We start from the raw sequence: 60,530 nt of genomic DNA, 5'->3' as shown, positions 1-60,530 counted from the left end.
CACCTGGAGCACTCACTTGTGCATCAAAGTGCTTCCTGGGTGATGTGATCACTTGGTAGATAGCAGCTCTAATTTGTGGAGTGAGTCTGATTGAGCCATTAACATAACAGACCCAACAGATTCACTTTTTTCTACAATTCAAAGTATATCAATCTTCAGTGAAAACTACCTGTGCTTCTCAGGTCTGAAATAAAAAACAACCTGCTTTTTACTGGAGGAAGTAATATTAAAGGAAATCTCAGGTGGTTTAACATTGGAAAGGTTGGAAACAACTGCTCAGGTTGGACACAACTCCCTTGGTCTTATTTAGTGTGTTTTACATTTTTTGCAGCTGGCTCCATCTGTTAGAGCAGTTCTAAGGTTTACATGCTGAGCTTTAGCTCTCCTTTCTCAAAAATATTCCTGGAATTACTTCCAAGAAATAGATTTGACCCATAAATTGCGGAGAGCTTTGGAGTCTCTTCAGAACATCAGCACCACAGACTGTAAAAGAATATATGCTTTCTCCTATCTAATATTTTATTTATATTAAAAGTCATTGTGTGTTTTTCCCTGCTCTCTGGGTAAAGGTTTCCTTCAGCACATATATGAAAAATTTTATATATCCCAAGGCTAGTTATCTATCACTGTCACTGATGCTGCTGCCTCTGTAACACACCAGCTGGCTGCTGGAGTCCCAGGGTGGGGGTCAGTAACTCATCTGGGCAGGCAGTGCTGCATTCAGCCCCTCACCAGCCTGGCTCCCTGATGCTCTGCGTGTTCTTTCAAGTGATCTAATGCACTGAGGCTTCTAATGCATCAATTTATTCCATAACTCTTTGGTAGCAGGGGCTTTCTGCTGCAATTTATCTCAGTCTCAGCTCCAGCAAGAGCAGGCCCTGCTCTCCTGTCTCCTTCCCCGTAGCGATTTCAGCTTCCTGACACAGCTGTTACTGATTACAGCCTGGTAATTGGTTTTTGCACTATTAAATCAGCCCTCAGCTCCCAGCATGATGGTCCTTGGGCTATTCTACCTGGCACACTTTATTTTGAAAGGATACCAGTTTCCTCAGATCTTTCTAACAAAGCTTCCACAACACAAAATTCCTGGAACACCCAGGAGCTGTTTTCATCTGTGTTTTCAAGTCCAAAGGAAACCTGACTAACAAACTTGGTTTGTTAGAATAGACTTTAATCTCTGGCAGCCCCCGACCTGAGGAAAGTCTCTGGAAGAGGAATAAATGGACAAGACATTTACAACACGGAGATCCCTCTCCATCTCCCCGGAAGAGCTGGGGTTGACTCCCTCTAGAGAAAGGGTAACCCAACCCTGGCAGACCATCAAGAGATAAACAGCTCAAGGACAGCCAGCATGCGCCTCCCCCCAGAGCAAGGGGCATGATTTTTTTCAGTTAGTCCTGCCATGCTGAGATTATACATTTCTTGCCTTTGCTGGGGGCACATGTTCTGCTGAGAGAACAGGAAGTTTCTGCAGAGGGTGTGTGAAAGGAGAAGATAATCAAAAACCTTTAAGTTTTGCAGTTCCCACGGTCAGTTTTACTTAGTAGCTGCCTATAAGGACCAAAAGATTTTAAAACTGGTACCAAGGGGTGTTACAGACATATTCAAACTTTAAAAAAAAAAAAAAAAATCAGTCAAGTATTTCCAGTATACCCCAGGTGTAATCTAGTGATGTAGCCAAAGGTCTCTGCCTGCATCTCTCAGTTTATGGTAACTTTCCTCAAGTCTCTGCCTTACAGCTTTCAGAGATTTTCCCCCTAAACAAGGATTCATGCATTAATTTAGTGTTAATGGAGAACCTTAGTGGCACTGGGACCCATGGGGCAGATGCCACAAAGGGAACGCGGCACTACTGGAGTGTCACCCACTGGCACCGTGGAGCTGGGGCTGATGTGAACAGCCCGTATCCAGCAGCTCCCTGGGCTTTACTGTCATTGCTTCAGACATTGGGAGGAGCATCAGCCCAACGGGAGGGGAAAAACAGCCACGGCCTTTTATGATTTGCGGCCAAGGACAGGGCGGTCTGGGGAGGCAGTCAGCAGAGGGAGGCACGAGCTCAGAGATCCAGTGCGAATCTCAGCCCGTGGCATCCCTCCGAGCTCCAGAATGAAGGCAGCGGGCTTCAAACGGTTCTGCAAGACTATTTCATTTCACTTTTTTCACATTTATGTTTAGCTCTTGGAGATCAGATGGGAGACTGAGCAAATGAGGAAGCTGAAACATTCTGATTCAAGGATGTGTTTTCTGAATTATTCATTATAATCTTCATTCTCTCATGGGTTTTTCAGCATTTGAGTTTTATGAGGATTGTGGATTCTCCCTCTTTTATATTATCTTACTTAAAGTATTGCAGAAGCTTTCCCATATGCTCCTTCATGCTCCAAAACCTCAGCTGAGAGTCACAGTGTTTGATAGATTTAGAGAAAAATGTCCTCAATATTTTTTATTTTTGAGAAAAAATATGTTCAAAAAGATAAACATTTCATTAATATATGCATATGTATGCATATACAATGCAAATTTCCCTCCTGGGCTTCTGATACATGTATAAGTAGTTTACCAACTGCTCCTCTGAGCTGGTGGCAGACATTAAGTGGGGCAGCAGCTGTGGGGCTGCTTCAAAACGCCCCTTTGAAGAGCAAAGAGCTCGGTGTGACACTGCTCGTTAGACACCAGCTGAACGGCAAAACAGCCCCTCATCTGCTGCATCTGCAAATCAGACATCACCTGTCACCCCGCCAGGGTGGCAGGAATATCACAGGGAAATCTCCATTGGTACTGATATTCAAGAAGAAAAATCTACTTTGAATGGCAAAAGGACACACAGCAGCAGTATCACCTCCTGATTTTGCAGGTTTTCCATCTTGTCATTTAAGCTTTCCACAGTGGGATGAGCAGAAAAGAAAACTATCCATCTATTTGTCCTTCCTTATCATGTGCATATGCTCCCCTTGGCACTACCACAGCCTTGAAATGCAGGATTTTGTGATGGTCTGCAGAGAGGTAAGATGAAAAACCTTCTCTGCCCACAGCAAGCACACTTTGAGAGGTCATCCCACTGGCATCAAGGGTCTGTGTTGCTCGTTCATCTTCCCAAGCCACCTCAAGGCTACCAGTCATCCAAGCACATCCAGGAGGAGGAGATTCTCTTCCCAAAACTCGGTGTTCCTGAGGCACACACTCCATTAAACAATGGCTAGCCAGAGGCTGACTAAAACATCTGCCTGAAATCCAGACTGCTGCCTCTTGTGCTGAAATGTTTCCAGCTGGCACTGCCCCAACCGCAGGCTTTTTTCTTCTCCATGGGCAGGTGCAATTCAAAACCTGCAGTGGTTACAGCCTCTGAATTGAAAAGCAAGTCATGCAAATCCTTTTTGCACAAGGGAGCTGTTATCTTACTAACGTTTATGGATTTCATGGAGTCTGAGGGTGTGAACTCTCATCTCGGGGTCTCTCACCGCACAAGTCACTGCTTATAGTCAGGTAACTCTGGGCTGAGACTGATGACAGTGTTTGGAAACTGTGTTAGTCCTCAGGCAGTACAATAATGTTCCAGAAACAAAACCTCTGCCTGCTCTGTATCTGTCTTACAACTCTGTATCCACCTCATCTGTATCAGACAAGATGTGTCTGATCAGTGAAGCATAGTGGAAAATACTTACTACCTCTATTGACAGAGTCCCAGTGTAACCACTTCATTAATTTATCCCTGATTAGAGTCTGTTTATCCAGTCTAGTCTCATTCCCTTTTAAGTACTGGTTCATGTTGACCTTCCATCAGTTCTGTGGCACGTCTCCAGTTTTCTAAAATTTGTTAAGATCTAAAATGAGTGAGAATATTGAGCTGCTGGTCTTAAGACTGGGAGGGTACAGACTTCTGCACTGAAAGTGTTTGTATTTAGCAGGTGATGTTCCACATCCTCCTCAGCTACAGATGGTAAATTATTTCATCTGGTGTAGATGGATCCTACTGCTTTGTTCTGATATAGTAAAGCGGGAATTATGAACATTTGGTGTGATGTTTTTCCCATCTGATGGATATAAATGGTAAAACTGTAAATAACAGAGAAGCTGTTCCTAAGTTAACATTCCTGGTGATATTTTAATGCCGTCCTAAAGTCTATAACATACTGAAGTTTTTATATTTCTTGTTTCTGTTGCCTTGCATTCTCAATAATCTGCTTGGACTACACATTCTGTAGCAATTAATATATCTTCTAAACATCTCTTCTGAACTCATCCTTCAGATCGATCTATCTACCTACCTACCTACCTACCTTCTCTGTTGAAATATTGCTCTGGTCTGACAAAATATTAATCCACTGATGTTTTAAATAAATCTCTGTCTTTGTAGTTGCAAGTGTAGTAATATTTCTCATTTGTTGAGACCAAAGTTTTGGATGATAGGCTATCAAAGAGATATTTCATGTTTTTAATTAGCACCTCCTCCCAACAGTGATCTTTCAGCTCTGTTACACAGACCTCCTCCTTTTTGAAGAGTCAGTGGAGGGAAGAAGAGTCGTTCTGGATTGTGATTCAAGTTTTCTGAACAACATGGAGATGTATCTGTCAGGGAGGTTAGGATAGGAGCTGGCAGGTTGTAACCACCACAGAGCAAGAGCTCCACTGTCTGTAGCTTCAGGAGACCAGAGCCACAGAAAGAGGCCGAGCTGCAGGGACACCATGCTCTTTTCTCCAGAAACACCGCCCAACACATCCCTGTGTCAAGTGTGCCTGGCTCCAGCCCATCTCTCCAGGCACAGCATCCTAGCGCTTATCTCCTCGCACTCGCAGCCCACCTGCTGGCTCCTTCTCGCTCACATCCCAGCACTGGCTGGAACATCGTGTACTTGGCACGAGGATGCTCCCCGGGACAGCACAGCAAACATCCTCTAGACACCCCGGGCAAAAATGAAGAATCTGCCATATATCCAGTCCCCCTGCTTTTTGCTCCACCCCCAAGCAGCTGGCGGTAGCTTATCCACCCGAGCAGAGCCGCTCCCCCTTGGATGAGGTATTTGGGTGCTCCTGCCAAGGCAGGAGAACATCTGCAGCGAGAAGCTGGGACCACACCCTACTTCCCCAACCAGCAAGAGCTGCCAGGAGGGGAGGAGGTTTCTGTGTGTACGAGATTGTTGGTAAAATGCTTCTGCATCTGTGTGCTTGACTCTTGAACCTGCTCGTCCTTCCCTGAACCCGCCCCCTTCTTCTCTCCCTTCCCCCCCCCCCTCCTCCTCCTGCTTTTAGGCATTCCCTTCCCTGTATCTCCACGCCCTCAGAGCTGCCGCCGGCCAGGCACGTGCAGCCGCGGAGCACCGCGGAGCTCCGGCGCGTAGGTGCCTCTGCATCATCCCTCAAAGCGCAGCCAAGCGCCTGTCGGGGAGGCTGCCACGAGCACGTGTGAAACTGGAGAGCATCTGCTTCAGTAAATTGTTTGGTTAGTCCGTATCACAGAAGTAACAAATAACGAGGAAAGACAGTGATTTAAACACGCAGGCACACAACCACTAATGAGCAGGTGATGAGAGGGACAATAAGGGAAGCCAGAGCTTGCCAGACACTGACTGATGGGCCATTAAATGAGCTACTCTGGCTTTGGAGACGATCTACCTCAATTTTGTAACTGCCAGGATGGAAAAAACATGGTTAGTGTGAATTTGAAGGGGTATTTGAGGGAACTTGGGGGACTGCACAAAACTTAGTCAGGACGTTTAGGGAAATGACCAAAGACACAGGAAGGGAAGGATCAGGGTAGAACAAGTATGGGAAGATGACAAGAAAGGAGGTTGGAGGGATCAGACATGTCAGCAAGCGTTTGGGTAGGATGATCACCTGGCTGGGCCCTGGCCCTGAATCTTCAGAAGGTAGTCTGGCCTCCCTTCTTATTAAATCACATCCTTAATTACCTTTTCTGTGTGCCAGCCCCTGGAAAAGACTCAAGGTCTGAACCAGGGCTGGTTGAGGGAGCCAGGATAGAAGACACTGGACAGGATTTTCAAGGGATCCATGAGCATGGAGTGCCTGTGAAGGCAGAGAATATGGAAGAGTATTGAGGGAAAGGAAGAGCCACAAAAGCAACAGGCAGCAAAGATTGTCTATCTCAACACTGAGAGATGTAAATACACTGGCAGAACAAACCATCTATAAAAATGATTGTGTTTGTTCAAAGCTACATTGCAGGGATTTTTTGGGCGCCACCCTGGAATACTACTGACAGTAGACATTCCCCAGTCACCCTCCCAAATGCTGTTTGAGTGGGTGCTGGGCTTCACATTGGAATTACATGCAAAGTCTTAATTGCAACAAGAAAGAAACTGTGTTTTATTAAGTAATTACAAGTTCCCAAGAAGTGCTCAGCACAGGCAGGCTACTGAGAAAGCAGATCCAATGCATGAAATAATCCAGTGGAACTGGATTAGTAGGAGAGAACCAGCAAGGAGCATAGAAGAACTCCATTCCAGCTGCTTTCAGGCAGCCTCCATTTGCATAGACCATGTGAGAAACAGCTGCACCAACAGCTGGTGAGTTAGAAAGTTGTTTTTAATGAGTTTGAGGCCAATCATTTTCAACACCTTGAAACAAGGGAACCATGTTGGAAAACCAAAGGGCTGAGGTTCAACTCTCTTCAGAGATGGAAAAACAACTTTCCATTTGGGTGCCTAAGTGAAAATCAAAACACTTACACCATCCTTCTGTGTAGAGCTTTGAGCTGCTGTGACTGCAAAGCAGTCAAACAACCATGGCATCACTGTCAGAAAACACTGATCCATAACAGATTCCAGTAAATGCTGAAAAACAGAGCACACCAGCCTGGAACACACAGGTTGCACTCTTGCCATTTCACATGTAGTTGTCAAACACAAAGCCTGAAAAGTAGGTCTTGGAAGTTTGTTTTACCTACTTCTTGTGAGCTTCAACAGGCACAGAAAGGATTTGTTCTTCTTGTACAAAGCCATGCAGGGAATTAGAATTAGACCAAGTAGATGAGGCTTAGGCAGCTGCAAGCTAACAGAAAGCCTTGCCACTGCCATTCCTTGAGCTGCTACAAATGGCCATTAGAGCATTACAGTATTCCCTGATAAGAGAAATACCTACAGATAAGTACCTGGGAAAGTACTTCCACAGAATTACTTTTTAATAAGAGTCAAATCAGAAAAATAGCACATATTTTCATCTCTAGGCAATAAAACTTGAAAGATGTGCTTTAGCTCTTTAAAATTCAATAAAGAAGTTTTTATAAAGATGTTCAAAAATTATTTATGGTGATAAGTACTGCTGTGTCACCCTTAAAATAAAGCCCAGCTTCCCCAAATCGCTTACTTCTGATACTCCTTCACAGCTTAAGAGACAAGTAAGCACCACCTGCTTAAAACTGAGGTAGGGTATTTCAGTTACAGATGTATCAGATAAAACACTGAGTTCTTTTGACAGCTCTTTTGAGTGAAAGATAGATCCAGCACACAGGCAGCAGAGGAAAACTTGTTGGTACTTAAGTATCAGCTTCATGCTCAGCCAGCACAGCTGAACGCCAAAGCCAGGTCAGGAGGAACTTTGGCAGGCTGGAGCAGTGGTTACATTAAGTTTGGCATGAACTGGATGTCAAAGGACAATTTTAACTGAAACCAACACTGCCAGTACAAAACCTGCTGTTTCACTAATGAACTGAGAGAACTCCCAAATTCAGCACTGTCCTGACAAAGGCCATCTCTGTAAACTGGTCTTACTAATTACAAGGCTTGTCTCTCTTTTTCATCCTGTGAATCTTTTAAATATCACGGTGAGATTCAATCTTTTTGCACACTGAAAATGCTGAAAAATGTAATAAAATATAGGTAATTCACTCAAAGTGGGAAGGATCTGTCAACTCATATAAAATGGAACATGAATTCCCAAGCTACTCATTTGAAGGGAAATATCCATGGGCTGCATGAAATGCACACTCATGGTTTTAAAATGTAGACAGAAGCATCCAGCAGTATTGCAAAAATATTGAGGAGTTAGGTAAAATGAAGGAATCCCAGAACAATCTCTTACATGTGTTTCAACTTTTAAAAATCTTTCTTGAGGAAAAAATCCACATTAAATCCTAAAAAGTTATGTGCAGTTTTAATTCCTGTTCTCAAATGCCCAACTACGTCTTTTTTATAGACTGAGAAAATAGCTGTACAAAATGTTCTCACTTCTTCTGTGTGAGCTGATAGCAATAATTTCTGACAATAAATTTGAGCTGGCTATACAATACATCTATGTTTTGTGTAATTCTTTAAAGGCTGCTTCATGTCCACTGGAAGACTGTTTTTAGGGATCTATGAAGTTAACAAAGTGAGATCCACTAAACTAAAGTGACAAAATTGATGGGTTATCTGGTAATTGTTCTGTTCCCACTATTTAATTGCAAAGTATGCAAAAAGTCCTGTCTTTAAAAAGTATATCTAGAGCACTCCAAATATAAAAGAAATAATAATGAAAGGCTGAAGTGGCATTTATGGTAGCAATGCTTTATTTCTCTACACTGCAGTAACTCTCTCTTTATATGCCATTAAAACCTTCCTGGAATATAAGTTTCATAGTTGCTTCAGAGTATCTTTCTGTCATTTCTCTAGCAGAGCTCATACAAATTTAAGCTAATATTTTCCAAGTTGTCTAAATAAGATGAGGCCACCACCAATCATTGTCAATGAGGTCTTTTAAATATTGCACCCATACTTATTTCGACTAGGAGCTGTAAGTCCTCTATTTCTCATCTCAAGTCTGCCTCCATCTTAGGCTCAAATAAATTAAGACTATCCATAAGACAGGTGGTCAAATGTACACTGCTAATTCATGCCTAAAACTGAGTTTAGATACCCTTGGTCAACAGTATAGAGATAGGAAATATTAATAGCAATTTTTTTTGTAACTACCACAAACACACCTACTGGTTTACATAACAATAATCTGTTCTACTGGTCAATTATCAAGAGTTTTGGCATCTCAAAGTATTTTAATTAAATCCCCTCATGAATGAAGGTAAGTACAGTTCCTCATCTTTATCGAGCGTCTCAGAGTAGCCCAGGTATGTGCAGCTGCTGCAGAGTTGATGTCACAGCAGCACCTTCAAAGAAAATGTTACATAGCTGCACTTAAAAGAAATTAACTCTGCTCACAAGAGCTTTTCTCTATTCAGAACAAAGGCTGTCCAAATGACAGGATCAGGTGTGGATGTTGATAATGTGACATTCCAAGTTAGATGAGATGAATTCCACCCAGAAATCCCACACATAATCTGCGTACGTCACTTTCCCCTAAATATTACAGTGTGGATTTCATGCTCTCCCTGGCGTTTTATATTCCATGTTCCCAACACCTGTAAATCCACAATCCACCCCTGCAAGAAGGCATATGCTAGTAAGTCAATTAATACTTCCTTTTTGAGTAATTAATACTGGCACCTGACAAAAATACTTTGGGGATAGATAGAAAGACATTTCTGTTGTGACTCTTTCTATCACAATAACCAGTCTTTATATCTGCAGCTCAGCACTGGCTGTTGTTACTTGATTGTTCAGTGTCCTTCACTTAAATTCTTTGCTTGTTATTCTTGCTCTGCTCCAAGGGATTTTTAGTCAGTGCTCTGGCCTCACTTTGGCCCTTTGGAGTCTCATAACCCTCAGCTACACCAAGAAACTGTGGCTGACATTAACCAGTGTCAACAAGATTATATTGTTTGGAATAAAGATTGATGCCTTTACTTACAATGGATGTTATACAGTTAAGTGAAATATATGATGCCCATCTGCCAGCTTTTTTATGTCAAAGCATTTGTAACCAGGAAAATGAGGAATAATAAGACTTTTGGTTATAGGAGGGAAAAAGTGAAGCTTCTATGTCTATAGTTCAGGCTTCTCTACATTTCCAGCACTCCCCTTTCTATCTAAGCATGACATGAATACTTAAGGTAAAACAGATTACACAATTCATTTACTTACAGGTCTTAAGAAATTATTTATAAAAACAAACCAACCAGAACAATAACAACACTAATACACATAAACTTTCACTTTGTGGACATCTTTGTCTTCGCATTCTCTTTGCCTATTGTAATAATAGAATGTATTGTCCCTTCTCTGAAGTTTCTTAACAAATCCAGTTTCTGGCCAGCACTCTACCTACAAGCAGAACAAAAAGGACATGCAATCACCTGAACATGCTCATATTAAATGATGTTTGCTCATTACCTTGCAAAGAATATAGGGTTAAATTCCGTAGGAAACCCTCATTTGCATTGAAAGACTACTTTTCTATTAATTTGCTGAACTTTTAAAAACAGATTGAGAACAAAATGTCAGAAACCAGTTTTCAGGTTTAGCATAAACTTACGTGATCTGAAAAGCCTAGAGATAGGAATCTAAGATATTTGACAGGCTAATTTAAAATTGGTCAAGTCAAAGTTTTTAAAATATCTTGTTTAGGAATATAACATTGATGCTATTCAGTTATTCAGTAATCTGAGAGGCTGCAAGAGTCTGCTTCTGTAAGACTGACATACACTTAAAGGTTTCTTTCAGACCTTCTGACCATAAAAAATGTGCTTTTAGTTAGCAATTTCATGAAAATAAAGTAAGCTGCAGACTGTGTCAGTCTTACAGATGGTGGGATCAACCCCACATAAACCCAGCACCACTCTGGTGCTCTTCACTGTTCCAGAGTGTAAAGCTTTAAATTAAAGGCTTGAGCATTTGCACATTCAATAGCTTTATGGCTTTAATAGCTCTCTCAGCTTGAGCATCTATGACTATTTCTGATTAAACTAAACCTTGAAAATCAGGTAATAAGCATCTTATTTCTCTTCAAGGCAGAGCTGACAACAGGATGTCAAACTAGAACATTCTCTAATTGGAGAGCCCCAGAAGTGGTTTCATCACTTACCTTATGACTTCAGACATACAGCTGTGTTATTTGCATTGTCTGTCTAAACATAACAGCCTTAATATTCATTCTACCTACACTATAATTGCATCTTTAGTAACAACTGCATTATAGAAACCTAAAATGGACTAAACAAGACATTTCAGAATATGTAAGTTGAAAGAGAATGACTGCCAGGCCCTGGCAGACTGGAACAGAATACATACTCACATTACAATGACTCAGTGGTGTTCTTAAACTTTCATCAGGGTTTAACTGCCAGTGGTTGTGCCCTGCCATAAATCTTAAATACACAGATCCTACCACAATAATTACACGATTTCCTTCTGCAGTTATTGAAAATCATACCACAGCTTTTGCAGTGGTATCAGAGTCCATGATAAAATAATAAACTGTATCTTATTATGCACATCGATGTTTTTCTGTGTTGTGAGTTTACTGGATGGGGAGTGAGTTTCTTGGAACTTTCTGTGTTTTCTTATGTGCACAGGAGGTCAACATCTTTTAAAATTGTGGTTTTCATACTATATTTGCTGCTTTGGGAGATAAATTACAGAGTTGTAAGAAAGATGATGTACTGTTCGCTGTATTAACCTTTTGGTTACTGTTTTGAACCTCAAGTAGCCACTGGATATTTGGCCACTACTCAATAGCTCATTTGATGTGCTGGGGAGCATCACCACCAACTGTAGCGAGCAGAGGCACAAGTCCTTGGTGTTGACAAGAGCCTGTATCACAACTGCCTTTAGCACAGCTGGCATCAAATATTTCCATTGTGGACATCATTTTGACAGAGGCCAAGTTTTGAGTGTGCACAAGGTCCAACTGTGCTACCACCTAATCCAACTGCAAACCAAAGCAGTAGCAATGACACAGGACTGACTCCATGGACAACCAAGGAGTTTCCTATCAAGTCTATTGACAGAGTAATGGGGAAGCTTCAGAGAACTCACTTTGAAATATTTCTTCCCTCAAAACTGAATTATTCCCTTGGAGATCAGCTACATCTGTTCAAAGAGATCTGTGATGCTTTTAAATGCATCAGAGAGGGGGAGCAAAACACAGGCTAGGCAGTGTTTCTGTTTCACTTCTGTGAAATGAGGTATTCGGCACAGTAAACAACAGCTCCAAAATTCAAGTCAGACCTCTGAGGAAACACTGTATCAGAACCTAGCCTAAATGAAAGGAAATAAGCTGCATCTCCATTCTTATTTAATCATTTTACATGAGACAGAAGTTTAAAGTAGTAACCCTTTCAAAGTTCTGAATCTTACCTCATCAACTTGTTTTACTTGTTTATATTCCACCTCATCTCTGTATCCAGCTTGCTGAAATCTGTATAAGTTCTCTACATCATCTGACCATATTTTGGCACGATGCATAGATTTTGGTTTCATGTCAGCTTTACTCATGACTTCAGAAACTTCAGACTTCTTCCTGAAATTAGACTTAGGAAAATTAAATAGAGAAGACAGAAGCAAGTGATTTTGTTGGGGACATAGAGTAACAGATAGAAAACAAAATTTAAAATAAAGGAATTACAGAGTTCAAAGTCTGAGGTTATAAAAGGAAGAAGTTATAAGCAGCTGGAATCAAATTAAATGCACTGCTTGATCTCAAACAAACCCAACTCATCTGTACTTCCATACACATCTTGACTCAACCTTCCTAAAATTTAATTGTGCCTATTATTGATGCATTAAAAAAATATTAAATGCAGCATTTTTTAAATTTCACGTCTTCGCATTTGCTGTCCCCTTGGGGCAGGCAGGCAGATTTCCAGATTTTTCTTTCTTGCTCCTGAAGTGACACAAAACTGGGAACCACAGAATGAAGATCTGGGCTGTTACTGAAGAACAGCAAACACTCAGGATAGGAGAGGAGGGGAAAGGAGAAGTGTGCAGCCAGCCACATGGCCACAGTGCAGACGGCAGAGATGAGGTCTTGACAGATAAACTGGATAAGGAGACAAGGCACACAGCCTGCCACAATTCACCCTTTTCTACCTCCACCCAATCTGACTGACTGCCACTGACTTCCTCCTCACACAAAACCCATTTGTTCAGTCTGCTGAGACATAGTAAATGAGTTAATCAACTGCTAAACCTGAAAAGAGCAGAGAGGGGGCAAGCTGAAACTCAAACTGAAAAAAAAAAAAAAGACAAACCACCAAACAAATTAAAAACAACAGCAACAAAAAAGCAATAAAAATTTGCAGACAGTGGATACTCACCAGGGATGGATTTGAACTATATGAAAAGAAATATGAACCATTTGACTTCTGCCTTATATCTGAATTTCACTGCATTTACTTTCCTGAGTGTATCTTATTTTGCTACTCAAATAGAACTTTTGTTGCTTCTGCAAGCAAAACACACATATCACTATCATGCCTAGCAGGTATGATCAGAGATGAGTACTTTCCTAGTTTTGAAATGTCACCAAGCTTCAGCTTTATAATTAGGAAGGAATGAAAGCTTCTGGATTTTGCAGTGAGAGGATGAATACAGTCTCCCTCCCTGTGGGTAGGATGTTGCCTCCAAACCCTGCACATGGAGTAAAATTTCTTTTCTTGGCAAGTTCCCATATCAACAGAGAGCTTGAAAAGTTGAATGCTGAAATCTTATCAAATGCAAAATGCCACTAGTCTGTTAGAAAAGCAGAAATTGGAAAAAAAAAAAGTCTTGCACCACAGGATAAAAATCTTTGGGAAAATTATATCAAGAATTATTGTTATCATGATGTGAAACTAGCAGAAAGAAGCCTGCAAACCTGTCATCTGTTTGTATGAGAGCCATCAAGAGACAAAGAAAGGGCCTTTCATCTCTTACTGAACACACTTTATTAGAGATCAACAAAAATATGTAAAAGGGCATTTTTCTGGCAACACTTAACCCTTTCTTGCAGTTCAGTACTCCAAGCATTCTTTTACCAGGCATTGCAGCATTTTTCAATTCAAAGCAGCCATTTACTGAAATAAAAAAGACATTTTCCCACCTGGTTATGAGGTATCAAATACAAATTAACAGGATAAGCAAATCCTTATTCTTAACATTTAGGGTAGTCTTTGGGATATCGATCTCAACATTTTTTTTTTCCCCTGTGCTGAAAAGGGGTCTTTTGCAGCCATCATGGGATTTTTCAAGCTCTGTATTTGTTCATCAGTGTTTGATGAGAACTGCTGTCAGTCAGTATTGACTTTAGACAATCAATATGATTAGGAATAACATTAGATCTTAATAAATGCTAAGCCATAATGAATGTAAGTGTCTTATGATAACTTACACGTCATTAGTGTTAAGTACTTCTTTACAGGAGGTTCTGGATTCACCTAATGAATGTTTTTCTTCAAGACATGTAGGTAGGTCTGGGACTTCCTGAGTCACCATGAATTCACAGTGCCTGTCCACAGGCGCTCCTGGTCCAAAAAGTGAAGATCATACATTGAAAGTTCCAGCTTGGTGACTTCAAATAATGAAAACACCACCCTGATATTTTTGGGATGCTATTTGAAAATTGTACTCTTTGTCTATTGTATGTCCAAGTTCCAGGCATAGAGCTGTTTTCATTGCACCAGAGCAGGAGACAGCTGTACTCCAGCCAAGAATTCAGTGAAGAGATGAAAGGCAACAGACTGATAAAGGCAAATAAAGAAGACAAGAGAATGGTAAGAAAATACCCAGTTTAATAGTAACACTTTCCATTGAAGGGGAATTTTTGAACAGTGAAGTGCACTTTGCTAAGATGACAATGTTTGCCTGCTCCTAATTTAGGGTAAACAGTGAGTGCTTTGGCCTTGAGAACACATTTTTTAATGTTAATCATAACACAATTACTGTGGAATCCTAACTAGCCTGGGCTCACAGATGGTGGTTTCCTGAACAGTTACACAAGCTGTAAGGGTTTGCAGGAAGAGAGCATCTGCTCCTTTAAGGCATCTGCTCAAGGACCATTTTCACTGCAATATGGGGTTACAGGAAAGGGAGGAAGCCCTACAACAATATATGGGGACTCAAACCTGAGCAGCAAATGAGGAAGGTGATGAGAACCACACCTGGCCAGGCATGGGGCATGTGAAGAGCGTAAGAATGTTTATTCCAGCAAGGTTATCTGATCAGGGACCTTGTCAGTTGGGAAATTTGGGAAAAGGGGGGAAACAAACAAATCGTGCAGAGACAAGGACCTGACAAAACAAACATAGAGAACAAACTTCAACTCTCGCACTAATAGATGGGCTATCAGGAAACTACAGGAATGACATCCAGGGAGATCAACCTGGACTTAGCACTGGTGAGACTATTACCCAGGGGGATCCAGACTTGGAGAGCTGTGGGAATCCATGGAACTGTATAGATCTGTGAAAAATGTGTAGAAGTGGAGCAGGGAGGAACAAAGATGGGAACAGACAGAAAGGAGTATAAAATAAGCCTGTCCTGTGTAAAACAGAGCCAGTCAGTATTACACACCTGGCTGAGCCCTACACCTGGTCATCAGTGGTTGTCCTACCTTATTGTATCTTCTTCTTAAATCTTAACTGTCTCTCTGCATAAGCTCTGTATTCCACACGTGTGTGTGGTGCAAGGACAAAGTGTCAGCTCTGTGTGAGACCTGTGTGTGAGTGAACAGTGGTGCCAGCTCCTGGAGTCAGGCTCGGGGGTATGAGCACCTCTGGCCTGTGATATCAGCTGCTGAAGCAGGTGGGGGTACTTAACTTCCAGCCACTGGAGCAGGAACAGGATGTGTCCTGAAAAATTAGCTACTGGGGGAGGGCTGTCATGAGTGAGGGGCTCCATGCCAGCAGGTTGAACAGAACTATGGCTCACAGCCTGTGTGCCTGGTGCTGGGGAGGAGTGGTGTCTGTACCTTCCATTTTGGTATACCTAGGGTGCACCCATATTCACCAGCAAACCTGAAGCTGAAGAGTAGGGACACCTTGGGTCCAGGCCAGGGTATCAAGTAGGACGGGGGGCCCTGCTGCATCCTCAGCCCAGCAAGGAGCACCATGTCCCCAGGCAGGAGGGACCCTGGGCCAGAGCAGCGGGAGGGCTGGACCTCCTACAGCGCTTAACCCAAGTCAGTAAATACAGGACCTGCTTGGGGTCTCAGAAGAGTCAGTAAGAGATCTCATAGGACGTGAAGGGATTGGAAAGGACCTTAAGGATCGTCTGGTTCCAACCCCCTGCCATAAGCAGGGGCACCGTCCACTAGATCAGGTTGGTGAAAGCCCCATCCAACCTGGCCTTTAACAGTCCCACAGCCTCTCTGGGCAACCTGCTCCAGTGCCTCACCACCTGCTGCACTGTAAAAAAATTCTTCCTAATATCTAATCGAAGTTTCCCCTCTTTCCAGCGACTTCTACCTACTCTACCCGGCAGCTCCTTGTACACGCCGTAGTGCTCAGGCAGACGTCCCGGCCTGAATCAGTGCTGCGACCGTAACTTCACCCTGCTCCCACTGCCATGGCCACAAGCCGCCCACCCAGCCCGTAAGGCGGCCCACCTCGGTTCGAGAGACGGAAAACGGTGACTCTTCCCACGCGGGGCGGGGCGGCGGTGGGGACGCGATGGCGGCGGTGGGGACGCGATGGCGGCGCCCCTCACCGGGCTGCCCGCGCCCCCAACCCCCTCTCGGTCGCCAGGCAACCGCCCGCCATGGCCCCTTTAACGGGCCGTGCCCGCCCCTGATAGGCCGGGCCGGGGCGGGGCCGCCTCGGGATTGGCCGGGGGCCGGGCGGGCGGAAGCGCGCGCCGCCCGCCATGAGCCGGTTCGGGGGTCGCACGCGCGAGTACCCGGCCGTGTCCATCGACCGCTTCGACCACGACAACGTGCGCGCGCGCGCCTTCTTCCTGTCGCACTGCCACAAGGGTGAGGGCCCGCCAGGGGCTCCCGCCGCTGCTCCGGCCCTCCCCACGGGTGTCCCCCGACTGACCCCCTGTGTCCCCCGACTGACCCCCTGTGTCCCCCGACTGACCCCGTGCCTCTCTCCCCAGATCACATGAAGGGGCTGCGGGCGACCGCCCTGAAGAGGAGGCTGGAGGGCAGGTACGGGCTGGCGGCGGGGCGGCCTCGGGGGAGCGGGCTGGTGCGCGGCGTGAGCGAAACAGCGTGGGGGTCTGCCGTGGGTCGTAAGTCCCAGGGTAGGAATAGGACACGGACACCTCCCACTAGACCAGGTTGCTCCGAGGCCCCGTCCTACCTGGCCTCAAGCACTTCCACGGATGCGGCATCCACAACTTCTCTGGGCAACTTGTTCCAGTGCCGCACCACCCTCACTCATTGTAAAAAACGTCTTCCTTGTAGCTCATCTAGACCTGCCCCCTTTAAATTTGAAGTCACCCCACCTTGTCCCCACCACGTCCTTGTAGAAAGTCCCTCTCTATAATTCTTAAAAGCCCCCTTTAAATATCAAATGGTAGCAGTAATATCCCCCCAGAATTTTCTCTTCTCCAGGCTGAAGAACCCCAGTTATCCTAGCCTGTCTCCATAGCAGAGGTGCTCCAGCCCTGGGCATCTTCCTGGCCTCCTCTGGACCTGCTCCAACAGGTCCCTGTTCTTCCTGTGCTGAGGCCCCCAGACCTGAATGCAGCACTGCAGGTGGGGTCTCACCAGAGCAGAGGGGCAGAATCCCCTCCCTTGTCCTGCTGCCCACAGTGCTGGTGATGCAGCCCAAGATATGACTGGCTTTCTGAGCTGCAGATGCACACTGCTGTCTCATATCCAGCCTCTCATCCACCAGTACCCCAAAGTCTTCTGCAGGGCTGCTATTAACCCCTTTATCCCTCAGTCTGTTTTGATATTGAGGTTGCTCAGACTCAGGTGCACTTGGCCTTGTTGAACTCCATGATGTTCATGAGCTTCATAAAGCTCTCTCTGTTATTCCCTGGCAGTGTGTTGGTACACAGAGATAGTGCTGTGCCTGTGCAGTGAAGGGGGCCAGCTGTGCTCTCTGAGGTGTATGAGCAAGCAGCCAGCAGTTTGAGGGAGACAGTTATTCCCCTCTGGCCCCACTTGTGAGACTTGTCTGGAGTACTGAGTCCAGCCCTGGGCTCCCCTGGACAATAAACCAAGAGGTGTTTTGGAGCAGGATCACCATGCTGGTCTGGGGCAGGAGGGTGGGATGTGTGAGGAGAGGCTGAGAGAGCTGGATGTGTCTTCAGCCTTAGGAGTAGGAGACAATCATGTATCACTGTTTGCAGGTAGGGGTAGAGAAGATGGAGCCAGACTCTTCATGGAAGTTCATAGGGAAAGGGCAAGGGACACCTTTTTCACCATAATGATGATCAAACATGGCAATGGGCCCAGGGAGGTTGTGGACTAGTTCCTAGGCTCTGTTTATTGGAGTAGATTTTGCATCTCCTCAGATGCAAGCAGAGAATCTGTCTTTGCTCATCAGGTCTCTGTGCACAAGCTCAAGCTTCGTAAGGGAGTATTCTGTGTTCTGCTGAGTGCTGACTGTCCCAAATGCCTGTTCCTTGTGCAGGGGTATAGAAACAAGCAGATAGGTCTGCACATGACCATGAACCACACACTGCATTTGTGTCTACACAAAACCATACAGGCAGGGGCACACAGGGGTATATTTGGGTTTGCTGTGCTGAAGAGAAGCCTGCAGGCTTCCAGTTCTGCAGGTCTCCTCACATGAGAGGTTTCTGAGCGTAGGGTTGATGTACTGGCTGCCAGGTGCTGATGTGTTGTTAGATTGTTCCTCATGTCTACTTTAAAAAAACACTTATCTGTGTTTTTTGTCTCCTCACAGCTTGAAAGTTAAACTATACTGCTCACCAGTAACTAAGGAATTGTTGTTGACTAACTGGAAATACAAGTTTTGGGAGAATCATATTGTGAGTTTGTGTTTATTTTGAAATTAGCACTTTCCAAGCAGTGATTCTCAGAAAGAAGCAGCTTCACCTTCCTCAGAAGTGTCTAAATATTGGTGTTGATACAGTGTTTCAGGCCTTAAGTACTTCCAACAATGTGCTTTCTGCAGCTTGCTGTGTGGGATTGGTTTGTTGCTGTTCGTTGTTTAATTATTTTTCCCTCCACAAAATTTTTCCTTTTTTCTCAACTTCAGCTTTACATGGCCTTCATCTTTACAGTGATCATTTGTACATTTGAATTTGTATTCATTTCCTTACCTTGCTCACGTCTCTTTGCTGCTGTCCTTAATTTCTCTTTTGCTTCATTTAAAGTCTCTCATTGCTTGGAGTGTATATATCTGAAGTTATATGATTTTCCTTTTGATTTTTGGAAACTGGACTATAACATGAAGAAATTTTAGTATAAAGTCACTGAAGAACTTAAATGCACATGATTTCTAGTGTTTGGAGCCAAACTGCAAGGGATCAGTGTTATGTACAGGTGTGAACTTGTAGTTATTTCCTTCCCTTTGCAGATGCAGGCATTATGAAATTGAACATGAGCTTTTTTACAGAAGTAAAAATAATTCTCTCTGCACAAACACAGGAATATGTGCTCCCAGTGATTTGTGGGCTCTGCTTCTGGTAATAGGGGGCAGTGGGAAGTGCTGCAGCACAGAGCTGTCCTTGCAAGATCCACTTCTGTGCTGTGGATGTTTTGGGCTTTGCAGTCATCCAAAAATCAGGCGTGTGATCCATCCAGAGGAACAAGAGCTGTTGCTGATGGAAGTCCAACATGCTCTAACTTTTTAGGTATGCACACATTGGTTGAGGTGTCTCCATTTAATTTTTAGATAACTTTTAGGAAAATTTATTCCACTGGAAATGGAAATTTATGACTTACTATGGGAAAATGGGTTTAATTTTACAGGCTTAGCATTAGCCACAGTGAGTGCTAGAGATGTCTACATAATGAATACCTGGACATAAACATGAAACAGAATGTTCAGTAAATCCTAGAATGCAGTTAATCATTTTGTTACAGGTTGCATTGGAAGTTGAAACTCCAACTCAGATTTCTTTAGAAGATGAAATATCTGGTGAGGTAAGTTACAGGAAAAAAAGATTCATATTAGTCATGGGCAGTAATGCTGTTTACATGTGTACAGGAAACACAGCTGCAACATCCAAAGTGGACAAGCTGTTTTTAAAATGTATGTGCCCCTCCTGTCCTCTAGTGACAGAACAAGGGGTGCTAGTTTTAAACTAAAAGAGGGTCTATTCAGACTAGATAGAAGGAAGAAGCATTTTACAATGAGGATGGTGAAACACTGGAACAGGTTGCCCAGAGAGGTGGTGGATGCCCCATCCCTGGGAACATTCAAGGTCAGGATGAGGCTCTGAGCAGTCTGTCTAGTTGAAGGTGTCCCTCCTTATTGCAGGGGAGTTGGACTGAATGAACTTTAAAGATCCCTTCCAATCCAAGCTATTCTGTGATTCTGTACTTGTTCACCAGGAACCAAGGAGGTAGAACTGTCCTCTGTCCAACTTGCTTTATAAGCACAGTACAATACTTGGTCCTCTCTTCTGCCATGACAGGATGGTTGTTGCTCTTTAGTGCTTGTTGCAATGTGGAGAGATTCTCTGGATTTAAAAGCAATGCTAAATGCTGCAGGAGGCTGTGGGGAGTAATGCATTGCTTTCACTGTGCTGACAAAAGTACTGGTACTACTTACTACAGTGTGAAATTAATGCTGACCTCTCTCTTCCAGAAAGAAGATGTAGTGGTGACACTCCTGCCAGCTGGTCACTGTCCAGGTTCAGTCATGTATGTCCTTTCAATACTTTAAATGTTTCACCACCTGGCATTTAATGACGAATTTGACCCAAGTGTTGCTGTCTGCAGGTTTCTGTTTGAAGGTGAGAATGGCACTGTGTTGTACACAGGGGATTTCAGGCTTGCAAAAGGAGAAGCAGCCAGAATGGAGCTTTTGCATTCAGGGACCAGGTGAGCTATTTCTGGGATTTAGAAAGAATCATATGGCATCGACAATTTGGGAATAATACACTATTTTTTTCCTCATTTTTAATTTAAAATTTAATAATTTAATAATTATTAAATATAATTGCAATACCGCAGTTTTAAGCCCCCTTTGACTTATTCTTTGTAATAAAGAGGTAGAATTACCTCCTTTTGAAGAGAGAGGAAGTGGCATATCTTAGCACTGTGATGCAATGTTTACTCTGATATCACATTTCTCTCCTCCAGAATAAAAGACATCCAGAGTGTGTATTTGGACACTACTTTTTGTGATCCCAAATTTTATCACATACCAAGCCGGGTAAGTCTAAATAAACTGTGGGAGGAAAGGCCCTTAAAATTGTTAATTAATTAACCACCCCTTTGTTAGGTAAGTCTTGCAAGGCAATGCCATTTTACATTACCAAATCACAGCACTTTGGAAGTATCTTCTAAGATGATTGACAGCATTTTCTACACTTTTCAGGAGGAATGTTTAAATGGGATCTTGGAGTTAGTGCGAAGCTGGACCTCGCTGTCTCATAATCATGTTGTGTGGCTGAACTGCAAAGCTGCTTATGGATATGAGTATTTATTCATAAACCTCAGTGAGGAACTTGGAATCCAGGTAATGTTTCTCTAATTGTTGTTTGGAACCTCAGTAATGATTGTGGCCAGTCATGAGATGGCAGTGGCTGTTCAGAGGGCTGCTCTAGGTCACTGTTAGGCCTGTTTCATTAACTTCTCTTAAAAAGTGCAGTTGTGCTCAAAATGAGTTAACTAGTTGACTTCAGTCTGGAACATCTGGACTTTACAAAAAGAATTTAATTCCCAGTTTTCAAGCTTTGTGTTCACCTCTCTCCCTTTTATTTTGTGAATCATAAAAGTAATTTGCATACAGTATTAATAGTCAGTAGATAGATTCTGAATTCCTCATGAAGATTCATCCCTCTTCAGCATAGAAGGTATGTTCTACTGTTCTAGATGGCTGACACATCTCTGCTTGGACATTATTGGGAGTAATAATTTAACTGCCTGCCAGCATTTGGGGAGAGCAGAGTCACATCTAAACAGCTGCTCCAGCTGCAGTCTGGCAAACACACTGAACTACTAAAGAGTAAACTCTGGCTTTCTCTAGGTGCACATGAACAAACTTGATATGTTCAGGAACATGCCAGAAATTCTGTGCCACGTTACCACAGACCGACACACGCAGATTCACGCCTGCCGACATCCTCGGGTGCGTTCGTTCTGCAAAGCCTCCCCTGGCTTTGCTGTGAAAGTGTGGTTATAGGTGCTGATGTTTGGGACCTTTTGGGTTAATGAAGACTGGTGAAATGGTGACTTAATGTAAATCAGAGTGAAAACCTTAGTTAGTGGGTTGAAGTTTTTGGGGTTTTTTTTAAAAAAAAAGGAAAAAATATATTAATTTATGCTAGAATTAATTTAGTGGTATTTGAAACCTGAAAATTGTGGTTTTAAGTGAAGTGAGACAAGCAATACTAGATCAATCAGGTATTATCCACTTCAGTGTATCAAAAGAGGCTCAGAATGACTCCTGCTGCAGCCATGCACTGTGTGGTTTTAGCACAGGCCCTCCCTTTCTGGGATGTCTGTCAGGCTGGAGGCTCCAGCTTGGAGGAACACAGGTAGAACCCAAGATGGCACACTGGGGCATTGGTCTCTGACTGATTCTCTCTGCCAGCTGCACTAAAGAAGCAAGGTGTGGCAAGGTCTTTCAATGGAGTTATAAGTGAGAGAAGAACGTGGTTTGGCTAGATATTATGTTGCTTAATTTCTGGGTAAAAAAGGTCACTGTTGGGCTTAATTTTATATTCCATTGGACAGGATGATGACTGCTTCCGAGGCAACAGACTGCCCTGTGGGATGACTTGCCACAATGGAACTCCCCTGCACATAATCAGCATCAAACCCTCCACAATGTGGTTTGGGGAAAGGAAAAAGAAAACCAGTGTAATAGTGAGGTGAGCATTTGGGCCACACAGAAACCTGTTGTTTGAGGTTTGTATCTTGCCTGATACCTGTATAACTGAATCTCAGAACGGACTTTAAGAGTAGGTTATGCTGGTCTGTTGACCAAGGATGAAGAGCAATTACCTAATTTTTGTTCCTCCTCTGTTTTATTTAGGACTGGCGAGAGAACATACAGAGCTTGTTTCTCTTTCCACTCTTCATACAGCGAGGTTTGTGTACTTGAAGTACTGAGTGTACATTGATTAAGGAAATGTAAGAGTTTTGATTATTCTGGAGTGGATGACATGACTTGTCGTAATAAAAAATATCTCATCAGTAATAAGACGTAAGGGGATAGGAAGTTCTGAATGCTGAAGACAAAAATTGTTTTAATATAGCTGCAGAGGAACTTGTTAATGTAGGGCAGGATTACAAGCCTGTTTCCTGTTCTCTCTTCTCAATGTATAGGTCACTGGTACAATTGTTTTGACTGCCTTTCTATTTTAGATTATTGTGTAACTGTGCAATGCTGAAAGCATGGAGTTTTGGTTCACAATACGTTGTTCATCTACTCAGATTTGGGTGGGTTTGCCTTCTTTTCTCTGCCCACACATTTAAACAGAATTTTCTCACATCCTGACTGCCACTGTTGCCCCTCTTCCTGTGTTAAAAATGAAAAGGAAATTGGTCATGGCAGCATCCTCCCCACAATCACACACTTTTCATTTAACATGACTCAATACAGCTCTAAAAACACTTCTTTCTCCTGAAAAACTGAACTGAAACTGGATCAGTGATAACAATGAACTATCACAAAGTCTTGCACTACAAAATGGAGGAAGGCAGTACTGTTTTTAATATCCTGGATAAGTTTAAATTTGCTCTGCAGTGCAGAATTTTAAATGGAGGTCCCAGTGTGGAATTTGCTGGTGGAATATGGGGAATAGTGTAACTGTAACATTCCTACCTCCACATGCAAAAATAGATGGCTCCTTGTCTTAGTTTGAGACAGTTTAAAGGAGAACACTCTGGAACGAGTTGTCTCCCTCTATAGGTTCAACCAATCCCTTTCCACCAATAAGGAATGAACACGAGTAGAGAGAAATTTAAAAAGAACAGTTTCCTAACAAGTGGAACAGCATCAGGCAAAAAAGAACAGTAAATAACTGCTGGATACAAAATTGCAATAACATTATGGGTCACCCCAGGACAGTCCTACTGTCTGTACAGATAGGAGTGTAACCTGCAACCTGCAAGTGCTTCCAATGCTCAGCACTGAAAAAGCCTCAGCAGGAGTGCCCCAAACTGGACACAATTCTTCAAGAAATTTACTGGAGATCATCCAGAAGACAACAGAGTAAGGCTTGGAAAAATGGGCTTTTACAGGGGACTGAAGAGAGACTTTAGGAAGAGGAAAGGAATACCTGATCTGCATACCTGGAGACTTGAAGTCCAGTAAGGCAACTGCATTTTGGAAAGATCAACAGCAGTAAGGACAGGGAAGCACTGGATCACATTCCAGGTCTTCCCAGCCTTTTCTTTCAGAGATAGTGATGGTCTGTGTAGATAATTGATACAGATAATTGCAGTGAGGTGTTAGGTGAGGCTGAGTTCTCAGCATCCTTTCAGGCCGGTTTTCTTGTTCCAGAGATACCCACTTTGACAGAGTCATGGGCTACATTGGTCTTTACTTAAGACTACTAGTAGTACTTTTGGATGTCTTGCATCAGTGCTACCATTAAGTGATTTTCTTAACTGTTGATGTAATTTGTTAAAATTGCTTCTTCTTTTCTGGAATTTAGATAAAGGATTTCCTGAGCTATATCTCTCCTGTGAATGTATATCCCAATGTACTGCCACTGGGTGTAACAGAGGACAAAGTTATGGAAATGTAAGTGACAAGTGGCTGCTGGCCAGCGGTGATCCAAACTCTGTTCCTGTAAGGACAATTCCCCTCCTGAATCCCAGCCTCTCAGGAGGGCCTCGCCCTTTTGCTTTACTTGTCAGATAATTCAGATTTTTTTTTTCTATATTCAGTCCCACAGATCTGGGCTTTCTGAAGCACATGTGTATGTTAAGCTGAGTCTCAGAGTTTGTATTCTACTTCTATCTGTGTGTAGAGGCTTTTCTGCTGGTAAACTCTGGGGTGAAGCTGAATATACATTCATCTCACTGTGTTCTGTGACCCATTTCTATTTGTCATTGCTACTTCTCAGAAGTTTCTTTTAAAGAGGGGACTTGAACTCCTCCTCTCTGCAGAGCATCAGAGGCCAGTTCTCTTGTGCTGCTACAGAGGTTGGCAGCTTAAAAAGCGCCCTCGGGGAGCAGGAGAGCTGTGGTGTCTCTTAGTCTGGACAGAACAAAGACTCCAGTTCCTTCTTCCTTTCCTCCCTAGTAAGAAAGAAGACTTCCACTTAATAATCACTAAATAAAACCACAGTCGGATTTTGAACCCTGCCAGCTTGTCTTCTGTAAGGAAGGAACTACAAGATAGTTTCCAAATTATGTACATGTTTTAAGGTAAATATATTAAAAGGACAGATTTCTACCTTTCAGCTGCTGAAGCTCACCAATCAGTAAAGGATTTTGCCCTAGGTATTGCTGCCTTTGCTTTAACATTTTTGCTGCATTTTTGCTGTGAAACGCATAGAGCAGTGTACTTAAAACAAGTTAAAAGATTTACTTTTGCTCCTGAAAGCATATGCTGAGTTCTAAATATTAACTGCTTTTCTCATTCCCCTCAGATTAAAGCCATTATGCAGGTCATACAGGAGAAGCATGGAACCCAGGTACAAGCCCTTAGGAACACTGAAGAGAGCCCACAAGAGAGAATTATCTGATACAGGTAAAGGTTCTGCTGCTGCTACTGCACCTTAAATTAAAGGCTGAGACTAAGCAGAGATGCCAAGAGCCTTGGTGTTCACCGCAGCCTGCCTGTGTGTTCAAAGCAACAGCTGGAAAGGAGAAATAGAAATGACGTGAACTTGGGTATTAGGAGGGTGAGAGAGCACTGATCATGTAAAAACACTCTTGTTTGCAGTCTTAAAATGCACTTAATGCTCAACAGTCCTGTAAGTTTTTGGATGGAGCTCCTTCCCTCAGTCCTAGATCAGCCCTAGGAGAGCTTGTTCTGACTGTCCCTGTGCTAGACAAGGCAAGGCAAACACTGTCAATATCATCCTGCAAAATCTCCAGCTGCGTTAAAGAACAGCTTCCTCAATTTAAACTAAATGAATTTTTATTAAAACTTTGCTCTCAACAAGATTTTAGCAGAGATGTGAACTTTTCTTAGTGATTTTCTGTTTGTTCCTTGCCAGATGAAGATGATCTCTTTGATTCAGAATTAATTTCTACAAGGCCTAAGATTCCAAAACAGCAGAGAGGAGAGAGCAGGCCCTCCAGCACAGGGCAGTCTGAAAATGCTGAAGGAAACATTAATGAGGGCACAGAAAGTTATAAAGGGACCACAGCTTACACCTCCCTCAAGGTAGACTTTGTGGACTGTGAGGAATCAAATGATGATGATGATGATGATGATGATGAAGAAGAAGAATCTGAAAAAAATACAGTTCAATTTCTTTCCCATGAGCCAGATGCCACTTCCACAGCCAATTTCAATGGAGTAACTAGTGACCAGCAGGAGTGTAATGCCAATGTCCCTTGCTGGAATGAATTTTTTACGGGTAATAAACTAGAAGAAAGTTCTGAAAATGAGGACAACATGCCATCTTCAGCAGATGCTGGCGGGTCCCAGTCACTCTTCAGTGATTCAGATGGAGTAAGTGACTCAACACACATCTCCTCCCAAAATTCTTCTCAGTCAACACACATATCAGAGCAGGGGAGCCAGGGCTGGGATAGCCAAATGGACACAGTGCTCATCACATCCCAGGAGAGAAGTGCCCTGGACATCAGCAAAGGGGGGAGCAGAGCAGTGGTTCCTGTGCTGCAGGAGACTCCCACGGACACTCAGCTGGGAGGGAAGCCACCAGGTCACAACAGACCTTGTGCCCACTATGGTGCCTGTGCCTTGAAAAGCAAAGGCTGTGAGAAAGCTGCAGAGGCTGGTGCTGCCCATGTTCAGGATGTGCTGGTGGAAATAAGTGACAGCTCCAGGACTCCTGATCTGGAGCTGAGGAGGGACTCCCAGAGCTCCTCTGACTTTGAAATTCCCTTAACTCCTGATGCTGAAGCACCTCAGCCAGATAAACTGCACCATTTATACAAGAAGCTTGCAGCAGGTGAAAACATTATCAATGAGAAAAAAGTCTCCGGAGAACTCATATAGCTGATTACCTCGTGGTAATACCCAACATGTTTACTAATACCTGAACTCTTTTTCTCTTCCTGCTGGTTACTATCTGCAGCCATGTTGTCATGCTTTTTTTAGAAATATCTTACTGTCAGAACTAGGAATCTGCAGCCTATGTAACTTTATTATTCCTTCCATGAAATACTGAAAAGGAAGTATTCCCAGGAGGGACTGTAAAAGCCTTCTACCTCTCAAGGTTCAATTCTCCAGGACTGTAAGCAGACAAAAAATGGACCAGACAAAATTAAGGGTAGAACACTAAATGAAATTTAGTGTTTAACATGAGCTCTAAGAGTTTGCCTTTTAATGTGATCTCAGGGTTTAATAAAATACACATTGTTAACTGTGGGGAAGAACGCCTAAGAATGACCATGCAAACAAGGCAGTTGTAATATGGCTTTAATCACTATTATCATTATTTATCATTATTATAACAATTTCATGAGTATTCACTGCAGTTCATTTTAAAAACAACTGCAAAACAGATTAGAGAATTACTGAGGTTGTGAGGAGGTTTAATTTGTTTTAAATCAAATTGTTCTTTTCAAAAAGTCTCTCTTTACACTGAGCTTTAACTCCTGAGTGAGGTACTGCAGACCAGTGTCTGTGCTTCATCTCCAACTCACTGCAAACAACTTGTCATCAGTTCCTCTGTGTTCTGGTTTGTTCTGAATGGTTCTTCAGAAAAACTTAAAAATAAAACCCTGTAGTTCCCAAGTTACCAGCCTTGTCCTGCTCTGGCAGGTAACTCAGCCACAGAAGGTAACCTGGTATCCCAGACAGGTGCTTGCATTACTTAAGGTTCTTGTACTACAAAACTTCACCTCCTCTGCAACATTCTGTAGGCTTCACTATTTTAAATCAAGACAATATATTCCCCATGCACGTGTGCCATCCTAAATCTCTGCCAAAATTCTTAGCTTCTAACACAAAACTGTAATTCAGGTTTTTCTTAAACTGGAGTGCCTAGGAAATATCCAAACCACAGAAGTAATCTAAAAATCCCTGAGGTTTTCCAAGTCCCAAAGAACTGAACATACTTTAGCACAACACCTCTTCCCTCTGAGTGTGCCTTCAGTTGTTGTGCCATGTTTAGTGACTTGTGAATGTTAAACCAACCAGCATTCTGCTACGGGGAACAGAGGCAGGAGGGACAAAACATTGCCATAATCTATGTATGATTTTAAGGATATTCAAGATCCATGTATTTCTCCACTGTTACCTCCTGTTATCCTCCCAAATTTGTGGGATTTTTTAACCTGATTTCCAAATGTGATCTACCAACTTTCAGCAAGCTTGAGTGAGTGGAACTGCTGTTGGACCTACCTCTGTGAATAAAGTCAGAGCAGAACCTCTTCTGTTGGCTCATTTCATATCTGTACTGTGCAAAACAGAAGTTCAGGGCTGCCTTTAACAGGATGCTCAAACATACAGGAATCCAGTCTGCTTCAGGAAAGTGTAAATTTATACCAGTTCTTATTAGCCCTGAACTGCAAAACACATAATTTCCTCATGGTCCCTCTGCTGGAGTCCTTACAGTCCCAGAAAATTTGGGTACAGGCCAAGAATTAAGAGGTTGCAGTCTTAAAGCAAATTCTACTGCTAAAACTAATTTTGACAGCCTATTTTTTTTTTTTTTTAAGAATGACAACAACAAGAGAAAAACTAAATTTAATTTATTTTATCAAAAACTATAGGAAGATAGCAATACTAGAGATGACACAATATGAAAAGAAAATGTTCCTGAGCTTACAAACTGCATATTCTAATACAGTTCCTAAAACATACATTAAAAATAACCAAAAGATTGACTTAATTGGAGATTAAATAAATAGACAATAGCTTTTCTTACAGGTGATCTTGCAGCTTTAGTTTTGCTACTAAAAAATAAAAATAAAACCAACAAAAATGAACAGCTGGAGGACAGGTCACCAGCCCCCAAGAAGTGCATACACGACTGAACTGGTGACCTTGACGATGCCAACAGACCACAAAGCAAAACAAAGGCAGAAGCTGGGCTGGTTTAGGTTCCCTAAGAAGTTGAAAACAGCTTTTTCTGCATTTCCAATTTGGCAATTTTCTGCCAAACTCATAAAAACAGTAAAAGGAGTTTTAAAAGTGACACAGTGTCCCATTGAGCTCATTTACTGACTGCAATCCAAATACACTGTGAATATGTAAATATAAAATACTGTTCAAGGCTCTTATGTTGGAAACTGGATCCATGGGTTTCCTTCAAATAAATACAAAATACTGCTACCTCCCAGAACACAAATTAACGGTTCTTTATTTATGGCAGAAGATAACACACATATCCTTAACAAACAGCAGCATTATTCCAGTGCTGGTGATAACATTCTCTGCCTCTGGAAAAGGAGACACTGCACTCCAGTACAACTGCCACAACTATTACCTTCTAAAATGCACCAACTTGCAATATTTAAATCAAACTGGGCAAGGGGAGAGACAGAGGCTGGGGCCCACCCTGTGCCCTGGCACAGGTGAGGCTGGAGTAAGGAATCCATCTCTTGGAGCAAGGAATCCATCTCTTGCCGCAGCCAGTCCGTCCTGCAGGGACAGCGCAGGCTGCAGACTGCAGCAGATGAAGGAGCTGGAGACTGCAGATTCCATCCACATGGAATGCACTGCTCACTTGAGCTACATGCAAGAGAAAGCACTAATGATTCTAAACGATGCAAGATCATCTAGAGTTTGCTGACATTAAAGCTCCATATTCCACTTTAAATTAAAAAAAAAACCATTAGAGATATGGCATGATAAAAACTGACAAGACTCAGCAGTTATCAGCTGTGTGGATACAGGGGAGCCTGACCACATCAGATACTTCTAAATCTAAGCAAACTTTCTCCTATTCATTAAACAATATAAAGTCTCTATTTCAATGTGTATCTCTGTATTGTAGATTACAAAACTCACACAGCATTTCCAGTGGCCCATGCTCTTCACCAAAAGTTTAAAACTGATTTTGGCTAGTAGCATATAAAATGTCATTTGCTACCAAAGAGCCAGATCTTCAGTACAAATGCAACTGTGCTTCTTAAGGAACAACATTGAAATGCTCTTTCTGAAGTGCTAGTAATTAACATGGATTTAAGGCATTTTCTAACAAATTAAGTAAACAGTTACATGCTGGGTACTTGACTTCATTCACCTGAGCCAACAGCTGTGCACCTTATAAAGGTAACTAGCTGACCTATGATACATAGCCAGCATCCAGCTATGGAGCATCCATTTATGGAGCAACATTTTTCTGCCTGACCCTGTCAACATTTATGTGACTTGTAAGCAATATGCAAGTTTTACGAGCTTTGAATCCATGAGAATAAAGCATTTGGATCATACCTAGAGCATGGACCTTGGCTGTAACTCCACTCATCACCCACCTCAACTGCTCTTCAGTGGTTTTGAAGCCAAGCAAAACTTAGCATATGTTATGAATAGATTGAGACAACTTTAAGATGATCAGGAAAAAAAAAAAGATGACTCAAGCAGCTGAAGAACAGCACATTTCTCAGCCTTTACATTCAAGAACATCTTACAAATGTCTACAGCAAATGGGTATATTCACCCCTAGTCTAACTTCACTGAAGTTAACATTTTTGCAACCAGTAAATACAGGCCTAGTATCTTAGAAGTCTGTCACTAGGTAAAAAAGACACAGTATGTAAAAATAACCAAAACCAGTTGTGAATATACATCAATCCCAGGGCTCTTTTGCACCTAACAGATAACAGAGCATATCTCCACAATGCATTTGCTTTGTTAGACAATGGGCTGCTCTCCTTAACCTTTTGCTATCTATTTCCAAAGTGTAGCCAGCAACTTGTTTCAGCCATGACTGCCAAATTTCTGCAATGAAAACAAACAGTGAATGTTACTTCTGACAATCCCATATTTACAAAAGCTCTGTGGAACTGCAGTCCTCCTACAGAATCTTAACTAAAAATCAGAGCATAACAACTGAAAAAATTCTACATAACACTAGCTAAGAAGTTCAAGTTTTACACCTGGGATCTGTTAATACCAATTACAGAATCACAGAATCAATTAGTTTGGAAAAGACTTTTGAGATTATCGAGTCCAACCTATGATCAAACACCACCTTGTCAACCAGACCATGGCACTGAGGGGAGATCTCACTGTGCTCTTCAACATCCTCACAAGGGGAAGCAGAGGGGCAGCTACCGATCTGTTCCCTCTGGTGACCAGTGACAGGACTTGAGAAAACAGCCTGAAGCTGAGTCACCCAAGGTTTAGACTGGATATCAGGAACAGGTTCTTCACCCACGGGGTGGTTGGGCACTGGAACAGGCTCCCCAGGGAAGCAGTCACAGCACCAAGCCTGGTAGAGTGTTTGGTGTGACTCTTGGAGATGGTCCTGTGCAGGACTAAGACTTGGACTCGATGACCCTTGTGGGTCCCTTCCAATCCAGCTTATTCTGTGATTCTATGAATGTTCAAATCAAGGTACATTTTAGAGTTTTCTTTGCATACATTTTACTGCTTCCTAAACAACTGTTCTAGAAAAATGAATTTTTAATCCCCATTATCAGTTTTGTATTGGCTTGAAACACTACAATCTCTTTCTTTGGCCTATTCCATTTCAATTACAAACACAATGCCTTGTTTCCACCATCCTTATTTATATTAGATGTAAGAATACTTGAATATATGTGTGAAAGAAGAGTCTTCTTAAAACACATTAAAAAAAGAACAAAATATTTGACTTTGGATACCCGAACTCAGTTGAGATAACCTCTGCAACACACGGCTCCACATTTACAGACAGTTCTGATCCTCTTTTTGGATGGGCTGAGACCTTCAGCAGAGTCTGAAGTCAGATCTATTGAACCTGCAACACAGATGAACACAAGTCAGGAAGTTCTAAAAGACAGACTGAGATCATGCCCAGTATTCAAACAGCTTCTAAAGGCCTTCTAACACCCCAGTTCAAAGAGTTGTGTGTGAAGCTATACTCAGATTCTACTGACACCCTTGTTACAACTACTTGTACAACACCTGGCATACACATTGGAATCCAAAACTCCAACTTCAGCTTTGTAGCCCCCAGGTATCCACAAGGATCAGCTGAGAGTGCAGCTGGCCTTCACTGGCCTTCAATGTCAGTGTCACAGACAACACAGAGAAAAAAAGATTTTTAAGGATTCAAGATCAATTTGGCAGTGTCGTGGTTTAAGCCCAGTTGGCAAACACCACACAGACACTCACTCACTTCCACCCCAGTGGAACAGGGAGGAGAATCAAAAGTAAAACTTGTAGGTTGAGATAAGAACAGTTTAGTAATTGAAACAGTAAAATATTGTAATAATGATGGTATTCTGATTATGCTGATGCTATTATTATTATTAGGTGTAGTAGTAGTAAAAGAAAAAGCCAAACACAAGTGATGCACAATGCAATTGCTTACCTATGGCTGACCAATGCCCAGATACCATCCCTGAACTCTGATCAGCCCCTTCTGGATAACTCCCCAGTTTCTATACTGGGCATGACATTCTCTGGTGTGGAATATCCCTTTGACCAGTTCAAGTCATCTGTCTATGCTCCCTCCCAGCTTTTTTTTTTTACATTTTTCTGAGTATCTCCTCACTGGTAGGGCATGAGACACAAAAAAGTCCTTGACTTGACAAAATCACCATTTAGCAACAACCAAAGCATCAGTAAGTTATCAACATTCTTTTCACATTGAATCTAAAACACAGCACTGTACCAGCTACTGAGAAGAAATTAACTCTATCCCAGTTCAAACAGCTGTTCCAAAGGACCTACATCTACAACTGAGGCCTAAAGACACCAAAACCCAGAGACAAACCTATGGTCCCTCATGCTGCTGAGATGTTACAACTGCCTTAGTAACTACCACTAGCAGATTACCTAGAAAGTAGTTTACCTGAAATGTCAATTTGAATAAAGGAAAGCTTTATTTAAGGGCAGCCTGACCATACCTTTGAGCATTCCTGCAAAAAGCTTCAAAATCATTTGCTTCACCAGACAATCCAGCCACAATCCCTGATGTGCTTGGAGCACCGAGGGAGGCAATGCACTAGAGATGCAGGCAAAAGCTTCTGGGTGTGCTCTTCTCTGCCCTACACGTCATGAACAATGACTGTTCTGAAAGCCAGAGCTGTGTTAGGAAAAGCCATGCCTGAGCTGAAATGCTACCATCAGTCAGGCTGCATTAAAGCCCACCAGCACCCCAAAACTCCCACAAGAACCATGTTAAAATGTGCAGACCTTTCATCTGATAGTCAAAGGTTAGCTCTTCTCCAGCCTTGATGGTTCGGGTAGAGAACAGCGCTATTCGAGGAAGACGCAAGTCAAGGTTATCAATAAACACATTGAAGACTTGAAGATTTGGATCACACTGTAAACAAAAATTAATGCAGTTTCTGTTTAGAAAAATTAACACTAGACTTCACAGAAGTGTTTAAGTAAACCAAGGTCACAGGAAAGAAAGAATGGGTTCTTGTCTCAGTGACAGAAGTCTGCAATTAAGTTATCTTCTGAAATAAACAAACTGAAATAGTGTTCCAGGAGAACATTCATAGCTCAGATTCAAGTCCTTCCAGGAGGGTAACCTTTACACAGTACATAGCCTACACTAATATGCAACAACCTATGAAAAAAAATGGCACCTTCAAAGATGACAACAAAAATGATGACAAAGTAATTAGAACTACATTCAGAGGCTAGTATGTACTAACAAAACCCACAAGAAGAATTAAAGTTGAAAGAAAATTAAAAACAACCTAGTGTTTCAAGCCTCACACACTCTTTAGTCTGTACTGATGTTTAAGCATAGCTTCCAGGCCAGGGATAACATCTTCATACTATCAATGAATTTCTACTGTCAGCTGCAAACCTGCTTGGCTTCTGAATTCCCTGCCATGGGCTGGGTGGTAGGAGAAGGGTGAAGGTCACTAAACAGGAACTAGAAACCACTTCAACATTTTCTCTGGATTAAGTGTCAGAAGTCAGCAGTCCCCAAGACTCTTAAAATCTGCATGTTTTTTTGTTCTTTAGCAGTGAAATATATCACACATTAAAGAATCAGAAGCAAAGTTACAGACATTTAACTTTACACTGAAGACTGAAAATACTTTGCTCCCATTTGTGAAAGTGAAGAGCAACTGTCTGCTTCTCCCTGGCAAGCCTGCATGAAATACAAGTATCATCATCTCACAAACCTGAAGACATGAATTTTCTGTATTTGTAGAACACTGACTGCATACCTCACAAACATTGGATCAGTAAGAAATAAAAATTTTTAGTTCAGGAATCCTTACAAATGTAGCTCAGCCTTCTTGCTTTAGGTACTTCAGTTGAACTTGAACAAAACACTACAAAAAATTGCTCATTAAAATTTACTTTTGAGTTCTCTGGCAAGTTTAGATTAGGAGGGAAAATTACATTTCTCCCCTGTAGATACCTAAGAAAGCACAGGAGTTTTCTCTTTTTCCTCTACCAAACGTGCAGGATGAAATTCAGAGTAACATTCCATCCTGCCCAGCTACAAAAGAACACATCAATTCTTGTCATCTATGACTCCTAGCTAATTTTATTAAGGACCTGTCACATGTTAAGTATTTCACATACTCGGAAAAAACACACCCAAACCAACCCTATTTTGGTTGTCTAGAACTAGCTGATTCAGTGAAAACTCCAGTCCTATAGGATGTCCACTTCAGGCAGCATCTCTCTCCCAGATTTTTGTAGGCAGTCTCAATCCAAGTAAGGCCAACAATTCTGTTCTATTTATTGCATCACCTGATTGATTGGACTGTGCTGGCATGAAGCAAACGACTCCAGAAAAACTGTGAATATGGTAAGGAAACGTTTACAGTAGAAGACATTTCTAGCACAATTAGGATAATTCTCCAAATTCTTAGTATACAAAACAAGGTCTTACACTGTGGTTCACAAAGTGGGACACATTTCCATATCGAGCTGCATCTACTGTAAATTCATCTGAGTCATAGTCCAAATCAAACAAGTATGTATTTCCCTGGTTGTCATAGAGCTGGCCTCGCCTCTCTGCTTCCTCACTTGTAATCACCTAAAAAAAAAAAAAAAAAAAAGAAAAAAGAAATCTGCATCATATTATTAACTACTACTAAATCAAAACAAAAATCACAATCACGTTAGAAAAATACTTAGTAAAAAATACCACTGTAAGTTTTTGATGTTGAAATAGCATTCCATCTAATGAATGAAGAATAAGAGGACATACAGCTGAACTAATTAGCGACTGAGACTTCTCTGGATGCAATTTGTCTACAGCTGATGCACAGCACTACCTTGTCTCTGGAAAAAAAACCATATCAGCACCCTCTGTTAACAGTTTTGATGATGACAATATAATCAACTGTTTCTACCTGAGGTTTCTATATAGCACTTTTTCCATAAGACCCAGAAAGCCTCATTTCCTTCACATAAAACCAAGATTCGACCTTCTCCCTTTGCACAGATGATCAACAGGTATCGGTCTTTAAAACCCAGCCACATTTACAGCCTTTCATTTCCTCCTTCCCAGAAGCATTTCTTCCTGCTATTTTTGACTGCAATGAAAGATCCTATTCATGGCAGCTCAGACAGACATCACTTCACAAAGCTCAATCTATTCAATTAGGCGAGCGTGTCACTGTCGACAGAAGAAACAGCTTAAACAACTTCATCTGCAGCCTGTCACATTAAACACACTCTGTTGTGCAGATTCAGCAAAGAAATCATGATTTTGCAGCAAGAGAGATACAAAATGTGATGAAATTGGACAACAAATCCCTCTAAAATCTGACAGATGAGATTTGAGACCTTAGCAGTAGGCATTAAGTAGATTCAGGTGAAAAGGTAAATACATACTCTTTCCTTTAAGCAACAAAATTACATAATCACCTTTCTGCATTAACAGAGATATTTGGAATGTCTGACCTCTTGCATATTTAAAGGAAACCTATGAACATGAGAAATTAGAAGCTTTGGGGCAGAAAGCATGGAGGAAATCTACTTCAGACCATAAACAGTGTACAAAGGGACAGAAGGAAATACTTTGAGTCAACATAGTAGCAAGGCAGATTTGTGGTAGAAATGCAGCACTGTAACAGAGAGGCTGCTGGGAACTGCTGGTGTGAAGAGCTCTGGAACAGGGCAGAGGCTGAACCATATAAACAAACACAGGGCAATACAAAATCTCAAGAGGAAGTCAAGGTCTGTGTTTTATAACATAAAAGTTTTCCTTGAAATAGTATGAGATTGAATAAACAGATAATGTCTGTACTACGAGTCTTATTCTAGCTGTTAATCGAAACTAATAAATATGCTTGGAAATACTACCTTAGAAGTTCAGACAAAACAGAAAAGGGACCGACAAACTGTGCAGGCAGTTTCCTAACAACTGCTTTGGGAACAGCAAAAACTCCAATAAAGATGAACAGGGAAGAATGAAGAATATGATTGCCATGAAAGAAATTAAGGACTTGCCTTTAGAAGCACTATTAGGGCATGTATCTAAAATAATTCTTTAGTGCCATATGAGATAAATATTCTCTTTACATTTGACCTTTTACAACTGCTCTGGAATGAAGGAATGTTCTGGACAACATAATTTTGCTGTCGACTTGAATGTCTCTTTATCTCTCTACTCAAAAGCAGACTGATTTACTATACAGCAGAATTACAGAATATCCTGAGTTGGAAGAGTCCCACAAGGATCATCAAGTCCAACTCCTGGCCCTGCCCAGGACATCCCCAGGAATCACATCGTGTGCCTGAGACCATTGTCCAAACACTCCATGAACTCCATCAGGCTTGTTGCCGTGATCACCTCCCTGGAGACCCTGTTCCAGTGTCTGACCACCCTCAGGGTGAAGAAGTCAAGAAGTGTTAAAACTGAGAGAAAGCTCAGTTAGATTTTACCTAACATTTCCTTGATGGTATGTAATTCACCTATATGAGATAAATACATACCTACCTCTCCAACATACTCCATCACAAAACTGTTTGTTTTAATTTTCTGGAGGGTTTTTACTCCCCAGCCACGGCCATTGTTGGTTCTGAAGATGCAGAGGGAATACGGGGTCCCTTTCTGTACGATCCTATTCGGGCAGTCAGGCCCACACCTACAATAGGAATTGCACTCATAGATGGGCAAGCCAGGCTGGATTTTTAATTTCTTACGTTTATTGTAAGCCAAAATAAACCCAGCCTCCTTTGGACAGCACTTCTCAGCAGGGCAGTCAGCACATTCACAGCCAGTTGTTATTCCATTGAGCACATTTATTCCCGGAGCAGGTTTATACTCATTAATGTAGTAGAAGTCTAAAGGAGGGCCTTCAAGATCCACGGTGTTTTCCACCAGAATCATTGCTTTATGATTCTTTTTCCTGTTGAGTTCTTCTTTCCATCTCTGCAGAGCTATTCTTTGTTTAGCCTTCTTTACAATGTAATCTGCAATTGCAGGTTTCAAAGCTTTAACATGGTTTCTCACTTTCAGTGCTTTGCCTTCTCTCACCCGAGACAAGTATTCATTCTTGTCCCTAAGAAAGTTCTGCAGAAGCAGAGGGCAGTTCAGATGTTTCCGAGGCTCCCAAGTATTTGAAGATTCTGGCCATCCTTTCCATTTCACAAGATAGTATGCTTTGCCCTTGAAATACAGAAACAGATACAGATTTAGCCAGAGTTCATGTTGCTGAAATCCACCATCACAGAGCACACAGACAACTACAAGGGCTCTGGACTTAAGGATCAGCACACAGGGCAGAAGGCCTTGATGTCCCCATAAACATTACAACTGGGGAGAAAGAGAAAAATCAGGTTTTTTGTTTGCAAATTAACTTTTAGCACAACTTTGCATATTTTACATACCATCTTTAGGGGCAAAGAAATAAAAAGCTGGGATGAATTCTGATTGCTAACGGCATACCTGGAGGAAGAGGAGGCTAGTTTGTCAAGGCAGGTGCTAAGTTATGCTAACCTGCTGTATGACTCATATGCACAAGCAGAATGCAGTTGTATCACATACAGAACAAAAAAAAAAAAATCCAAAATTTAGCAAAAAAAAGTCTAAACCCCACTACTGGTCATATCAACCATCCTCCCAGATCAGTAATTAATTTGATACATGTAATACTGTATTTACAGTGAAGCAGCATATGTTTTGCACGTATTTGAAAAGGACAAATAACTGTAACAAGGACAAATCCTGAGACCGAATTTCACAGGAATCCATTTGCAGCACATGGCCCTAATTATTTGTTAAACAGACTAAAAGAGTCAAGAGAGAAATACACATGGTTGTCTGCAAATAAAGGGAGAGGCATCATAATTCATACTGAGCTATCACTTAAAGCATCAGCATCAGATAGGCAAAGGTGAAACATTTCACATTCTAATGTCTGTAACTTCCACATTACTGAAAGTAGCAGTTTACACCACTTTCTGTTTACAGTTCAAAGTTCAAAATATATTTAATTTGATGCCAGAAAAAGCTTTGTCCTCACTGCCTGCTGTTTTATATTATGAGCAAAACTATCTTTGGCTTGCTTCCAAATTTCAGCTGAAAGAGTGATCAAATTGGTCTGTGTTTCTCTTACCTCTTCTACCTTGTAGTCACACAAATATTCCACCTCATAACTCTTTAGACTCCTGTTGGTGATTCCAATGGATTTACATCTGAGATTTTCCTTCCTACATAATTCTTGGAGGGTCTCAAGTGAAGCTAGACATGGCACATACCAGGCTACAATAAGAAAATTGGTAAAGAATCCTATTTAATGTCTCAGCTAAATTGAAATCATTATGCCTCATCCCAGAGTCCCCACATTACCATTTGTGACAGCAGTCCACGAGTCTCTTGTACAACTGCAGTGTCTTCAACTCAACCCTTCTCTAACAGGTCAAGCAAAGCACGTCAGTGATTCCCTCCCTGCATTTTTATTCGGTACAGTACGTACACTTATAAAGAACAACAAATATTTTGGAGGGCAGAGACTTCCACAGGTGAAAGCTACACTAAGAACCGAGCAATTTCTCTACAATTACAGCATCGCATAACTGAACTACGGCAAGCAGGAAACCTCCATTCTTTAATAAGACCGCCAAATTTCTGTAGTCAAGCGCAACTGAGCACTTGCGATGCAACCATGGTGACTGGACGAGGAAATAGAGACCCACCGCCCGCATCCAGAAGGATCGCAAGTGCCCTGTCAGCCAGGCGGATTTAGAGGGACGAGACACTCCGCAGGGCGGCAGCGCCCGGGAAACACCGGGATCAAGGGGCTGGATGAAGTCCAGAGCGGGAGCCGCCTCCCCCCGGCCTCCACGGCGCTCTCCGGCCCCGGCCCCCGGCGCAGTTCCCAGCGCAGGAGCAGGGGAGGGGGCAGCGGTGCCTCTCCCGCGGCCGCACCGGGACCCAGCGCCTCTCCCCGCGTCCCACCCCCCTTCCATGTCTACCGCAGGCACCTCCCGCCCTCCTCCCGCAGCTCCCCGGGGGCAGCGGACAGGACCTTCAGGGAAGAGGGAAAGACCCCCAGCCCTTCCCTCCCCGCCCCGCCAGGGGTCTGTGGGCAGGGGCGGTGGGAACGGTCCTGACGGAGCCGGGCGACAGGGACCGGGTAGCGGCTCCCAGCGCCGAGAGCGAACGGGAGCCTCCCCGCCCGTCCTCCCCCCATCCGTCCCGGTCCCCCAGCGCCCGGAGCAGGGCGGGCAGAGCCCGGGGGTGCGGCAGAGCCCCCGAGGGGCCCCAGCCCCAGCCCGCTTCCCCCTCACCTCCTCGCCAGCCCTCCATGTTGGGGGGGGCGGGCCGCGCTCGGGCCGCGCAGGCTCCGCCCCCCGCCGGAAGGGGGCGGAGCGGAGAGGGCGGCTCGGCGCGCGCGCGGCTCCGCTCGTCCCCCCTCCCCCCCCGCTTTCCCGCCTCTGGTGTGAGGGGCGCCGGGCGGGAAGGGCTGGGAAAGCGGGAACGGCGGGGAGAATGGCTGAAATGGAGCGGGACGGAGTTCCAGCCATTGCTCTTTTGTTCTTATAGAGCTCTGCAGTGCCTGGGGCAGGCGGGGGAAGCGCGAGGCAGCTTCGTCCCCGGGCAGAGCTGAAAGGAAGAACCTCGGAGAAAGGGTCCGGGTATTTCTTGTTAAAAAAAAAAAAAAAAAAAAAGAAAAAGTTTACTATTAATGTAGCTTTGACAGAATCACAGAATCGATTAGTTTAGAAAAGGCCTCTGAGGTCAGTAAGTGCAACCTATAACCAAACAATACCTTGTCAACCAGACCACGGCACTGCATGCCATGTCCAGCCTTTCCTTAAACACCTCCAGGGACCGTGACTCCACCACCACCCTGGGCAGCCCATTCCAATGTCTAATTACCTTTAATGTGAAGAAATTCCTCTCACTGTCCATCCCAAACCTCCCCTGTCACAGCTTAGGAGTCAGCAACCTCTCATCCTGGCCGTGGCTGCCTGGCAGAAAGAGCCCGACGCCCCTGGCTACAACCTCCTTTCAGGTGGCTTTCAAATCCCAGGTAATGGAGTACAGCTCTCTTCAAATCCACACAGGTATTCCTTGCTCTATTTTCTCTGATTTTTGCGGCTCTATTGTGACACTTTCAGTATTTTACAAGGTAACACACTGTTGTAAGAACCGAACTGTTGCCCCTTAACCTTAGGCTTAGACCCTCAAATTCCATAACCACACTTGCCTGCCCTATCTTGTTATTGAAAAAACCTGCCAGCTTATACCCAGACAAATGTATGACAATACAGATTAGAACAGTGCCACACAGAATGGAGATTGCCAGGATCTGCATAAAAAATGTATTTTAATAACATATAAATAAGCACATTTGACTTACATTTCTCAGGTAATATCACAAAACCATTTTACAGAAAAAAAACTCCTGAAAAAAAAATTAACTTGCTCAAGAGGCCAGCACAAATGGGCTCCACCTTCATGGTTTTGGGCAATATCAAGAACACATGGGATTCCAGTACAATTACCAGGGAGGGGATTTTCACCAGTCTGGTTCTTGCTGGTTCAAAGCTATGCTGCTGCAGCCACAGATACACTGGTGGAACGGGTACAAGACCTGATCAGTCAAGGAAAAATCTTCAGACTACGTAATATGCTTGTTGCTGAACCACAGGCACAAGCATTTGTGCTTTGCATTTTGTAAATCAAGTGCTGATAATTCAATAATCTGCTGTCCACATGTCTTGACTAACGTTTTGCACCACACTCCAAACAGACTTGGGGGCAAATTAACATTTTACTTCAGTTTATTACAGTCCTCTAAGAATCATGAGAGACATCCCAGAGAGTCACTGCTTTGGCAGACAAGCCAGTAAGAGACAAAAATCAAGTTAGAAAAATGTTGCCTTCCAAAATGGACTATGATGCCACTTCAACAGTGATGACTTCACACTTTCCAGTATCTTGATCCGTGCAGGTAACGTGCAAGGACCCATCCCTAGATAAAAGAGAGGATTATGTTTAGGATTATCTCCACAACACTTACTATGTTACTGCATGTTCCAGAGAGGATAAAGAGTAGTCCTCACACAGATGAAGGGAAGACAGATTAGCATCAAAATATTCAGGGACAAACATGCTTCAACACAGATGAAACTGATTTATGAAATTAAGTTTTTATTAATTAATTAAGTTTAATTAATTAATTTAAATTAAGCGTTTATGTATGCACTTCTTGCCCTTAAAGCATCTATCTTCTCTACATATGCTGGAATAGCTGTTTAAATCTTGCATTCAAATATTGCAATTGAGTTTATTTAGTAAAGGTTTGTAAACAGAGTATGTGGTAATATTATTCAAAATATTCACTGTGAGAACTCTAAGTAACAGCAACAGATTGATAAGCATGCCTTGCCATAGCACAAGAACTTGACTTTTGAAGTGTAAGTAGTCTTTAAATTCCAAAGATCTCCTTCAACTAGGAAAACCTTAATTTTCAAAATCTAAGAATTAAGAAACAATATTGAGCCCTACTTCAGCTAGGTATACACAAAATACTTAGGTAGAAATAGATGTTCTCTGCTGAACTTCCTCTCCCTTTTTCACAGAAATATTACTTAAACCTCCTTTAAAACAATGCTGTTTTTCTGCACAACAGAGTTGCATCTATAATCCCCAAAATGTTTTCCTTATCAGTGCTCAGTATAAATCTCTGTGTGACAAACAAGGCATTTTAGCCGAGGCCTATTAACAGGCATTAATATACCTGATAGCCAATATAAGGAAATGAAGTATTTTGAACTTAAATAGCAAGTAGAAATTTCCTGTGGTGCTGTTTCTCTGCTTAACAACCCTGCCTCTAAAAGGACAGAGCCACTGTAAATTCTACAATCCTTCGTAACTGAAAAAGGCAGAGTCTCCTTCAGTTTTTCCCAAGAGTGTGGGCATTCAGCAAAAGTTCCCAACCCACTTCCACAGAAGTCTGGGATCCTGACTGCTCTCAAGCGTGGTTAAACTGATCAACTGTTCAGAAGTTGCTAAAAATAACCTACACCATTGTATTAAGCTTTGTTTCTTTAGGAATCGAACAATGACAGCACCAAAGGTATTGCAGAAATCCCACATTTCTACAGGATGTACCCCTGCTAGGACAGTACAGTCCTGTGACCAATAAAATGCTGAAGTTTCTCAAAACAAAATTAAACACTCTGTAACAGGAGCAAAGACTGCTTGTCAGAAGTGCGACATAGCAGGGTAAACAGCAGAACAACAACTGGTTTGGGTACCTTTTCATAGTGAGAACAGTTAGTATATCATGTAGGCCATCCTCCTTTTTATCTAAATCCTGTAGTACAATCTATTAAAAGAAAAAGTTTGATTATAATCAGGTTCTCCAAGTTCTTGCACAGCAGTTCAAGGAAAGTGACACAACAGCTAAGATGTGCAAATTCACTTATTTTTAGCTATTTGCACTATTGTTTCTGTGGTTTGGTTCAGGATCTATCCCTCAGATAGCTGAAGTACCTATCACTCCCACAGTGTCCTTTAGGATCAGCACTGTAATTATTAGGTAACATCCCTTCCCTATCCCCTTTAAAGGTATTTGGGCAGAATTAAGGTGGAATAACAGTCTTCTTAAATATTCCATCAATTTCAGACACATCTGCCCCTTCCCTGAAGTTTTCCAAGGAAAACACATCATCACTGTTTCAAAAAAGCTGTGTTTGTTCTCTCTGTAGGTTGACTCCTAAACCAATAACTTTAAACCCTCACTTGATAGAATCATTTCATCTTACCACTGTGATAAATGTAATTCAATATTTAATATCAAGATCCTGTCCAATCTAGAAAGAACAAAAAGTAATCAACACATCAGCTATGCCATTTTCCTCATCAGTTTTATTTTTAAAATGTTGGAGGATCTGTGCACTACTGGAATAACTGGTAAAGATCTCTCATCCCAGGTGATCTTATTACAGTAGTGCCAAGTATGAAACCCAGCCATTAAGGAATTCAAAGGGGAAACTTCAGTTTCTTTATTAAGTGTTTGAATACTGTGCATGTACAAAAGAATGAATCAAGACCAATGCCAAGGAGATGCATGTCATTATTATTTTCTAACAAGTTTTGGTAGCAGTGGGATTGGTTTCCATTTTTTTCCCAGGTCCAACTGATTTCCAGGTGGTTGCTGTTAAAAGAGCACGTGAGTGTGCACATACTCACCTGGGCAAATTTCTCTTCTTCATTCATGGGACTCTTCCCCAATGACTCGTACAGCTCAAGGCACACAGAGGAAATATTTCCAGGAGCATGCAGGGTGTGCTGCCTTCGAGCTGGCAGTGGTGTCCCCGACGGAAACAGCACTGTGAATTTATCAGCCCCTGACTCGTCTACTCCCTTAAAAAAAGAAAAAAAACAGAGTTCACATCTGTCTTTAAGTGCTTCACTGAGCTGGAAGTGTTACAACAATGCTCCACAAGAAAAGAAATCCAAGATTCATTCCCTCTGTCACATTTACCATCACGGCAAGTAAAAAACCCGACATGCCTACAAATAAGAAATCCAGCTATTGCAACATAGATTGTATCTTTCCTATCTCCCCTTTAAATCCAGTTTTTCTGGTCATTTTTTTGTCAATAAACCTAAGTTACCATGTACTGCTGATCTATAGCAAATGTGCAGAAGTAATAATAAAACAATGCTGTTTCTCTAACACCAATCATACATAATTAGTGTTACATATTCACTGCAGCAGTAAAATTTTCTAATATTCTAATTTTAGACTTACCTTAAGAAGAATATCTTTGGCAGAACACTCAATGAGTGCATCTTCTTCTAACAAGGTATTCTCTTTCCCTAGCAGAATTCCTGCCTCTATGGCTGCACCAATGGGAATAACTTCATCTGGAGGAATTGAATTCAGTAATTCCACAGTTGGGAAAATATCTTTGATCAGCTGCTGTAGCTTTGGGATTCGAGCAGACCCGCCACAAAGAACTACCTGAAAAACATCAAAATTATTTTAAATCTTTATTCTGGCAAATAAAACAGACAGGTCACACCCTGCAGTGCAGAAATGCAAACTGCTCTGGAATATTTTATTATCTGCAGTTGTTTAAATAAAAATTGATCTAATCTTTGGTTGAGACTTCTAATATTTTTGGCTTTGAAATTAAAGGAAATATGATGTCTTTGAAAAGTTTCTCTTTCAGTTTTGAAATTAAAGGAAATATGATGTCTTTGAAAAGTTTCTCTTTCAGTTTTGAAATTAAAGGAAATATGATGTCTTTGAAAAGTTTCTCTTTCAGTTTTGAAATTAAAGGAAATATGATGTCTTTGAAAAGTTTCTCTTCCAGCAAGAATCACCTAGATAAAGTAACACTTTGAAAACTGAAAAATTCATCACAAAAAGAACATCAAGTTGAAAGGGACTGCCAGAGGTGATCAAGTCCAACCTCCTGGTCAGAACAGGTATAGTTACAACAGGCTGCTCAGGACCTGTCCTCCACAGAAACATATTCCACAGACTGTAGGCCCTTAATTCAGCATCTGATTTCCCTCATACTACAAATTCCTTTCCCAGAATCTAAAATTTTCCCATCTTGTAACTTGTGCTGCTTGCCACTCCCCCTTCCACCATGCACCTGTAGGAAGGAGCAAGTCAGGTTTTATCTGCAAGTCCAAGTCTTATTACAGTGACTTTGAAAATCAGCCAGATCTGGAAATAAAGCTAACTCTCACTTTTCCTCATGTAAAACATAAATCTAATTTACAACTCTGAATTTTTTTATTTTTACATTTAAAGTGTTCACTGCCCCTCATCCAAAGCATTAAGGCCTGAGATGAGAACCTAAAAAGCCACCTAAGAACCACTGCCACCAGAAAACAAAAACTGTTCTCTAAATGGCCTGGGATACTTCATTATCCACCAGTGAAACGGAGATGTGACTCAGCAAACACTAATCAAGAGTCTGAAACAGCACCAAGTGTCACTGAAAGCACCAGGCAGCTTTAGCTGCAGACCTCATGAGCCAATTCCACCAGCAATGAATGCAGCACCATTTGCCATGCACAGGTACAAAGGGGGTGAGATGAATTTCTTCTCTTACACCAAGGCAAGTGCCATTTGAATTAAACTACTACTGCCTGCTGCCTTGCCCACCATCTTTGGAATTAAAGCACTTCCCTGGTTTGGCACCTCACATGGTTTTTAAGCCAGCAAGGAGGAGCACAGGCACCAAGTGGACATGAAGCAATTTGTTCCACTTTGAATCAAAACTTTGCCTTTCTCCAGAAGTGTCAGCAAACCCTAACCAAAGTTCAATGAAGGCAGAACGAAGTCCACAGACTGAACTTAAGGAAGGTACTCCTCAGCCTGAATTTGGGCAGAATTACACAAATACACCAAACCAAGACAAATCCTCCCCCCCCCCTACTCAATATGCAGCCGTAAAAACACACAACTGAATCTGACTCTACCTTGTACTTAACTTCAAGTAACTGAAATGAAAGCAACTACAGCAGTCCTAAAGATCTCGAGTCTATAGATTCAGTTGGATCCCAGTTAAAAATGCTTAAACATATCATTAAAATCTCCGTCTGCAAGGAAAACAGGCCCCACAAGTATTGTTCTTGAGGAATTATGAAGCATCCTACAGACAAATGATTTCTATTATTACCTTATTAATATCATCTGCTGTAAATTCGACTTGCTGCAAGAGCCTTTTAATTGCTTCTACACATTTATTAAAAAGTGAAGAACAGATAAGTTCAAACCTGGCCCTAGAAGAGAAAAATAAAAAAAAATTCAAAAAGTATCCTCTCATCCATTAAAGACAAATACCTGAAATGGAAGAACAATACTTTTTAGAATATGGTTAAGTTCTCCAGCTGGTACTAAGGGATTTTTAAAAAATCATGTTTTCCCATTATTAGCCTTCAAGTAATTTTTGTTGTTTTGGAAGTATCTGTGCTATCAATTCCATCATGAACACCTACATGGAATGCACATTCATTCTTCTCCAGTGTACTCTAGAGAAAAAAAACCCCAGTATTGTTGTTTTGACAACACCCAGTATTGCTGTCTTGACTTTGTGAAAAAATAAATTAAAATCCTGGAACTGCTTCATGATCTTTAAAATGGATACAAAGACTCAATTTTTAGAGGCAAATCAAGCTGTGTCCTGATTTTCACACAGGGAGTAGATTAAGCAAATTGAAAAACAAACTTGTGTTTGCCTTTGTCTCTTTCAGCTCTGCAAAGGAAGTTCTATTCTGCACAAATACAACAAATCAAAGTCTGCAATACTGATCCACAGGACTGGCATCCTGATCCAGAAGTGAGCTGACCCCAGTTATACTGTATTGCTTCTCACACTTTCAAATATGCTGGGCCTTATTTTAGCAGCCCCAACTGCTGGAGTTCTGGAATGGAAAAGTCTGTTTCATTTTGCTAAAGCTGCTGCTGCCTGGAAGCGCAATCAAAGTGAGCTAAAAATCTCAGTAAGAGATCATCCCAAGGGAAAAGAGACTGAGTAGGACACAGCAGTACAAAAAAAAGACAAAAAACATCTTTCTACTCCAGCTGTCACCAAGAGGCAATCAAGACTTCCAGGATTCCTCTCATTCTGAATCTCATTTAGATGAAGAGTCCACAAGCCGTCTGTTCTTTACAGAAAGTACAACGAAAACAATAAGGGGGAGGAAACAGCCACCCTGATTCATTACAGTATCCATTCCACTCCCATCAACAACCAGACTCCAAAGATGGGGTGTCCTTGTGCCTTTTCACACTGTATTTTCTAACCATTAGGCAACACTGTTACTGCGACTGCCCTGACCACTACAGATTGTAGCATCAATATGAAACAACAAATCTGCCTTCAATCTTACTTCCTTCTCTAAAATAAACGCCACCAGAAATCAAAGCTTATTGAATGTCCATAACAGCACCTAGAAAGATTTCAGTAGCTTCAAGATCTGCCTTACCTGGACACATTGCAATCAAAATCTAATCCATCATACAGTGAATCTACAAAACAGTTTGCACTTCCCAGGGTTGATAAAGAATGTTTTGCAATATCAGCACTGTTCATTAACTTCATCATGGCTCTGGGATTTCCTCTAATATCATGTTTACAAGACCTGTATTTAAAAAAAAAGATGATACCAGTTTAAAGAGGCAGGAATTTGACTGATAACTCCTTCTGAAAGGAAAAACAGGTTAGAGATCTTGAACTCTTTTTGGTAAACACTTCAGTATTAACTACAACGCCACTACTGAAAGTTTACACACCCCTCAACACAGCAGAGTTCATAGCTGAGCCCTTATAGTTCAACGCCAGCTTCAAGCAACATCCACTCAAACCCAGGCATTTCCCAGTCCTCCTCCTCAGCCCCAAAGAACTGACTGCTCCTTCAACACCATCTTTACTTGAACCATTTCACTTACAGATAGTCTGCTAGATTGTTTTGTTTTCTTTACAGCAAGCACCAGATAACAAAGTTCCTGTCCTAAGAGCAACATGCTTAGAATTCAAATCTTACCTCTGAAATTCAGAAGCTAAGTGTTGAGCTAGAGCTTCTGTGAAGCAAACTCCACCAATGCTGTCATCTGTGTTTGTAGCAAGCACACGATATATTCCACTGTTTACTTCTATGACTGTGATAGAAAGTGACGTTCCACCCAGTTTATAAACCAGCACGTTGCTGCCACATCAAAAAAATATTGAAAGTAGAATTAATTTTGACACTCTGCCAAAAGATTACCAGCATGTATTGCAGGCTTTAATCAGGCGAAAAGTATCTGAGAATGGTAAAGAAACATCAAACAATAACAGAAAAGCTCAAACTGATATCAGTCTTTGCTATTTTGAAAGTGAATTTTCTCTATATTCATAAAGACAACCAAATGCACCTACTGAACCCAGGAGCTCTGCTTTAGTTCTTCCAGCACATGTAAAATGATCCCATCTCCCACAATTAAAACCAGCTCTGCCAAAATATGTTTAAAAAGGATGCATTTTTCTTCAAGCCAATCAGCTTATTGAAGTCGGAAACTGGGGACAAATCTTTAAAGACAATTCTCAAAATATAAAGACCAAAACAAAGGGATTTAAAACACTATAAAATTACAACTTCTAAATGCTTCTTGTCTTGATTGAGAGAAAAAAACAAAACAAGCCTTATGCTAAGGTAATACAGCATTCCCTCATTTAAGATTTCTCAGGATTTAAATACAGAAGCTTAAAAAGAAATAAAATATTAGGATTTTACCTTTTCCCAGTGGGTGAATCTTGGCCAATTCCATAAGCAAGGAGAGCTGCAGACGGCTCATGAATTAATCTCATAACATTGAACCCAGCAGCTGCAGCTGCTTCCCTGCAATGAGCCATAACAGCATTTCATTTTACTCTAATGGTCTCACTATAGTCACACACTATTAAGATTTCACCTGAACTACATATGCCACCTCATCAGACCTTGTTTATAGCATGGCATTAACAAAACTGAGTGACTGGAAAAGAAAAGTACCAAGAAGTTCGGTTGCTACTGTGTTCTTCAGGTAATTGGATCTGCTGGGTGCTTGTTGTCTCTCAGTCTACACAGCCCATAAAAACTGCAAAACACCCCTCAATCACAAAATTTAAAACCCCACCCTAAATCAAACTAGGTAACTTATCTTCAGGTGTGGTATTAAAAGTTCTTGATACATTATTTCAGCAAGAATACTGATTTGCTTCAGAATGAATTTACTGTGCCTCACTTGTAACATTTTACTTAGGTATTTTCTTGAAACTTCAGTAACCCTGGGACTACCCCACAACTTGTTTTCCTGCACTTTCAAGTTATACCAGAGCAATAGAATGTTTCATTATAGACACTGCAAATCCCCAGCTCACTGTTTTCTGACCAACTTTTAGGGGTGCTTTACTTATTTTAATACCGTTAAATGTAACAGCTTCTACACATCAAAAAAAAGCAGAAATAGATGCTGCCATTTATGCTAAGCTTTAAGCATACTTATTATGTTTTCATACAGAGAAATTAAGTGTTAGAGCAGAAGTGTTTCCAAACAGAATTTCAAAGTAGAAAACTGGTATGTATTCCACATCTGCGCTCTGACAAAGCAGACCTCAACAGGCCAAGTAGCACCACTTGGTTTGGGGAGTATGAAGGGCAGGGAGGGGAAATTATAGAGCAGGGTGAGAAACTATTTGCATTTCAAAGGGGTCACTGAATATCCTGATCTAGAATGATGTTCTATCCTTGATGAAATCAAAATTCTGTCACTTTAGTGATTCAGAATTTCCTTTTGGTGACATCAGTGAATTCCATGGGAAGTTTCTCAGCTCAGGATTTAATCTCTTGCTTTCCTATTTTCCCAGTTTAAATAACATCCCAGTATCTTGACTGATGGTCCCAAGCTGAAGTCCAGTAGCAGAATTCGCACTGCTGATCTCCCAGCCCATCTGCTTTAGGCACATAAAAAAAAACCTCAGTGCTCTTACCCAAGGGCATTTTTCTGATTCTCTCCAAAATCAAATGGTACTGTGACAACAACGTCATTCACATCTGAACCCAATGCAGACTGGGCAGTCTCTGTTTATAAACACAGGCAGAGCATGGTGAGCAAAAGCAAAAAAGAAAAAAAAACGACATCTTAAAAATATGAGGACAGCTTAAAAAGCTAAAACATGTTATAAATTTAATTATTATGTACCTTTCATTTTACTGAAAATTAGTTTTGCCACATCTTCTGGGTTAATGAGTTTGTTATCTATTTCATACTGAAGTTTTCCATTCTTCTCAATTACCTGTAAGCAAAGCCAACACACCTTTGTTAGACAGTAATTTGGTTAATAACAAAAAGTAATGTTTAACTTAGGTTCTGTTTAAAGTAAAAAGCACTGGACTGTGTAAATACTCTGCATTAGTACTCTACTACTAGGGAGTAAATGCTTTCAAGATGCTTATCAAAGATCAAAAAAAGACCTGCAGCATGTGACAGTCACAACAGTGACATTCAAGGACTTAAAGATTCCAGGCTTCCCTTTTCTATTGAGTTTTCCTTAGTACAAAAGCAATGTTTAGAACAAAAGTACACTCCTGGTCATATTCTGTAAGAAAACCCCCAGCTATTTATAAAATCACAACAATGTGAAAAATCAAGACCCAGAGAAAAACTTCTTTATGAATATATTTTCCAAGATAATTTTTCTCCTGTTTTGCAGAATTTTCCACTAACAAGCACAATCTTATGCAAATTAACTACTGACATTAAATCAAATGCTTAAAGATTTTTATCACAAGGTGCTGCAACCCGAGTATCTCTACCAGCTCTAAGAAAAACCACAATGCTACTACCTACATATATCAGGATTCATCCCTTTAGAGAATGGCCAAGAGATAAAAATTTTTCTGTTGGAACTATATTATGCTGGCAGATCTCAGAACATGGTTATCTACTGGATAAAAACAGAAACATTCCACATAGCAGCAAAGGGACCTCATATGATGAGAGCTGATCACTGCAGAACATGGACATGGCGTGGCCCAAACAATGACAAGAAAAGCATAAAATTATACAAATCATCATACTCACAGAGCATTTGCTTTCTGCAATATATTTCTTTGCCTGAGGGTCACCAGAGCTGCCCAGAAAAATGCAAAATATTAAAATAAATCACACGTTCAAGGTTAATTGCACACATTCATCTTGCTGATATTTCTTCTAACATCTCCAACACATCGAGCTATACTTGAACCAAAAAATCCTGTTCTCACTCTACAGACACAAGTATAGAGTAAAAAAAAACTCCAAACAGTTCTGCCTGCTGGCATCTTTCATTCTCCTATCCCCAAAACTTATGACTGAAAAAATACCTACTATTTAGAGAAAAGGAAAACCCAACACATTGTTTTAACCTGCTATGCCCCACAACCATTATAAAAGATTTCAGTGAAGTCCTGCATCTGAAAGTGCTGAGAAATACACCAGAATGGACAACATGAAAGGGCTGTAACACACAGCTGGGTCATCACTAAAAAGTTTTGTCACATCTCTGATGTTAAATCCAACCCAAGAGGTGTAGTTCTAGTGTCACTATAATTACCAGTGCAAATTATCACAGCTCCACTAACAGGCATCACAACAGGAACAGAACCACACCAGCGGAATCACAACAGGCACTAATCAATAGTTTCACTGTTGCAATAAAAGCAACACAAAGTTTCATGCAAACAAAACCATAGTAGATTTTACACACAGGAAAGCAATCAGGCAACAAAACATTGTAGTTAAGAAACTTAAGTAAGCATGAAAAGCATACATGCATTTGTTAGTATATTTCACAATTTCATTTCCAGAGACAAATTCAGACATAAAATACAATGTTTGTTCTCTACTTTTCTATTTCCAGAAGCATCTCTTTGCTGCTGGAATGAAATATAGGCTACAAAGTTCATAATATCAGCCTGGTCTAGGGGAAGGTGTCCCCGCCCATGGCACGGGGGTTGGAACGAGGTGATCATTAAAATCCCTTCCACACAAAAACATTCTGTGACTCTAAGACAACAGAATTATTTTCTTAAGAGATGTCTTCAGTATTAGTGCTGAGACGTTAAACCAGCTTCAATGGGAAAAATTTCTCACCACCCCTTTCACGCCCGTTCTCTTACCTTCGCCCAAGGATCTGCTTGACTTTCACTACAGTGTTTGAAATATTTCTTATCCTACTTTGCTTCGCAGCTAAGCCAACAACCTGAATGAAAAATAAAGGGAAAAAAAAAAAAAGGAAAAACTGAGTAGCAGACAGAGCCCACTCCCTTCCTCCTCCCCACATGGCCCTGCGGAGGGTCAGCCTCACCTCCTCGCTCTCCGAGAACGCCACGACCGCGGGAGTGACCCTGTCCCCGGCGTCGTTGGCGACCACGTCGGCGCGGCCATCCTGCGGAGAAAGAGAGAGGCACACCCGCGATTCGCCCCTGGAGGCTTCACCGCCGAGGGAACAGCTCGGACCGACGGAGACCCCCGGGCCGGGACCCCCAAGCGGCCCTTGGCCCTCACCTTGTACACGGCGGCGCAGGCACAGGTGGCGCCCAGGTGGACCCCGATGGCCGCCATCGGCCCCTCCCGCCCCGACGTGCCCCGCGCGCGCCCGCTCCCAGCCAATCCCGCGCCGCGTTGCTCCGTCACCGGCGGAGCAGCCAATGAGAAAAAGCGAGGCGAGCGGCGTCATCGCGCCTAGCAACGGGGGCAGAGTGTGCGCGCGGGGCTTTCGGCGGGAAGGGGCGCTGACGGCGGGGCCGTGAGGGTGGGTTTAACCCGGGGCACTCGGGCGGCGAGAAAAGAGACGCTAAAGTGCAGGAATTAGAAAATAGAGAAAGTAAAGTGGAGAAAGCAGCAGCTGTGTGTGTGGTCTTGAAACATAGATTTAAAAGAAACGTGAAGATTTTAGTTATAGGCTAGCTGTGTTGGAATGGGTGGAATAGGAAAGAATTTGAGCCCAGTGAGAGTTAATTAAAATAGTTAGGAGAGTTGGACCTGAAATAGGGTTTTAGATGTTCGTAACTGATTACCAAATAACTGATGATCTGTCATTTGCATGTTTGCCCAGCTGTGCTTAGAATGAGGAGTAGAAACATTGGTAAGTTGGTGTATGGAACAAGGACAATCACCAATTTCCTCCCTTTGTGGGAACCCATCCAAAAGTCATGCAAGAAGAAACTTACAGGTCACTAAAGTAATTAGGATTGTTAAAGTTCAGAGAAGCAAAAAGGTCAAAATGAAGAAGATGAGTTACTTCATCTTTTTTGGGAACACTGACCCAATTCAAGACCACCGACTCAATTCAGGACACACACTATGCATGCTTAATGACATTGAAGCTCATTTCCATATGAAGCAGAGAATGGGAGGTGTTAATTTTATGAGTATACATTTGTATTTTGGATATTCGTAGTATTTGGAAATAAAAGGTATCATGTTTGCTTGTGTTGGGGCCTGCGTCTTAGGGAGCTATCCCACGCAGTGCCTGGCGCCAAATAAAACATGCACTTTCTAACTCTAAACTGTTAGAGAGTTTTTGTCCGTCTCAGTTGGATATTGATATTAGATTGATACTCATATTTTGGTAAATCAGTCTATGTCTGTGCCACCCCTCGCGGTTTAATTGCTGGCAATGAAGCACATGCAGGGAGACGTTGTGAGTCACAGAACCTTTCCAACCTTTTCCATTAGGTTGGAAAAGACCTCTGAGATCATCGAGTCCAACCTAAGGCTGAACAACACCCTGTCAACCAAGCCATGGCATTGAGTGCCACATCCAGGCTTTCTTTAAACATTTCCAGGGACCGTGATTCCACCACTTCCCTGGGCAGCCTGTTCCAAAGTCTGATCATCCTTTCTGTGAAGAAATTCCCCCTAATGTCCAACCTTCCTGTATTACAGAAATATCTCTATATTTAGTGCTGCAGGTTGAACTGAAGTGCTGGTTTTGCATCATCTAACAAGGCATGACCAATGTCTGGAAGCAAAGCTCAGTGTCTCATAATGCTGCACTGCTGTTGGAGAAATCCATCCTCAATGCCACAGGACAGGGAAGAAAAAAAAATCTCTAATCATGCCAGGGGAAATCAGCATAATTCACACAGAACTTCATCCTGGCCAGAGCCGTTGTGCCAAAGGCTCCTCAGATTTCGTGTGGTCCCATAAAAGGAATTGTGAAGTTATCACAGCACAGGCCACCTCACATTTGCAGCCTCACACTGCGCAGGTGACACCACTTGTGTAGCTTTGGGTGCTCATTTGCATCTCATTTCCGTAGGGAGTCTAAATGCCCCTCTGGGCCATCTCACTGCATTGCTCCGAAGCAAAGATTGTCCTTATGCTGCTTTATATATCATGTGTTGAAGATTAAAGCAGTGGACTGAAAGGAATGAGGGACATGTCTTTACAAACAAGCTGTGGGCCTGCTGGAAGATAAAACTAGTACTGAGAGATAAAACTAGCAATGGGAAGGATTCCAGTGATTGATGAAGGGAAAGAAAGAGATTTGTCTTTACAAATAAATTATAGGTCTGCTGATAAATGAAATTGGATATTGAGAGATGAAATAACAGTGGGAAGAACCATAAATTCCATAAGAACTAAAATTAAGGGGGGGGGGGGGGGTGTTATACATTAGAAGGGAGTCTTAGGTATTAGGCATTTTGAGAAGTCTGTGCCTCTCAAGTACCTCAGCCCATAGGGAAAGAGAGAGGAAAATGCAGTCGGGAAATTAAGATAAAAAGGAGGCTGCCCCCTCCAAAATTTTGAGACACCCCAGGGGAAATGCCCCATGGCCTCTCCCTTTATTCGAATAAAGTAACAGGACTCCTCTGTCTCCTTTTTGGACATAAACCTCTGGTGTTTGTGGATTAATTTTCCTGACAGGACCAAGGTCACATAGAGGTGAAAGGTGTTGCTCAGAGTCGCAAAGGAATATTCTGTCCCAGAACAGATCCCATGGTTCTTAAGTCACGGGACAATCTTCCTTTGGGTAACTGAGCTTGGTGAAGGTGACCAAAGGCTGGAGCTCAGATGCCAGCAGTCCATGCACTGGAGATGATGGCAGCATGACAAAGGCAAAGCTTATACAACTGGAAACAATACCTTTGGAGTATGTCCAAACTGTAGTAGCTCCTTTCTGTCTTCTCTTGTAAATGGAGGAGGAATGAAAAGAGAAAAAGGGTAGAAGTGGGCAGGAGAGAGCTGTGCAGACTGGAAGAAGGTATTGTAGAAGTAGGGGGGAAGGGTTTCCAAGTGATGCTTTTGGCAAAAAAAAAAAGAGAAGGGAGTCTGGGAAGAGTCACTGAAGATGGGAGGGTGAAGGAGAACAGAAGCCTCAATACAGAAACCAAGAGTATTTTTCCTGTGCTTTCCTCCAAATCCTAATACCAGTTCCACCATTTATATCAATATACTAGTATTTAGAACCCAAGCCAGAATGTGTAATCTGTGCATTAAAAAGTGCTTGTGGCCACACTGGTAACAACTCCTACACAGCTAAGCACATCCACAGTTATTGTCCAGTTGTTGTTATGCCATGGACATGTCCCTATGGACATACAGTAGTTCTGCTTATCTTAACTAAAGCAGTTCATGTTCCTGCCAGGTGTAAGCAAACCTGAGTGGCAGCAGGCAAGAAATGCCTTGGCAGAGGTTTGTGGTGGCAACTGGGGTTTGCTGAGGAGTGAAAAGCCTGTGCCCTTCCTATCCTTTTGGGAGTTGTTCTTAACTAATGGGAAGTTCAGAGGCTGCACTGAGCTTGAGTGAGCTGATAGATGGGGCAACAACCCACCTCTAAATAAAAAGTGGATTCAGGATGCAAGGGAATTTGAGCTATTTCTCTGACCCGGGAAGAGGAGAAACATCCAGCCCCAGTCCTGCACATCTCCAGGCACCTACATCCAACAAACACCCACCATGCATCAAACTCAGCTCAGAATTAGATGGGTACTCTGATGGAAACCCCTTAGTCTTATTCCCAGCTGAAAAAGCAGTAGCACAAACCTTTCACAGTGTCAGAGCTGTCCCTTCTCCTCGGGGCTGTGGCACATCTCTCAGCCTTGCAAGAACCAGAGCAGCCTTATATCCTTATATCTAATCCTTATATTTAATACAAATCAACCCTCTTTAATATAAACCCATCACCTGTTGCATCAGGCCCTGCTAAAAACTCTGCCCCCATCTTTCTCACAGTCCCCCTTTGAGTACTGAAAGCCTTCTAAAGTGGAACCAAGTGTCTCTATCGAACAAAGACTCTTTTGCAGTTTTAAATGTCCTCTAAAATGTCCCTTGGGGTGAGGTAAGAGGGATGAGAGAACTTCTTTTAATTATCTTGTGTGTGTTCTGACTTAATTCTCAGAAAATAAAGCTCTGAGGAGACAAGATAGCAGCTGCAGGACTGTGGTCTGAGATCATCTCTGGCCTGGGGATGTGAACAGAGCCAGTGCAGTGGCCAGAATTCTCAGGAGAGCTTTGTGAGAGACTAGCTGGGGGGCACCTGGACAGGAATCCTCTGTGTGGCACTTCACCCCAGCTTTGAAAACAGCTCCTTCTCCAAGACAGAGGTGCAAGACTGCACAGTCTTACTGGAGGTACTGTCATCTTTGTTCAGAAACTTCCATCTCCCTCATTTTGCATAAAAAGAGGCATTTCAAGCTCATTGTCTAACCCCCCTCAAAGTAATTACACTATCATTATTTGTCACAGTGCTTATTTTGGGCACACATGGTGGCAGAGGGTCTGTCTGTATATCACCTCCAAAGCTGCTGGGCTGTGGTGGAGGCTGTAGCTATTTCTGGCTTTGCTCTAACACTTGCCACCCATTACAAAAGTCACTTGATAAAATCGATTTCAGTCTCCTTGCTTCATGACCACAGTATATAAATGATAGGGAAGAAACAAGCTCAGATACCGGGTCATGTAAGTCAAATACTTGTCTTAATATATAATAAGTGGAACAAAATATTTTCATGGGTCGAAGATCGGGGCTGACTGCTGCCGAGTCTTCCCTCAGCAGACCAAAAAAAAAGAAGTACATAGAAAGTTTGGCAGGCAAACCCCTTGTAGAGCCGCTCTCAGTGCCTGTAGGTGGCAGAACTGCCGCGTGAAAGCGCAGTGCTACAACTTACCTGCAGCATTCAGTCTGTTTGGCAGCTCGGTAGGTTGGCAGCAAAGTTGAAGCCAGATTAATTTTCTTTGACTCACACCAGAGTGCTTATTAGAGAGTATCCCAAGATTGGTTTATATTTTAGAGGACATAAAATATATTAAAGTATATTAAACTTCTCTGATTTCGATTGTAAATCAAGAATGGTAATTTTCTTTCTTTTCTTGAAAAATCTTGGAGTGCTTTCAAAATAAACTACCCTTTTTTGCACTCCACATCACAAACTTGAGTCACAAAGTAGGAAAAAAATTATTTTCTTACAACTGGAAGCAACTAAACTGCCAACCTGTACCTGGGACATTGATCAGTGCTCCTTGAATGAGCTACTCACCCACACTGAAGCATCCCAAGGGAATCTGTCATGACTCCTCTGAAAACAATATTGTCCTGAAAATAGGAAGCTCTTCCAGGTCACTCCGGTACATTTTGTCTCTCCTGCCACTCAGCCAGTTGTGAATTACTGTTGACAGGAGCAAGGAGGCACTGAAGACCAATTAAATACAGCAAACACACTGCAAGGCTAGAACAGAGAACTGGCACAAGTAACCTTTGACAAGGGTTTGTTGAAATTTGGCTATTAGGAAAATCAAATTTGTATGAATTACCGTAGAGTAAATATAAGCACGTGCCACGGGTAATTGCATGCACACTTGGTGTTAATAAAACAAAAAATATGTGATATTCTCATTGCTGTTTAAGGAATTGCTGTTGACTGTGTCAGGCACTATCATCTTTGGGCACATCTGTGGTGATCAATGTTGGCTGAACAACTTTATTACTCTTGTCAAGCCTGAGAACTTTCAAACATATATACCCCTTTTTTGGTTCCCTCAGTAAAAGTCCACATCCACACATTTTTGTCCTTTTTTCCTCTCTGTGTTTCAGTTTTTCAATCTCTTAAATGATGTCAAGTTCACTCTGCAGGAAAGTTGAAAGGTTTAAATAATAGGTAGGGAGTGTGCTGAGATCCTTGGCTGGAGGATGCTCCATAAATGCAAAATGTTATGGTTAATAATGCAGATCTAAGTTGTGACATGAATTACAGAGCATACCATGAGGCAAGCTCAGAGCTTTCCAAGCAAACTTCATGGTAAAATATGCCTGAAATTCACTTTTGTGCTCTGAGTGGAAAACCTTGTGTTCATTAAGCACTGCCATGAAGTTCACACTCTGCAGGGCAAGGTCTCTACAAAAGGATGAGAGGAAATGGCTTCAAGCTGCATCAGGGAAGGTTTAGATTAGAATTAGATATTAGGAACAAATTCTTTGCTGAAAGGGAGGTCAGGCATTGGAATCACCATCCCTGGACGTTTTCAAAAGGTGTGTGGATGTGGCACTTGGGGTCATAGTGAACACTGCTGCTGGGGTAAAGGTTGGACTTTATGTTCTTAGAGGCCTCTTCCAACCTGAACAGTTCCATGATTCTGTGAAAACTGAGGGGTGTTTAAGCCAGCAGTTAAAGAAGAGATGACTACCACAACAGTAGTATGACCAGCATCAGATTAGATAATGAAAAATGTCTTAATTTTAGGCAAAGAATGGATTTAGGCATGAGGGTGCCAGCTAGAAACAAGGAGTTCATTATGTGCACTGTCAGAGATTTACTGTGTGATCTTGTGGAAGCCATTTAATTTTGCTGTTCCCTGAGTTCTTCATTTGGAAAAAACCCCAAACCAACAAACAAATAGGAGCAGCATTTTCCCTTCCTCCCAAGGGTGTTCTGAGGATAACCACATTAATTAGTTGCCTGCTTAGAGGTGAGTGTAATAGGATGGAGTAGCTAGAACACAGCTCTTATCTCTGCTGACCAGTCCTGGTCAGTATCATGTCAACTAAATTGATTTTTGCAGAAGGTGATTAAACACAATTAAATGTCCATGTTAAAACCAACACTAAGATTAGTGTTATTGAACTGAGATCAAAGTGGTGATAGATTTTGAGCTCCTTTTATTAAAAAAAAAGTGTTAATAGGATTCATGCAGAGCTGACAGAACTATTTCCTTTCCCACAATCCCACTGTTATCTATAAAGCTCAAAGATGAAATTACAGTTCTTCTTTAAACTACAGAGCAGTGATATTTTTTTAAAGTGTTAATGATCCCTGTCTTTAGCTAACTTGTTAATATTCCTTTGGCAATCTCTGCTGTTCAGCTTAAGGTTTTTATTTTCTTGTTGTATGTAAAGAATTTTTTGTCAGATTTTACAATTCATTTAGAGAAATTCAGCTTTTGCTGTGGGCATCATAGCTGGCCAGCAGCTGTGGGGATGCAAGGGGAGAGAATGGCATCTGGAACCATTCTTCTTTGTTTTAAGTCTGATAAAGTTAAATGACCGAATTTGTGCTCAGTAAAAATCTCTGTCCATCTGCACTCATGGGCATTAATTCAAATCCAGTAATGACAATAATAATGATAATTATGAATAACAGAGGACAGTCCTGTGGCCTGTGAGAAGCAAATTTGGAGGATCTGTGCTTATTTTCAGCATATATGGCTGTGTGTTTTTGGACAGGCATTGAAATCAGTGGGACTCTTTCCAGCAGCTTCCCTGGTCATTGGCTGGGGCCCTAAACTGCCTATTACAGCAGGGGAAAATTAACAGAGCTGTTGGCAGCTCATCAGCTGATGACTGAATAGATAACACTGAAATTCCCTTCCACCTTTCCAGAGGAAGCTGGGAAAGGCCAAGGGTGCAGAGGAGGGAGCTGCTGTGCTGATGAACAAACAGCTGCACTCCTCTTCCTTAGTGACATCTTCAGGGCTTTCGAGGAATTTCAGACACCCAATGATTTTACTTTGTGATGCTCTGGTTTTAATGACCTGGACCCAGAGAGCTGCCTCTGGAATAACAGCTGTCACTTCTGTGGAAAACGACACATTTTTATGGAGAGCAAACCACTTCTCATTCAGGGCAGACCTGGGGCCCGGGCAGCTGGGACACATTACATCGACTGATCCCACCTCCTGATCCACAGGAGGGCTGTGCAGTCAGGCAGTTTGGTGTAAAACCTCTCCGTGCTCTGATGTTAATCATTCGTGCTGCAGGGACTCCTCACTGCTTTGGAAGTGGGAGGGGAATCCCCAAATAACAGAAGAGCTGCTGCAGGAGGCACGCTGCTTTCTGGCAGCTTGCAAGGGACAAATCCCGCTCCACAGAGAAGGAGTTTTAGGCCAACTTCAGCAGAGACATCTGCAGCACCAATCAATTGCATGGGTCTACCCTTTGAAGAAAGGTGTATGCTGAATTT

At 42.1% G+C, this 60,530-nt stretch overlaps 4 protein-coding genes across 13 annotated transcripts; 1 reads left to right on the top strand and 3 right to left on the bottom strand.

The window, feature by feature from the left end:
• Positions 1–9,678: 9,678 nt before the first annotated feature.
• On the bottom strand, positions 9,679–16,577 carry MEIG1 (meiosis/spermiogenesis associated 1). 4 transcript variants are annotated; one of them, XM_069035296.1, is made up of 4 exons: positions 16,408–16,577; positions 14,194–14,326; positions 12,183–12,345; positions 9,679–10,148 (listed from the first exon to the last, which is right to left on the bottom strand). In XM_069035296.1, exons 2-4 carry the CDS (start codon positions 14,295–14,297, stop codon positions 10,020–10,022), a joined length of 396 nt encoding a protein of 131 aa, XP_068891397.1. In that variant the 5' UTR covers positions 14,298–14,326; positions 16,408–16,577; the 3' UTR covers positions 9,679–10,019. The 4 variants fall into 4 exon arrangements, with proteins under 4 accessions (XP_068891397.1, XP_068891412.1, XP_068891405.1 ...); XM_069035311.1 differs by lacking the exon at positions 14,194–14,326 and having other exon boundaries at positions 12,183–12,356; XM_069035304.1 differs by lacking the exon at positions 14,194–14,326.
• An 86-nt stretch (positions 16,578–16,663) lies between these two features.
• Positions 16,664–28,425, top strand: DCLRE1C (DNA cross-link repair 1C). Of its 7 annotated transcripts, XM_069035269.1 has the most exons (14): positions 16,665–16,773; positions 16,899–16,950; positions 18,665–18,749; positions 19,810–19,869; positions 20,537–20,592; positions 20,671–20,772; positions 21,034–21,106; positions 21,272–21,412; positions 21,923–22,024; positions 22,633–22,769; positions 22,934–22,988; positions 24,561–24,649; positions 25,503–25,603; positions 26,076–28,425. In XM_069035269.1, exons 1-14 carry the CDS (start codon positions 16,665–16,667, stop codon positions 27,044–27,046), a joined length of 2,133 nt encoding a protein of 710 aa, XP_068891370.1. In that variant the 3' UTR covers positions 27,047–28,425. The 7 variants fall into 7 exon arrangements, with proteins under 7 accessions (XP_068891319.1, XP_068891370.1, XP_068891359.1 ...); XM_069035218.1 differs by lacking the exon at positions 19,810–19,869 and having other exon boundaries at positions 16,664–16,773; XM_069035250.1 differs by lacking the exon at positions 18,665–18,749 and having other exon boundaries at positions 16,759–16,773.
• Positions 28,426–29,309: 884 nt separating this feature from the next.
• SUV39H2 (SUV39H2 histone lysine methyltransferase) lies at positions 29,310–39,941 on the bottom strand. The gene is made up of 7 exons (XM_069035282.1): positions 39,875–39,941; positions 38,701–38,846; positions 37,080–37,751; positions 35,022–35,168; positions 33,347–33,476; positions 31,828–31,943; positions 29,310–30,940 (listed from the first exon to the last, which is right to left on the bottom strand). The coding sequence occupies exons 1-6, from the start codon at positions 39,891–39,893 to the stop codon at positions 31,834–31,836; spliced, it is 1,224 nt and encodes a 407-aa protein (XP_068891383.1). The 5' UTR covers positions 39,894–39,941; the 3' UTR covers positions 29,310–30,940; positions 31,828–31,833.
• A 959-nt stretch (positions 39,942–40,900) lies between these two features.
• HSPA14 (heat shock protein family A (Hsp70) member 14) lies at positions 40,901–52,710 on the bottom strand. The gene is made up of 14 exons (XM_069035205.1): positions 52,636–52,710; positions 52,436–52,516; positions 52,248–52,330; positions 51,172–51,220; positions 50,290–50,383; positions 50,078–50,168; positions 48,843–48,947; positions 48,114–48,275; positions 47,556–47,711; positions 46,247–46,349; positions 44,356–44,568; positions 43,791–43,964; positions 42,854–42,924; positions 40,901–41,565 (listed from the first exon to the last, which is right to left on the bottom strand). The coding sequence occupies exons 1-14, from the start codon at positions 52,690–52,692 to the stop codon at positions 41,487–41,489; spliced, it is 1,518 nt and encodes a 505-aa protein (XP_068891306.1). The 5' UTR covers positions 52,693–52,710; the 3' UTR covers positions 40,901–41,486.
• Positions 52,711–60,530: the final 7,820 nt, after the last annotated feature.

This window comes from Aphelocoma coerulescens, chromosome 1A (assembly GCF_041296385.1).
Source record: "Aphelocoma coerulescens isolate FSJ_1873_10779 chromosome 1A, UR_Acoe_1.0, whole genome shotgun sequence".
NCBI classification, from domain to species: domain Eukaryota; kingdom Metazoa; phylum Chordata; class Aves; order Passeriformes; family Corvidae; genus Aphelocoma; species Aphelocoma coerulescens.
Note: the sequence above shows the minus strand (reverse complement) of the source record. Positions and strands in the feature narration are given on the sequence as shown.

Bases quoted from the DNA above. Each gene is read 5' to 3' on its own strand.
- MEIG1 (XM_069035296.1), bottom strand. From the start codon at position 14,297: ATGGTGACTCAGGAAGTCCCAGACCTACCTACATGTCTTGAAGAAAAA. The intron at 12,346-14,193 runs GTAAGTTATCAT...GTCTAATTTCAG, and splicing joins GTACTTAACACTAATGACGT to GAAGAAGTCTGAAGTTTCTG. The intron at 10,149-12,182 runs GTAAGATTCAGA...TTCTGCTTGTAG, and splicing joins AAGTAAAACAAGTTGATGAG to GTAGAGTGCTGGCCAGAAAC.
- DCLRE1C (XM_069035269.1), top strand. From the start codon at position 16,665: ATGAGCCGGTTCGGGGGTCGCACGCGCGAGTACCCGGCCGTGTCCATC. The intron at 21,413-21,922 runs GTAATGTTTCTC...GGCTTTCTCTAG, and splicing joins GTGAGGAACTTGGAATCCAG to GTGCACATGAACAAACTTGA. The intron at 22,770-22,933 runs GTGAGCATTTGG...TGTTTTATTTAG, and splicing joins AAAACCAGTGTAATAGTGAG to GACTGGCGAGAGAACATACA.
- SUV39H2 (XM_069035282.1), bottom strand. The intron at 35,169-37,079 runs GTAGGTATGTAT...TTTTTTTTTTAG, and splicing joins TGATGGAGTATGTTGGAGAG to GTGATTACAAGTGAGGAAGC. The intron at 31,944-33,346 runs GTCTGCACATTT...TCTGTGTTGCAG, and splicing joins CTTTGACTATCAGATGAAAG to GTTCAATAGATCTGACTTCA.
- HSPA14 (XM_069035205.1), bottom strand. From the start codon at position 52,692: ATGGCGGCCATCGGGGTCCACCTGGGCGCCACCTGTGCCTGCGCCGCC. The intron at 51,221-52,247 runs GTAAGAGAACGG...TTTTCTGGGCAG, and splicing joins AAGCAGATCCTTGGGCGAAG to CTCTGGTGACCCTCAGGCAA. The intron at 50,169-50,289 runs GTACATAATAAT...GTTTATAAACAG, and splicing joins AATTTTCAGTAAAATGAAAG to AGACTGCCCAGTCTGCATTG.